At 33.4% G+C, this 72,089-nt stretch overlaps 3 protein-coding genes and 1 pseudogene across 13 annotated transcripts; 1 reads left to right on the forward strand and 3 right to left on the reverse strand.

Moving 5' to 3' along the window:
- Positions 1–17,760: 17,760 nt before the first annotated feature.
- On the reverse strand, positions 17,761–23,333 carry LOC129877784 (V-type proton ATPase subunit F-like). 11 transcript variants are annotated; one of them, XR_008763640.1, is made up of 5 exons: positions 23,030–23,331; positions 20,808–20,889; positions 20,533–20,591; positions 19,296–19,470; positions 17,761–18,314 (listed from the first exon to the last, which is right to left on the reverse strand). XR_008763640.1 is itself a non-coding variant. In XM_055953346.1 (4 exons), exons 1-4 carry the CDS (start codon positions 23,084–23,086, stop codon positions 19,354–19,356), a joined length of 315 nt encoding a protein of 104 aa, XP_055809321.1. In that variant the 5' UTR covers positions 23,087–23,331; the 3' UTR covers positions 19,077–19,353. The 11 variants fall into 11 exon arrangements, 1 of the variants encoding a protein (XP_055809321.1); XR_008763795.1 differs by lacking the exon at positions 23,030–23,331 and having other exon boundaries at positions 17,761–18,138; positions 18,239–18,314; positions 20,533–20,615; positions 20,808–21,218; XR_008763949.1 differs by lacking the exon at positions 23,030–23,331 and adding an exon at positions 20,277–20,368 and having other exon boundaries at positions 17,761–19,470; positions 20,808–21,218.
- LOC129903906 (U6 spliceosomal RNA) lies at positions 23,106–23,194 on the reverse strand (annotated as a pseudogene).
- Positions 23,334–25,822: 2,489 nt separating the features above from the next.
- LOC129878379 (probable LRR receptor-like serine/threonine-protein kinase At1g63430) lies at positions 25,823–32,149 on the reverse strand. Its single transcript, XM_055953458.1, has 13 exons — positions 31,740–32,149; positions 31,172–31,310; positions 30,928–30,999; positions 30,691–30,834; positions 30,444–30,593; positions 29,404–29,520; positions 29,254–29,318; positions 28,771–29,025; positions 27,743–27,948; positions 27,489–27,621; positions 27,250–27,407; positions 26,788–27,003; positions 25,823–26,348 (listed from the first exon to the last, which is right to left on the reverse strand). Exons 1-13 carry the CDS (start codon positions 31,819–31,821, stop codon positions 26,103–26,105), a joined length of 1,983 nt encoding a protein of 660 aa, XP_055809433.1. The 5' UTR covers positions 31,822–32,149; the 3' UTR covers positions 25,823–26,102.
- Positions 32,150–52,541: 20,392 nt separating this feature from the next.
- LOC129889296 (protein LURP-one-related 11-like) lies at positions 52,542–53,997 on the forward strand. Its single transcript, XM_055964547.1, has 3 exons — positions 52,542–52,775; positions 53,084–53,305; positions 53,528–53,997. Exons 1-3 carry the CDS (start codon positions 52,542–52,544, stop codon positions 53,660–53,662), a joined length of 591 nt encoding a protein of 196 aa, XP_055820522.1. The 3' UTR covers positions 53,663–53,997.
- Positions 53,998–72,089: the final 18,092 nt, after the last annotated feature.

Consider the following 72,089-nt stretch of genomic DNA (forward strand, 5'->3'; position numbering starts at 1 on the left):
TCTCAGGAGGTTTCTGTCCGTGATTGGATGAGTTTCTTGTTCAAAGGAGCAGACAGGTATACAGAGCCTCCACCACGAGTGCCTAATCAGCGAGCTAAACCAAGAACAAGTCATAATCCTTCAGTCTATATTGATATGTCATTTTTACCGCGAACTAAGGAAGAGAACGCTCCTTTCATTGAGTTAGGCGTGGAGGGGTCGCTTAGAGAAGAGATGAATTTAGCTGCCTTTCTCGCCTGTTGGATTTGTAAGTTTGCTTTTCCAACTAACAAAATTGACATCATCCCTCCAAGTGTTTTCAAGGTTTCAAGCTTTATGGCCCATAGGGAGATGTTCGGACTAGCAATACCCATCTTGGTGAGTATCTACAAAGGCTTGAAAGAGATCTCATCTTCATTAAACTTTAGTGCGAGTGACATAATTTTTCCCATACAGTACGTCTATGGATGGATTGGTTGTTATTTTGACACTCACTATCCGGCCAATCATCATTAGAGTGCTGCTCGTATGTGTAAGATTGGTGGAGAGATAATGTCTAAATAATTCAACCTTGCAGATGCGCGACGACTATTTCAACATGTGAATATTCACCATCTTCACCACCTGGCCATGCTGCAGCCTAAAGAGTTGTTTATCATAGATAGCGGCGACTTGTCTAGCTTTTGGAATGATTATTTCATTAGCCTTCGTTCGAGTTATGTCACCATTAGACGTGATGATCACCTTGTTACAGAGCCTTACAACCCTTATAGATTTAGTCATCAATTTAGACTCAATCAAGACTTACCTGGTAACTTCATTGAACGACAATTTAACGGCACTTTGCAAGAATTGGAACAACTTTGGGATTCCTACACTTGCATTGGTAGTTCCTCAACAATTATCATACCGCCACGTCCTGCTAGGCCTTTAACAACCTATAGATATGCAAAGTGGTGGTCAACTGGTTGAATAAACCCTGTTGGGCAGAACAAATTTATCTTAAAATGTTCGAAGCGTGGCGACACTCAAGAATCATCTAAAGTTCGCCACTTTCAAACACCAGATCAAAATAAGTCCTCCTCTTCTTCTCTTGTTAAGTCACAGGCAAGCCGTTCATCTAAGTCTTCAACTTCAAAAGGTGTGTCCGTGCAAAATGGGGCTGGAGCTCAGCTTCTTTCATCGACATCATAAATGGATATCACACCTTTTGTGGTGCCGGACCACACTTGCAAGAGAAAAGATCCTCCTATTTCCTCTGAGAAAGATTGTGGGCAGATTTTGACCGAAGTATTTTCCAAAGGCAAGACTTCAGTTACTCTTTTTTATGAAGTCGTAAATGTTAATGGAGATACCAGCTCTATAGAAGTTGACCCGAAACCAGACCAACACTGGAATCGTAAAAGAAAGAAGGTAAAAGATCAAGGTGCCGAACCCATTGACCTGGACACCTTCACCATAGATAGTGAGACATTTTTGTCGATTCTCTTAGCTCCATTATGCCATTTCCTGAACTCGCAGAACAAGTAAAATCTCTTTTCTTCCTTTTTCTTTTTACTTCGTTTATTTTACGCTTTGTTAACCTCTTTTTCTACTGTTTTTTTAAGTTGGGTATCAAGGATGCATCTGCTAATATATTTATTGATATTTTTTATTAAGATGGTACTACAAGCCCAAGTTGCCCCGATACATCTTTACTTCCTCCTCCAGAAGCTTTGGAAAACAAAGTAGAAGTTGCAACTACTCTAGTCAAATCTTCAAATACTTTTTCCTTCGTCATGCATGTCGCCACCTGCTGCCCCTAATTTCGAACCACAAGAGACGATTTCTACTTTCAAGATGCATTATGTTTCCAAGATGTGGGGTGCCTTGTGCGAGTGGGTGACCATATTCTCCTTTGATTCTCGAAATAACTTCTTAAAGTTAAAAAATGGTGTTAACTTGATTCTAGAAGAGGTCAAAGGGACTAATACCATCAATTCTTCTATTTTGGAGGGTTCTATTAAAGCTCTTTTCGATACATATGAGGAGTATGACACCATGAAATCGTGTTCATCTCAGAAAATGACAGAGAATCCCACCAAAAATTTCTCTCTGATGTGCAACGTCTAATTGATGCAAAGGAGGAAAGCACAAAAGTGAACGGGTGCATGGAGGATCTTCAAGCAACTCTTGCAAAGGTTGACGTAGAATTGAAAGCCCTGTCTGCTAAGAAGAAGACCATTGCACGTATAGAGGAACAAAAGAAACAGTTATCTAAAAGTCAAAAGAAGATTATGACTTTTGAAGGCGAGATTCAAGCCATTGAGGAGAGTCGTCCAATGTCTGAAGATGAAGTGGAAAAGTTATCCAAATTGGAAGAGGCCGTTGAGATGAGATGAGTCGCCAACAAATCCTAGAATTCAAACCTTTTCCATAGTTTAGATTCTTGCTTAGGAATTTTTTTTCTTTTAAATTGCCTATCATGATGTAGTGGCATTTCTTTCTTGGAACAATAACATCTCTCTTTGTTTTAATATGAATCGTCTCACTTTTAAATTTGAATATCTTCTCTTTTTCTTTTTATTGAATGAACACAACTGATGAATCTTCCCCCATTGTAAATTGAAATCAATGATCTACAGTATGATTTCAGTTCAAAATTCCTTCTGGATGAATCATAAGTAACCTCTGAAGTTGAATTCGAAATCAAATATGCCCGTATACCAGCTTTGAGCGGCTGTGGTAAAAAAATTCATAACTCGGTGTAAGTTTGTCGGAATCATGAGATTCATGTTTCTTTGAAACGAAAACTTCAAGAACTACAATATATGTAAAAATCACAGCCATAGGACTTATGGATTAGTACAGATATTGCCTCAAAGTCAGCTTATAAATCTGCCGCGCTTGGTTCTTCATCTTTGCGCGGCTGTGGTGGAAAATTCATAACTCGGCGTAGAATTGTCAGAATCATGAGATAATTATTTAGTTGGAAATAAGACTCCAAGAACTAAAATATGTGTAAAAATCACAGCCATAGAACTTGTGGATTCGTACAGATTTCATTTTGAAGTCAGCTCCCCATTCTGCCGCGCTTGGTTCTTCAGCTTTGCGCGGCCGTGGTAGAAAATTCATAACTCGGTGTAGGATTGTCGGAATCATGAGATTCTTGTTTAGTTGGAAATAAGACTCCAAGAACTACAATATATGTAAAAATCACAGCCATAGGACTTGTGGATTAGTAAAGATTTCGTTTTGAAGACAGCTCACCATTCTGCGGTGCTTGATTCTTTAGCTTTACGTGGCCGTGGTAGAAAATTCATAATTCGAAGAAGGGATATCCAAATCATACGCTAACTATTACACTTCAAAGAACTATTGTGATGATCAACAAAGGGTGCACATTTTTGGTTTTTTAACTCATATGACTGAACTTAGAATAATATTCTAAGTTGCCTACGTACTTCAAGAGGATCAAGTCATAACGTAGTACAGAAAGATGAGTTTTTTTTGTCGTCATTTTTTCCTAGGCCGCCTCTTTCGAGGTTTTCAACCTAGCGGACCCCCTTTTTTTTGAGCTGTACACAGTTTAAACTCATGCAGGCTAGGAGTATAGGCGACCTTCATGGGAAGTACTGCTTCAGGAATTTGACGTTGATTGGACCAACTCTTAAGCCATGTTTATCAACAATTTTGTATGCACCATTTGTATATGCTTCCTTGACGATGTATGGACCATCCCATTTTGATGTGAACTTATCACCCATGCGCCTGTTGAGGATTATGGGTCTTCGAACAGATAAGACCAAGTCTCCTGCTTGAAATGATCGTGACCACACTTTCTTGTTTAAAGCTCTTGCTAGTCGGGCTTGATAGCATTCCAACTTTTGTTGTACTTCCAATATTTTCTCATCCAATGCCTCCAACTCTGCTAGACAAAGTAGAGTATTGCTTTCGGTCATAAGTTCTTCTTGGATTGCGATTCTCAGTGATGGAATTTGTTTGCTCCAATGGAAGAACCGCTTCTACGCCATATACTAGAGAGTATGGAGTCGCTTGTGTAGAATTTCTAAAGGTTGTTCGATATGCCAGGCCCTGATTGGTGTGCTCCGCATGTACCAGAATGTACTTCTTCCATTGTTTGTCGAGCATCTTCTTTATCAAGACACCATAGGAATAGTCCTTCATATGAACGACGAAATAATATTCCTTCATAGAAAATGAACCGTGGTGCCCTTCTATTAATTTCTGCTCTTTTTCGTGGATCTTCAGGCAATCTTCCATGTTCGAGATATCCAATTAGTGGTTGTCTCCAATCTTCTTATTCAATAACTTGAATGGATGTATTGGGGCTTTCATTGATTTGAAGATCAAGACTGTCACGACCCAACCCCGTGGGCCGTGACTAGTGCCCGAACTAGACACTCGTATATATCCTTATTATCTATAATCATTTTGTAACAAAACATGATATGGGACTTAAGGAAATAGAATGTCATCTCAAAACTATCCCATATTTATATATTAACGCAACCTATCTCCTGAGGAGTTATAACATCAAAGATAATATAGTACATAATCCAACAAGGCTGTCATTACATGTAGGAATGTCCCACTATATACTTATACGCAAGTCAACAAGGCTGCCACTACGAATGGGAACGTCCCCAAACATAAGTCATACTAGCACAACCGGATAACATCTATATACAACTCACATATATGTCTACAGACCTCTAAGAATATCAACAATAACATATGACGGGACAGGGCCCCGTCGTACCCCTAGATAAATAAATATATACATCAAAGGGTCGGTATCAAATGTCTAGGATTCGGGACAATGGAGCACTTCAAAACAGTTGAGTGGAAATCCTAAGCTGGCGGATCCCCAAAATGAGTATCTGTACCTGCGGGCATGAAATGCAGCCCCCAAAGAGAGGGAGTTAGTACGACATATGTACTGAGTATTTAAAGCATAAAATACAATAAAGGAGGTCACATCTGAAGTAGAGATTCAAGAGGAAAGTATAATACTGATACTCAAGAAATCACTGTACCTGTGCCTTATGAAATAAAATCATGCATGATTATATCATATATCATATCAGGCCCATTATGGACTTGGTGAATCTGTCATATACATGTATATTATATTCGGCCCATCATGGGGCTCGGTGTCATCATCACATCATCATGTCATCATATCATCATATATATATATATATACATATATACCGTACCCGGCCCTCTAGTGAGGAACTCGGTGAACAATGCAGTGAAATTGTGCACAAATACATACCCGACATGGGACTCGGTGAAAGATGTAATAAGAGTATGCACGAGTAGAGTAGTGAGTAACCACATGCAATTAAATCATCATCTAAGACTCGATGAACAAGTAGACTAGCTAACATTCGAGTGTCAAGCGATAGTCATGTTAAGTACTCTTTAGATATCATTATGAACTATATATAAAAAGGGAGCCTCAGGAATCATAGACATGTATCGATATAATATGAAATAACTTGTGAAGTTAGAGACATTAGTCATCATAGAGCCTCTTTTTTAAAAATTGGAGCTTTTTTGTATCAATCCCTATCCAATCATATAGAAGACTTGAGGGCAGTAGCTCAATTATTCCAAGAGTTCCAACATTAAGAAGCGAATAAGAATCATGAATTATACCAAATTAGGATGAATGGAATCATATACATGTATCAAGACATAATGATATAAGTTCCAGGAGTCAAGAACATTAGCCATCCTAGTGTATCTAAGAATAAGAGCTTCTTTGAAATTTATACATTCGTCGTCCGTTTGTTTCATATGGATCATGCCAAAAGAAAGAAAGGTTAGCTTTACATAGCTTTAGCGTTTATCCGCACACAACATGTATATGTTGCCCCATAGTGTCTCAACCTATATTAAGACGTTAAGTACTACGGTTAAGCTATGGAAAGACATAAAACGTACTTTATCGTTGGTAGGTTATTTCTAGAAAATCGGATAGCACCTCCCCTATATCGCTCACTTTCCTTACCTCCAAACCAGCCATACAATTACCAAGCAACATCAACAATCACACATTCAAACTCCATGTTAAGATAAGCCAAGACAAGACTCAAGAATACCTCCAAACAGCCCATCTAACATTTGACTTTTATTAATTATTAACATGACGACCACGATGCTATCGAATTATTCCTAATAGGTTGTTGTCACGCCCTGGGAGGGTACCCTAGACGTAACCAGCACTCAGAAACCATTTCTGGCTCCCAAGCGAACCACATAGCCTGATCACACATCCGTCCATTCATTCAATCAGCAGAAGACAAAAGAATAAAGAGAATATTCGGTGGGAAACTCAAACATCAGTCTAACTCAAAGAATAAAGGCCATGGGCCAACAAATCAACTCTAATATTTGTCATTATAAATAGTTTGACAAGAATAATTAAAGGAAAGAAATACTCAATCGACGCATCACTATTTAGTCTATGAAGCCTCTATCACTACTATCTAATTGATGCCAATGACATGTTCATGGCTACCTAAAATCAAAATAGAAAGGGCTAACTCGACGCAAGAATACATAAGCGTTGTCCTCCGAATGTAGGGAAGGACTCACCAATACGCTGAGTGTGTATAGATCCTCAATGGTGCTCCTAATGACGATCTCTTAAACCTGTCTCTGCATCATGAAATGATGCAGGTCCAAATGGATGTCAGTACATGGGATGTACGAGTATGTAAAATGGCAGAATGAAACATATCTCGAGGAAGAATAACATCGGTCCACATATCTCAAATCAGAAAGATAAGAGGGACTCAAATAAAGCGTCGTAAATCTAAAGTAAGGATACGGTTTAGACAGAGACCAATCATATACCATACAATCCAATCCAATTATGTATAATACAGTTCAATCAAATCATTTACAATTCGATCCCTTTCAATCATGTATAATCCCATTTATATACACTCAACTCAACAATCAACTCAATAATCAAATCCAATCTAGTCACATACCATTCTATTTAATCCAATCACAATTCATCTATTCCAATCCGACCATATACAATCTACTCAACATTCAACTCAACAATCAGCTCAAAGGACTCAACTCAATAAATATGCAAATTAAATTATGCAACGTTTTACAATTCAACTCAAAGGACTCAACTCAATAAATATGTAACAACTCACTCAAGTGTCCTAAGTCTAACAAGAAATAGTTTAGACAGGACTAACTCATGAGCATATAGCAACTCACTCAACTCAACTGACTCAGAGTACTATCAAGACCTAAATGGGAGTTTCTCTTATCCGACAACCATCACTTATGAGCCAGTGATAGTACAACAATCAGACTTCGTTGCCACGTCCGTCCATACCTTGCCAGGACATGAACACCTCCCTAATCATGGATACCATCGATTAGTCAAGTCCTATTATTTTAGGACAATAAAAATGGGAAACATCCGACTTTAACGGTTCGATCCCACGGGAAGCATCCGACTTTAACGGTTTCATCCCTACCTACGTTGGCGGCGTAGTTTCTGGGGTTCAAGTATGGACTATACTCTCACCCGCTTCGGTGCTCGATACTCCTCCCATGACTCCATGCTCATAAGACTCCCTCCAATCATCTCAAACAAGCCCTCATGGCTAGTTTCATGTGGAACATTACCACCTCATCAACTCTGTTCTCATTTCAACTCAAATAAGTCATAATGGCAAGTCTCATTGGACTCTTTTCAAAACTCAACTCAAATCATCAAACTCTTCTCTTTAAAACTTGTACAATCTCAACTCAATGAATGCAGAAAATATTATGTACGTTAAAACATAATTTTAACTCCTCAACTCAAACTCAAAATAGATACTTTAATGTAAAAATACTCAACTCATTTAAAGGCTCCTCATACTCAACTCATACTTAAACTCCTTTCTAAATCAAAGATGAAACTAATAATTCTTTAGACTCAAAATATTCCTAAGACTCCAATCAACTCAAATTATGCACATCACATACCACAAAATCACATTAGAATCCAATCCACTTCATCACATAACATCCTCATCAATATACCTCTTCATATATTATCATTTACATCATCATCAAATATCATCATCATATCAATCGTCAAACATCCACTCTGAAATCCTTATTTTAGTCATATGTTCATTTTATAGAAGAAAAAGAACATTCTTAACTATTCAATCAATACATATATACACAAAACCATCCACCTCAACTCAAGATAAATTATGACCAAAGAAACCTCATCTTGGGTTCATGTGAATGAAACATGAATCCATACTCTCAACAAAACTCAACTCAAGAATATCATCAATAGCTATAAATCTATATACAAAGATACATTTGTAGTTAATAATATGAAAAATAACTATTTAGTAACTCAAGTCATTAAAATCATCAATCAACCATTTGTATCTAAAAACATTCCATAGTTTAGGGAAAACTTTCAAGAAAACCTTTCTAGAAGGTGCAACTCTTTCACAAGTCCTAACCAACACATCTATGGGCATATGGAAGAACTCAATCCATATTTTAGGTTAGTCTTACATACCTTGTTTGAAGACTTTGAAGAAACCTTGATGTTAGGTCTTCAATGGAAGGCTTGAATTCTTGAAGCTCTTGAACCCTTCTTGTTAGAAATGGAGAAGAAAAAGAAGAAGAGAGAGAGAGAAGCTCCTAGGGCTTTTAGAGAGATAGTGGGGGCTGAAAATATGATCTCAAAATAGTCTAGGATGATACATATATAATTTGGGTAAGTTCCCAAATTACCCCTCCTCAAAAGTTCTGAAAATAAGCTAAAAATGCACCTGGCGCGATAGTGGCGCATCGCGCCCTTGCAGCGCCATGCTGATTACGCCTAAAACCTGCACACCTCATAGTGGCGCGCCACGCCAAGGACCAAACTACTTAGGCACATTTTTGGCGCGATAGTGGCGCGTCGCGCCCTTACAACGCCAAGACCAATATTTTCTAGGTTTTGGAAATTGGCTTGAAAAACCCTACACACCTTTTAGTGGCGCGCCGCGCCAAAGCGCAAACTACTGAGGCATGTTTCTGGCGCGATAGTGGCGCATCGCGCCACTACGGTGCCAAGCCTAGTTTTCCAGCAATTGCAACCCAGGCCTAAAAATCTCTACTGTGCTAGTTCATCTTAAGATCGTCATATCTTTTAACTCTGAACTCCAAAAATTACATTCTTGGTGGCGTTGGAAAGAAGACCCGACGACCTTTAATTTGGTAGGTCGTGGTCCACCCATATCATCATATTTCAAAAGATAGGGTCATTAGAAGACAACCCCTCATGCGAACTCCTCCTCAAACTTAGCCACGACGAATCCTTTGGCTTGATTTGGTCCTAGGGGTCCTTCATGACCCCACACCACCTCTAACGCTCTTCAATTACTTAGGAACTCATCCTAACTCATGTGAAAAATTTCAAGTCCTCCGGTCCGAGTCTACACTCACGTGAAGAAATACTCGAGTCTTTCCGGAAAAAAATTCCGGGGTGTCACAGTTGCATCCACCACACCTTATCAAAATAATTTATAACAGCCCAACAATTAACCATATAATGCATAATCATAACTACACTTAATCCTTCAATTCAACACAAGCAGCCACACATTACAAGCAACCCTTAAATCAATTACAACTGCAACTTGACATGTCAAATGCTTTCATTTTCATTAGGTAATCAGCCACAATAATAACCGCAACATTAATCGAAAATAATCCACCATTTTTAGATTAGAACAGCCCCACATGGCCCAAACGTAGATCTAATATTAACATATACAATCCCTTCACTTTTAACACATAATCCATAACAATAATAGTAACAACAACAATCAACCCAATCTAATTCAAGCAACTCCAATTCTATGAATTTCAACACCAACACTAATCATGGAGTTTTCTTACTTCCAATTCTATTTAATACAAATTAATCTTTTTATTATAACATTATTTCTAGATTAAGGCAGCCCACATTAATAACATCCGACAACAATCCAAATCCACATACAACTACTACATCTTCAAGTTATCTTTAATGATCCATAGTCTTAATGTTTTCATCAAAACAACCTTACAACAACTCAACCAACATACAACATAACGTATAATCTTAACTATCATTAATCTTCCAAGCTCAACAAGAACAACAACAACATATCAAAGCAACCCCTAATTGACAACATAAGGATGGTCGAAACCTTGCGAATACTTGTGGACACACCAAGGAACCCACATACGATTTTTACACCTTATTTCATAAAATCTTTTCATCAAATTTTTGTGAGACATAGCAGCAGCCACAAGACCATTATATCACCTATTCATATGCAAGTAAACTACATTATTATCACTAAAATCCTTACAACAGCCCACAACCAATTTAACTTCAACTTTAACCACTAAATACCTTCATTCTCATCATAAAATTCATAACAATAACAATCAAAATATTAAGCAAAATTAGTTCACCATCATCTACACCAAAAAGCCCCTAACGTTTCACTAACATTTCAGCATCAACACACATGATTTCATACATCTAATTCATGTTTATACACTCACAAAATGCCCAAACTCATCCTAAAACGTATAAAAAATTATCAACTTTTACCTTGATAACTTAGCTCCTTAGTTTGCTGAAATTTGAGGATTAAAATCACAAATGTTCTTGCTGCTCCAAATGATCAACTCACGTTACCATGACCTTCAAAATTCGCTTTCAAATCCATGAACAACTTCCTTAAAATGGAGTATACTAATTGGATTTGGTTGATGCCAATGTTTCCTTGCTTCAAAGGAAATTTGTTGTTGCTCAACAATGGAGTTCCTATGTTGTTTCCCCCTTCTTCTCAAGATAATCCTCTTTTACTTGTTCATTTAGGGTTGATGGAGGTTACCATGACCATGAGCTTGGAGATGCTGTCATGGCCATGGCTGAGAGCTCTTCTCTCTATCTCTATTTGGTGAAGATGAGAGCTTCTCTCTTCTCCAAGAATTTTCTGGAGTTGGAAAACGTTTTGTGGCTGAATAATCAGTCAACAAAGGGACTATATGTGCTGCCCAGGATGTCTTCTTTTCCCCTACTAAAGCATGGGCCAATCAAATTTGACCATGTGGCAGTGGGGGACCACTTTTTAGCCCACTAATGACTTAATTCATCTTAATTAATCCCAAATTTTCACTTAATAATCCAATCATGGTTAATTAATCCTTAATCTCAACTAATATTTCTACACTGATTGAAATTTACAAATAAGTCGGTCCATTTTAAAATTCAAAATTTAAAGTCCTTGAATTTATGTCCATTAGCTCACGGATAGTCCAATGTACCAAAAATATGGAATATAACACCTCCTTTAATTTAAGTCGACTTGCTTGCAAATAATTTGATGTGTAAACATACGGGGTATAACAAAGACGTCCAGGAATGACCCATCGATGACACACACACCTTTGTTGATTCTTTCTCTCCCAATGACATTGTTGTATCCAAGTTAGCCAAAGCATTAGCCATGCGATTTTATTCTCTTGGAACATAGTTTAAGAACACGTGATCGAATCTTTCAAGCAGACATCATATTGATGATATGAAAAAGGATCTTCTTGCTTTACCTCATAACTTCCCAAGAGTTAATTAATGATTAGCTTAGAGTCACCATAAATATCCAATTGCGGGATATTCATATCCGATGCCATTTCAATACCAATAATCAAATCTTGATATTTTGCGACGTTATTGGAGCATGTTTCACCAAGAGTAAATAAAAATGGCAAGATCAATATTTCTGGGGTTATCAGCACAACTCCTGCCCCCACACCATCTCGACGTGTATCCCCATCTAAAAGCATCGTCCATGTTGTTAGTTCCTTAATGTATAATGCATCTTTATCTGGGAACTCATCTGAAACCTCATATCCTGCTGGAAGAGGGTGATCAGCAAGGAAGTTGGCGAGTACTTTCCCTTTTACAACCTTCTGAGGTATGTATGCAATATCATATTGATTGAACAATATAGACCATCTTGCCAAACATCCATAGAGAACTGGTCAAGTCATTATAAACTTTGCAGGATCGGCTCAAGAAATTAGCTTAATGGTATATGCCTCAAAATAGTGTCTTAGTTTTTTTATCGCATAAAGCAATGCTAAGCACATTTTCTCGATAGGTGTATTGTTCAACTATGCTCTTATCAAAGTCTGACTCAGGTAGTACAATGCTTATTCCTTTTTTGCTTCATTCTCTTGAGCCAATAGTGCCCCAAGTGATCCCTCTTGTGATGCGATATAAAGTATCAACGGCCTCCCAGGTGTAGGCGCCCCTAAAATAGGTGGATTCGACAATTACCTTTTGATACTCTCAAAAGTATTTTGACATGATTGATCCCAGTGAAAAGTGACATCCTTCTTCATTAGATGGTTGAAGGGTTGGCATCGTCTGGCCAAGTTGGAACGAACCTTCGAATGAATGCCATATTTCCTTGTAAACTACGAAGCTCTCTCAAATATTTTGGAGCAGGCATTTTTTGAATAGCATCAATCTTTGCAGGATCAACTTTAATTCCATGATGGCATATAATAAATCCAAGAAACTTTCCAGAAGTAACTCCAAATGCACATTTGAGTGGATTCATCTTCAAGTCAAACTTTCTTAACTGTTCAAAGATAATTCGAAGGTCTTCAATATGGTTGTGCCTATGCCTTGTCTTTACTACTAAGTTATCAATGTAACATTCCACCCTCTTATGAATCATGTCATCAAAAATGTGTTGCATCACACGTTGGTAGGTGGCACCAGTATTTTTTAGATCGAAAGGCATTACCTTATAACAATATATTTCTTTTAGAGTCTGTAAGGCAGTGCATTCTTCATTTTTTGGAGATATTCTAATTTGATTATACCCAGATGACGCATCCATAAAAGACATAACTTCATGCTCAGTTGTAGCGTCCACTATGAGTTCAATGATAGAAAACGAAAAGTCATCCTTTGGACAGGCTTTGTTTAAGTCTCAAAAATCAACACAAACACGTATCTGACCATTCTTTTTCTTGACCAGTACAATGTTTGAGATCCATGATGGGTACTTCACTTCTCGAATAAATCTAGCCTCAATGAGCTTCTTGACTTCAGCTTCAATCTGTGTTACCAATTCAGGGTGAAACATGCGTTGTGACTACTTTACAGGACGTGCTCCATTTTTGATCCCTAAATGATGAATAGCTACCTTAGGACTAAGGCCTGGCATTTCTTGGTATGACCAAGAAAACACGTTTCTGTATTCGGTCAATATCTTGGCATATTCTCCTTTTTCTTGAGGTGTAAGTAGTGCATTAACGAAGGTTGGACATGGATTTTCCAAAGTGCCCAGATTCAATTCCTTGAGTTCATTTACAGTTGATTGTACGCCATCTTCGAGTTTAGGTGGAGCCTCTTGAAAACCATCACTCTTATTATCAAGGAATGGACTATCTTCTATTGCTACGTGATATGATGTCTACACAAAGTTTGAATCTTCCCTCTGGCTTCATTCAAAGGACGTTGTGATGTCTACTTCTTGTTTCTCATTTGTTCTCCCACGAAATTTGTGGGTGAAAAAAATGGTGCTTCTTTTCACCATTAATGAGCCCTCAGTGGTGATTGATAAAACAACATTCCTCTTCATGCGTGATGGAACAGCACTACGGATCTCTTTGTCGTTACTTCCTTCACAAAAGTCTTGCTTTTCATGCTCTACCATCTTTCTTGATAATGAATTCTTTGTAGTTTCCAAGCGATGAAAGATGGAGGTCATTGAGGTGGTGACATCTCCTTCTATATGCTTAAAAACTTCACTTTCATCATTGCATCCCAATCTTTCAAATACAGAGATGTGAGGTGTTAATCTTTCTATGTGGTTAAACACTGAAGTTCGTTGCTGTGTTTTCTTGTCCTTAACTTTCTTTGTCTTTTCTATTAAGGTATGGTGTGATGAAGCCATTTCCTTCTTAGATGAAATCCGTAGAGGCTTTGCTAAGCTGAATACAATTCCAAATTTTAGAGTGGCGACATAATGCCCTTACTTTCTCAACATCATTTGGGACTCTTTAAGTCCATGTATCTTTTCACCGGTCACTTTATCTTTGAGATCTCTTAATCTCACAGGATTTGAGAAGTCGTAACCTAATTTTTCAAGTAGTGCGAAGACCTTTGGATCAAAATAGTCTTTTATCTTATCAACTTGTGTATTGCCTTTAGAAGACTCCAAAGTGATAGCCGGTACTTGTGTAACCAGGACAGTCATACTTTCCTTTAAATTTTGAAATAAATTATGACTTATTACTTTCCTTAGAAGGTGAAATTGTTGATTACATTCCTCCTATAGGGGTTGCCCCTCTCTTTGAAGTTCACATGGAGTGTAGTGAAAAACAAGATGATTATTATCAATCTTTGTCTGTATATATCCCTCAGATGGCGAAAGCTTAATGGAGACTCTTTGATTTCCCTTCTTAGACACCTTGACAGTAGCCCGTTGAACGTTATTCTCTTCCTTTAAATCAACATCAATTGGGTCCACAAGTGTGGGTTTCTCCATATTTGATTTACAAGATCCTAAGTAGAATTTTGCGTCTGAAAATATGACTCAGTCTCGGTGAAAGGATTAATATCCGCATCAATTTTGATGATATCTCCATTTTTCATGTAATTCATGCACTAATCCAAAGTAGATGACACCACTCCATTTTCATGAACCCAAGGACTTCCTAGCAATAAGTTATATGATGTTTTGACAACTATAACATGAATTAAAGTATTTGATTCCATGTCGCCAATGGAAAATAGTACGCAAATCATTTATATGGCTCGTTGCCCATCCTGATTGAAACCTTGGATTGTTAGGTTACTTTTGGACAACTCATCAATGGTGATTCCCAACTGTTTCAGAACCATATTTGGCATGATGTTGACTGAAGAACCGCCATCTATTAATATGCTATTGAGACGTTGCTCGCGGATAGCTCCCACAATGAACAAAGGCATGTTATGTGTCTTAGAACCTAACAATAAGTCATCATCAGTGAAGGCAGTTGCAACAAAACATGGGGCAACCTTTCCATTAGCATGTCGTTCTTGTTGTATCATTAGATTAAGCCCGCCTTCACTTTCCTTTGTTTTGTCAGTGCTAGAAATTGCTTGTGCTGAACTAATTTGGTTGTCTAGAAGGAACTTTCCAAGAAAGAATTCATGCAATGTAATTGACTTTTAAATCTTCTGTGGAAAAGAACCATTGATCTTCTTGCTAGTACAAGATTGGACAATTTTTGGTGATAGTGCTTGATCCACATCATTCTTCACCACTAGAAGAATGAATAAGCATAGTTGTAGAGAGTCGAAGTCGAGTTAAGGAAGGGAGGCTAACTTCGTTTCTTTTAAATTGAGCGGATGAGATTGAAATCAGTTTAATGAATAGCAAGGGCGAGGATTCAACCACGACATCAGGGCAGTTATCACTGTTATAACCACCCTGACATGGGAGAGTGGGCTTACGTGAAAAATGGTATTTTTCTCACTCTTATAAATTCTCTCTCGTCCAGATTCTCTTCTCATCTCCTTCTGTTTCTTCTTGTCTTCCTCCTCTAACTCCCTTCTCTTTCTTCTTCTATCAGGTTAGCAGTACATCAATGGAATACTGACTTAGGCTGGTTTGTATCTTTACTTCTTTAGATTTTAAATTTTTTTAGTGAAAATATTGTCTCTGTCACGAACTTGCACTTTTATAAAATATTAAATTAGGGTACGTGCGATACACGTGTGTGTCATGACAATATATAAGATTGCATAAAATATATATATATGTATTTGATCAAAAGATAAAATAAATAAGTACTATTGAAACATAGTAAAAAAAAAGTCAAAATCTTTTATTATTCTCTTAATCTGTGTGTCTAATCAAACACCTTCATATAAATTAAAATGTAAAATATGGTGTATATTTAAGTAAAAAAAAATATAACAAGAACACTCACCTCAACAATAATACAAGCACATAGTAAATTTCCATGAAAAATGTGATAAGGAGCTCCTGGTGAGCTTAAATTATTTTCTCTAAGAAGAATTAAGCTTACACAATAGAAAACTAACATAAGAAACTAATTATAAAAAGTTTTCTAAAACTAAAGTGGCATTAAATATTGAATCTTAAACCCAATAAGGATTAGGTGTTTTATTATTCCTTAGAACTTCTTCAATTATTCTTTTCGACAAGGGTGGATGTAGAGTTGCCACCTCGCATTCATATGAACTCGCTGCTTTCGATGGGGAGCATATATTAGTGTAAGAATTAGTGAAGTCGATTTGAACCTGTAATTCAAAAAGCATAACAAATTCAATTGAAGTATCGTAAAGATTGAGCTCATAAAGTTTAAATCTAAACTTACGACTGATAACACAAATTAAAGTCAACCCCACTAATTAATATAGTAATATCTTCCTCTTCAAATCTCCTCCTATTGTAATTAATAAATAAATTTAGCTTAATCAAAACAATCTCAAATATATATATAAAAAAAAAGCATGAACATATTATCAAATATAGAAAAGAAAAGAACTAACAACATTGTATATAGCCCCACTAACTCATTTAAGGGGATTTTCTATTTATGAAATTTACAAGTTATGTGTTTCAAAGTTGCGAATGAAAATTTAAGATAAAATATTTATCCTCTTTTAAAAATTTCTACAAATAAATATGCTCAATCATATTTACAATTTTAATATAAAATTAGATTATAATTACACATTTTTTGTATAAGATACATCATAGTGCAAATTCTTCAACAAATGGTTTTTTCTCTTTTTGTAAAATAGGACTTGTGAATGAGAAGGAGGAGATTTTAGAAATAGGTCATTTTCATTGTAAATTAATGAGGAGCAAAAGTTCTACTTCTGATTAATTACTCACTCTTTAGTTATATTTGTCTAGTCAATTCCCATATAGTAAAGATATCAGGACCCACGCTTATCACTTGTATTTTGCACTTTGACCCAACAATCTAACGGATCTGCCTCTTAGGCTTTGATAATATGTCATAACCCAAGCTTATGGTTTGTATTGTTAGCTTTGACCCCATGGAACTTACAAGTTTGTCCATTGGGCTACACCATCATCAAGCCCAAAAGTGTATGTACCATGCAAACTTGTTTTATACCCCATAAAGCTCATTATTTTACTTTCCCACTGAAAGGAATGTGTAAAGTTTTCTACTCATGCATTTGATCATATCAAATACCAAAATTTGGTTTTCCATAGGATTAAATTCTATACATTCAGAAAAATTAGTCCAAAGATGAGAATGTTAAAGCTTCTGAATTCCAATTTGTGACAATACATGCTTTCAGTTGCCTATTTTTCACTAGCTATACAATCTACTTTGAGCTAAAACTTATAAAACATGATGTCATGACTCAATAAACAAGAATATGTTGATTTCTACTTTGTTGGTGCAAAGAAGAAGTTGAGCAGCAACATGAAGGCTGAATCAGAGGGTAATATTTGTTGACAAACTTCATTAATATTTGTTTCACTTTCACTTGACATGGAAATCTTCTGAGATCAATTGGTAGGCACCAGTACATGTGAACCAGAAGCCTTGCTTTGTTTCCAATCGATTAGTCAGAAGCTAGCAGTAGGGCCTGTTGTATTGAACAATAGTCAATATGGTCTAAATTATAAATACTTGACAATTTGGTAGCAAGCAAGACCATTCGATGAGAAGGAAGTATGAAGAGTACAATTTTGACAGATTTTCAATGAGAAGGCCATCAGCAATTTGCGTTTTTCCAGTAGGGCAAGTTATCGATCACTTCAACAGATGCAGAAGCAAGATCTAAGTATTTTACAAAGAAAGTAAAAGAAAAAGGAAGATGTAGTAGAGTCACAAAGAATTCTTCAATGGCTTTTCCAATATTGTTGAAAGGTAACATTTCGTTTAGCTCGGGGCCTCTATCGAGTTTCCTTCCCACGATCCACTTCACCTTATTGAAACCAATACTATCGATAAGTGGTGCATACACTTTCTCCAATTGCTCAACCAACACAGAAGAAATGGTCAAGCCAAAACAGCTCACCAGGCCTTAACACCCTATAAAATATCGAAAAACAAGAAGTGTGAAAGTGTTGGTATTCAACATGTTGTCGAAAAAGGGAAATCTTTGTAAGATGCTAATGTACACAGGTATAACCCTCGTTGCTGCTAACACTTCATCCATAGAGAAGTCAACACCAGCACCATTTTTCGCTGTCCAACGAGTTTTCTCTCTGCCAATAAGATCAAAACAATCTTTACAATCATCAAAGCCTCTGTGAGTCTTAACGCGATTGATAAAACAATAGTAAGTTTTGCAAGTATACGCTGTCCATACAACAAAAAAAATCCGAGGAACAGGATAAGGCTCAACATAGTCTTGTGGAGCAGCTACACAACATCTACATTGAGGAAGTGGCTCACTACCTTTAAGTAGCAACTTTTACGCTAAAAGTTCATCATCGAATCATCGAGGCAAGAACCGTTAACATTGTATGACATGTAACAATTAAGAAAATCTCAAAACAGAGTACATGGATGTAAAATTGGAGGCATGTGTATTGTCCAATTGTGAATGGAGATCAAACCACTGACATGTTCTCTTTTACTTGATTATGTATGGTGAGAATTTGAATTAACCGAGTTAGTATCAACAAAGAGAAATTGTCAAAGGACTTAGAATATCCAGAAAATCTGGGGCTCGAGTTATGAGAATGAAGAAATTTCGGGTAGGGGGCAGCAGTCTGAGGACCACACGGCTTTGATGTTTATCAACCAGGACATGTCCATCATATTGGATATGCAATATCAAATCAAATTATGGCTTCTGTCTCTTAATATTTGAATAACAAAAGGCAACAACTTAACAGAAAACAGATACAAGATCATTGTGAGTTTACCTTCTAAGACTTTAATACATTGAAGCAACACAAACCCAAATCTTGACTCCTAATATCAATAAGCACACAGTACATTTCTATCCTATAAAAACTCTGTTGCGTAAAATAAGTGCAAACTCTGTAGGGTGACCAACATTCAACTTATTACAAGGATAAGTCACTCACTCGAGCGGTGAAAAAAGAAGCAGTAAATAAGGAACTGAACAGGCAATGTGAGTTAAGCATCAAGAATGATTAAGGAATAATCTTAGGACAATGATGATAGAAAGATGCATGATAAAATGGTGAAACTAATGATTAGAGGTATATGTAAACCATTTTTTCCTCATCGTCTATCAGATGCCACTGATTCACTAGAGAAGAGGTACTTCACTCATGAAAGAACAGAGTCGTGAGCAGAATCATATGGATGATCCTTTGAAGGAATCTCCAGAATGGCTGGGATTGGTTTACTGTAACTATCAACCAAGAATCTGATCACGTTTGCAACCTGAATATGGAAACCAGTGGATATATTAGCTATACGATAGATGAAAAAAGGGAGAAGCTTTTATTCGATCCAAAGTATTTATTAGAGCAACTCAAAATAGAGGCAAAACAGGAGCAGCTAGTTGCCCTAAAGAGACGTTGAAGGACAACATACAAATTGCTAATATATGAAGAAAACAAAACCAATCAAAGTTCAAAAAAGTAAAACCGATTACTGTCACAATAATGCACGATATTAGTTTGAAGTAGTACATTTGGAAATATTTTACTGGAGTCGGAAATGATAAACAAAGACAAACGATTTGACTGCAGAAAGCACATCCTTAGCCACTTTTACTATGGAAAGTGTTTCTACTTTCTCTCAAGTTGTTTGGTGCAATTAACAGGTAATTTATGTCCTCACTATTGTCCAATTCTGGAGGACAGACACATATTAGACAAACGGGCCCTCCTCTTTGTAGTCATAGAAGCTGGCATTATATGGTAATGACTCCTCAATTTTGCTTTTTAGACGCCATTCAAGGTTAAAACGACAGCCTGGTGCACAAAGCCTTCCGCATTAGCAGGGTCCAAGGAAGGGCCGCACCCCAAGGGGAAGGGGTATGATGTTGACAACCTACTCCAATGTAAGCATTGGTGGTTGTTTCCACAGCTCGAACCCATTATCTATAGGTCACACAGAGACAACTTTACCGTTGCTCCAAGCTCCCCTTCTAGGGCCACACACCATTCAAGGTTGACTTTGCAAATACAAGTATACCGGGCAAGTGGTAGAACTGTCACATAAAAGATTTTTATGAAGCTTACCTTCCTACATCACACTCTGATTAAACTTTATTTTTCACTTCTCAATCAGGCTTCTCAGCTACTGTTGCGTTTAGGAAAGTCTATATTTTTTCCTGTGATGAGGTACTTCACAAGTTCAAATCTAGGCCGTCATACCTCCAATAAGCACTAACATACTAATTATTCAACATTCTCCATGACAAAGTTAAAACCAGCAGTTGAAATGATGTTACGGATGCTGCCATAAAACAAGAGGCAAAATATGATAAAAACTCACATATTGGCTGATTAACACTATCGCAATGTCCTCCCTTGTGGTGAATTCTTTAACAGCATCTGCAATCTATTTCACCATTATTTCTAAACCATAAGAAACGGAAATATACATTACCTTCTGTCTCAAAAAAATCAAATTAGAGTAATACAAAATGTAAAAGCTTCATCACTGATAAGGACTTAGCAATCCTAATCAAGCCTCCTCGATTTTCTTTCTTTCATAATTTTTTCAGCTATCAAATCACAATATTAGAGAGAACAAAATTGAAAACATACTTGAATCAACAAAAAGATAGTTAGCTTTCCTCCTCAAATCAACATTACCAACTCCTGCTAGTAAAAACCCAGTGATTGTATCCTACATTAACAAGTTCGCAAGTACACTGATGAGAATATGAATTTAAGATACCAATTTCCCTGCAAGTGCAATAAGATAAAAGGAATTGACTCGTTGACAAGGGGCCATAACGCTAACAGTATACTTGATGTCTACAATTTCCACTTTATAGTTTGTTAGAATCAGAAATAAGATTTAATAACATATTCAATCACATAACACAATTCAGTTTTATACACCATCATTTACAACAACAAATCTATTCAACAACAACAACATACCCTCAGCGATAGCGGTGGTGTAATCCCACAAGTGGGGTCTGACGAAGGTAGGATTTACACAGACCATATTCTTACCTTTGTGGGGTAGAGAGACTACTTCTGATAGACCCTCGGCTTGACAGAAAAGAAAGAATTTAAAGCATGGTAGCAAGAAAATATGACAGCAAAACAGCAAAATACAAATCAAAATAAAGCAAACAGATATTAATACACATAGTAGAAAAAGAAACAAAGTGCAACAACACTAAAGCTGATGTTTTTTTGGGAAAGGATACACTACTTGCACGGAGTTCCCGAGTCTATTGTTACTGACAGTGACAGAATTTTGTTTGAGCAACTTTTGGCAGTCCTTGTTTAAGCTGTTGGGTACACAACTGCACTATAGTACTGCATATCACCCTCAAAGTGATGGTCAAACAGAGCGAGTAAATAGATGTTTGGAGAATTATTTGAGGTGTATGACTGCCAACGGACCTACTCAATGGAGTCACTGGTTGCCTGCAGCTGAATGGTGGTACAACACAAATTTTCACACTAGTCTACAATGCACACCTTTTGAAGCTTTATATGGTTATTCTCCACCTCAGGAGTCAATTGGTCCTCTACTTGAAACCATGGTTCCTATAGCTGATGATGCGGTAATGAGGCGGCAACAATGGCTTCAAATTATTGAAGGATAACCTTAGTAAAGCGCAGGAAAGGATGAAGTTCTATGCAGACAAGAAGAGATCAGAAAGAGAATTTCAGGTGAATGACTTGGTCTATCTCAAATTACGACCATACCGACAATCTTCTGTTGCTTTGAGGAAACATTTAAAACTGAGCTCTAAGTATTATGGACCCTATAGAGTGCTTGCTAAGATTGGTACTGTAGCTTACAAGTTGGAACTCCCTCCTAATTCTAAGATTCATCCGGTGTTCCATGTATCACTTCTCAAGAAAAAGGTGGGTGATAAAGTAGTAGTTCAGACTATTTTGCCAACTACTGGAGAAGATGGTCAATTTCAGGTTAAGCCAGTGGCTATTCTTCAGAGACAACAGGTTAAGAGAAATAATGTTGTTGTTGTGAAGGTACTGGTGCAATGGTGTAATCTTCCTTCGGAAGATGCAACTTGGGAGAACTACCAGTTCCTTAAGGCAAAGTTTCCAGGGTTTGATTGTTGATCCTTGAGGTCAAGGATGATTTCATGGGAGCTGGACTGTTATGATCTGAGAAGTCCAATATAGAAGAATAAATAAGCATAGTTGTAGAGAGTCGAAGTCGAGTTAAGGAAGGGAGGCTAATTTCGTTTCTTTTAAATTGAGCGGCTGAGATTGAAATCAGTCTAATGAATAGCAAGGGCGAGGATTCAACCGCGACATCAGGGCAGTTATCACTGTTATAACCACCCTGACATGGGAGAGTGGGCTTGCGTGAAAAGTGGTATTTTTCTCACTCTTATAAATTCTCTCTCGTCCAGATTCTCTTCTCATCTCCTTCTGTTTCTTCTTGTCTTCCTCCTCTAACTCCCTTCTCTTTCTTCTTCTATCAGGTTAGCAGTACATCAATGGAATACTGACTAGTCTCTATCCATTTTCTATTTTCATTATTAGACTGTAATAGTTTTAATTCAGTTCAATGAAAACTTAGAAAATTGTCCCAAAAAATATATTGTGTTGATTATTTTCTGTTCATTTTGTGATTAAACAAGATTGACCTTGACATGTAAATTAAGTCCAAACCAAGGAAGTAAAACACAATCACAATATACTAATTGAATCCAATCATGTTGACAGAAAAACTAGGGCATAATAAACTAATAGTATGCCTATCTTCGTCAACTAAATTTGGGGAAACAGGAAATAAAATAGACGAAAGAAACTCCGAATTGCTTACGAACTTCGAGAAATCTCGTTTGACCGTCGCCGGACAAAAAAATACAGATCAACCGGAGCATCAGCGCCTCCGACCGGCAAAAAAATTTGGACCATTTCTCGATTTGTGCGTGTCATCCTGCTAATCTTCTCTGTATCGTTCCAATTTTATCGGATGTCCCCGAAGGGACGAACTCCATAGCTTCGCTAGGGTTCTTATTATGCTGTAAAGTTCTCTCTTTGCACGATGTGGGAGAAACGTAAAAGAAGAGTAAATGTCGTTTTGGGTCCTTAAGTTTCGAAAACCAAACATTTCGTCCTATTTGAAGAATCCTTTATTTCAACATCACCCATTTAACTATTCATTCACGTCATGAAGCTCCTTCTCAAGACGTCAAACTTTCCCTCATTTTTTTGACATAAAGACTCAATATAAATAATTCATTTTTATTTATATATAATAGATGTCAAATTTTCTTAGGCTGGTTTGTATCTTTACTTCTTTAGATTTTAATTTTTTTTAGAAAATATATATATATATATATATATATATATATATATATATATATGTATTTGATCAAAAGATAAAATAAATAAGTACTATTGAAACATAGTAAAAAAAAAGTCAAAATCTTTTATTATTCTCTTAATCTGTGTGTCTAGTCAAACACCTTCATATAAATTAAAATATAAAATATGGTGTATATTTAAGTAAAAAAAAAATATAACAAGAACACTCACCTCAACAATAATACAAGCACATAGTAAATTTCCATGAAAAATGTGATAAGGAGCTCCTGGTGAGCTTAAATTATTTTCTCTAAGAAGAATTAAGCTTACACAATAGAAAACTAACATAAGAAACTAATTATAAAAAGTTTTCTAAAACTAAAGTGGCATTAAATATTGAATCTTAAACCCAATAAGGATTAGGTGTTTTATTATTCCTTAGAACTTCTTCAATTATTCTTTTCGACAATGGTGGATGTAGAGTTGCCACGTCGCATTCATATGAACTCGCTGCTTTCGATAGGGAGCATATATTAGTGTAAGAATTAGTGAAGTCGATTTGAACCTGTAATTCAAAAAGCATAACAAATTCAATTGAAGTATCGTAAAGATTGAGCTCATAAAGTTTAAATCTAAACTTACGACTGATAACACAAATTAAAGTCAACCCCACTAATTAATATAGTAATATCTTCCTCTTCAAATCTCCTCCTATTGTAATTAATAAATAAATTTAGCTTAATCAAAACAATCTCAAATATATATATAAAAAAAAAAGCATGAACATATTATCAAATATAGAAAAGAAAAGAACTAACAACATTGTATATAGCCCCACTAACTCATTTAAGGGGATTTTCTATTTATGAAATTTACAAGTTATGTGTTTCAAAGTTGCGAATGAAAATTTAAGATAAAATATTTATCCTCTTTTAAAAATTTCTACAAATAAATATGCTCAATCATATTTATAATTTTAATATAAAATTAGATTATAATTACACATTTTTTGTATAAGATACATCATAGTGCAAATTCTTCAACAAATGTTTTTTTTCTCTTTTTGTAAAATAGGACTTGTGAATGAGAAGGAGGAGATTTTAGAAATAGGTCATTTTCATTGTAAATTAATGAGGATCAAAAGTTCTACTTCTGATTAATTACTCACTCTTTAGTCATATTTGCCTAGTCAATTCCCATATAGTAAAGGTATCAGGATCCACGCTTATCACTTGCATTGTGCACTTTGACCCAACAATCTAACGGATTTGCCTCTTAGGCTTTAATAATATGTCATAACCCAAGCTTATGGTTTGTATTGTTAGCTTTGACCCCATGGAATTTACAAGTTTGTCCGTTGGGCTACACCATCATCAAGCCCAAAAGTGTATGTACCATGCAAACTTGTTTTATACACCATAAAGCTCATTATTTTACTTTCCCATTTTGAAAGGAATGTGTAAAGATTTCTACTCATGCATTTGATCATACCAAATACCAAAATTTGATTCGATAATTTCAGTGTTAAGTCTTTAAAAATATTATTTCATTATTTGGTATGGTACGGTATGATAAAGTTTGATTTTGATATTTTTACTGTGTGGTAAATCGATAATCATAGTTTATTTTATTTCGACTTACATATAGTCATAGAATAAAATTATGACTTCGGCTTTTCAAAAAACGTCTCAATTATATCATATTAACACATTATACACGTAGAAATATGCAAAAGAAATATAAGCAACTCTCTTCATTAATCAATTTTACACGAAAAGGATATTTCAATCAAGATAGAATATTCAAAGTTCCAACATCTAAATAATTAATTTTGTACTAATACATTTTTCTATCATCATCATCATCATCATAATAATAATAATAATAATAATAATATATATATATAATATGAATTGTATATATAACTATATACTTTGGTATGGTATTCGGTATTTCAATATTTTTTTTATAAATTCTAAATATCATATCAACAACAACAACAACATGCCCAGTGAAATCCTACAAGCAATACCATATTGAATACCAAAAATTTTAAAAATGCATACCATATAACATAATACCGAAACAGCCATATTAAAATTTTTGATTTCTAGATGATATTCGGTATCTACCATACCAAGCACATCCCTATTAGCCTTAGACGCCCCCCCCCCCCCTTTCACCCCATCAGACTTGGAATGTACTCAAGTAAAACTACTTTACCAATCTTCTTGATTGTGAAAAAAAATGCATTCATTATGCCTCAAATGGAACAAAGAGTCCTTAAGATAATAGGCACAACCAAGAAATAGGACAATTGCTAAATGGACTTTCATTCACTATTAACACTCATTGTAGTTCCAGTTTGTATACAAAGGATCAAGACTAGCATCTTTTGAATTCTATATATATCTTTCTACCAGCATGCAAAATTTGCATGAACTTACCATAACTCCCAAGTATTAGAAAGGAGAATGGATCAAGAGATTACAAAGAAAATGACAAAAAAAAGGGGATGGAAAATGTACTAGACAATTAAACATCTATGATATATATGTATGTATATGGTTAGCTTTGTAGCTTTGGCAGTTAGGATGAGAGTGCAAGCTCGGCCCATGCCAAAGACGATGCCTTGAGCTCTGCAGTTACGGATGTGTCAATGTCGTTCTCCAGCATAGCACACAAATCTTTCGTCGAAGTCCTGCTACTGGAATTTGGGCAGATGCAGAGATTGACCACCTCACAAATCACTTTGAGGTCTTCATATTTGAAATGTTTCAACTCGGGATCTACAACATATGGCAATACCTCTGGCAATTCAAGGAATTCTTTGGCCTGACACATCAAAGTCAACTTAGAATTTCATAAAGCACAAGTCCAGGTTCGACAGAGAAAGTTTTATCATTATAAAAAAGGCATAATACATAAACTCAAACTTAAGCCTCAACTGACAAGTAAGCACTCCAACTTTGAGAGTGCATATCTAGACACCTCAATTAGTCTCCACTGTGTCAATTGAATACTCCAAAAATATTCCAACTTACAAAATGATCATCTAGACACCTCCAAAATTTATGTGTCACATTAACATCGGGTGTCCATGAGACACAATGGGGATGAGTTGGAGTGTTTAGTTGCCAATTGAGACCAAGTTGAGGTGTCTAGACGTGCACTCTCAAAGTTGGAGTGCTTACTTGCCTACTGAGGTCAAGTTTGAGTGTTTGTTTATGTATTATGTCATACAAAAACTTCTCAAATGGAAAGAAATGCTTACCCAATCTACTAAGCACCCTTTGTCTTTGCAATATGGAGGTCTCCCGCTGATTATTTCGAGCAGTAGGACTCCAAATGCATAGATATTACCCTGGATGTCAAGATGACGGCTCTGTAGAGTATTTGGAAGGACACACATTGCTCCTTCACTACTGATAGCACCAGAATTCTTTTCTGATCTGGCAAATATTGTTTTCCAACTTTCAAAATCAACAAGCTGCACCAGATAAAATAAACTTTGAGAGAAAAGGGTATGGAAAATCAGCTTTATATGATTCTGCTTAAAAGCGCAAGGGGTTGTGCTTGAAGGAAACAACACCTAGCGAGTTCAGAGACAAATTGAACAGAAACCGTGGAGTAAACGAAAATTGTCTTAAGGATTAGCTCAATTGACAGTAAGATTAAATAGAAAGTTTAAGAGTGAATTGGTTTTGCAGCTGTGATACAGAAATCTTTTGCTTACCTTGGGAGAAAAATCTTCTGTGAGATACACAGCATTTGAATTCAGCTCTGATATAGTGAATGGCGGGTCAAGCTCTGAATGGAGATATTTTAGTCCTTTAGCGATGCCAATAACTATTTTCATTCGCCGCGTCCAAGAAAGCTGGCATCCTTCTCCATCTGTGATGAGTTCAAAGAGTTTGGATTTCAGCCTCTAAATCATACTGTAAGAAAATGTGTAAAATAGTTTATTCCACTCACAATGGAGGTGTTCATATAAAGTCCCGTTAGATGCATACTCAAACACCAACATCCTTGTGAAGGGACTGCTCTCTCTGCAGTAACCTAGAAGTTTTGCAGTGTTCTCGTGATTTATTCTGGCTAATTCTGCTACCTGAGTTTGTAAAGCCATAGAAGTTAGAGCATTGCAGCAAAGATGAAACGTCTTTGTATTTTTATTGCGCACAAGAGCTCAGAGCAGTAGTCAGGTATTTTAAGGATATAATAGGCTTCACCTCTTTCTGAAAATAAAGCTCTAGATAGGTGGTCCAGTGCTCTTCTTTGAAACAAATGGAAATTACAGCAATTTCAGGTCCGCCTTTCACAGTTCCTTTATAGACCAAGCTGTCTGGTGAGGATCCGATAATATTGCTGAAATCTTCACAAGCTACCTCAAGTTCTTGTCTGCTATATCTTACAACGTCCTTTAGCATCTCAGTATCTGACAAAGAAACATTTGTTACTAATAGAAATGTGAATTATAATTAATGCTTCTGAACTTGTGATCCTATACAACAATAACAACAACATAGCTTGTGTGATCCCACAAGTGGGGTCTGGCAAGGCTGGGTTGTACGCAAACCTTACCCCTACCTTTATGGGGTAGAGAGATTGTTTCCGATGGACCCTTAGCTCAAGAAAAATGTTTTTCCAAAACAGGTTTGAAAAATACAAGAGTAAAGAAGCTATGGTCAAAATATCGAACAAAAGAAAAGGCAAAGATAACAAAAGTAACAGAAACAACAGTAATACTTAAAATGGAAGAATCAGATCCTATATGAGAAAGAATTAAGGGTGTGTTCGGTATGGAGTTTTCCAATTTTCCCATGTTCGGTTGGTCAAATTTTTTGGATAACATTTTCTCTAGGAAAACAAGTTTCTTAAATTGAGGAAAATGACTTTCCTAATGGAAGTAGAGAAAACAAGTTCCACAAGTGGTATTTCACATGATTAGTTCCTCCCACCCTTCTACACACCTCATCTTCAAGCCCACCCCTGTAGCCCCCATCCCCACCACCCAGGACCCCTACCCTTACCCCACCTCCCATAATATTTGTCTAGATTATATACAAATGCAATTACTTACGTACCGAATACAAGAAAATAAGTAAGAAATCCACTTATTTTCATGAAAAACATTTTCCATGGAAACTATTTTCCTTCATACAGAACACACCCTTAAGTCAATAAAAAATCAAGTAACATACATGTTTAAATGCAATTCTTAACTGTTAACGTCCAACTGAAATTGCATGGTACTCACCTACATAAACTGTCATATGGTCTTTCATACTTGCTGATTTCTTCCAAGGGATGATAATTGAAGATTTGTTCTTACACTTCTGAATGGCAGCCAGAATAGCCACAAGGAAGAGAGAACCTGCAATAACTCCAGTTACCACTTCTAACACTAAAAGCCAGGTAGGTTTTGAAGCAGACTTATGTCTGGGTCTTCCTTCAACAGTCCGGTGCTTATTATTGCTCTGTGGTGGATTGCTTTTGGCAGGTGGAGTGCCTCCTATAATGCAAAAGTTACAACAATCGATTCAGTTCTTTTAAACTTGATCTGTTCTACTGCGACTGTTAATGAAATGGGCGAACTTAGTTGCAGAAGCCTCTTTAGTATATATAATCAAAAGTAAGCCTGACCAGTTTGAATTCTCGCACACTGATGTAATGCATAAAAGATTCAAATGCTTATTTAATGATTCTGTGAAGTGTAAGACTTGTTTAGCAGATTACATACCACATAAAGCAGTAGAACGCTGCCTGGGATCTTTTGCTTGAAGGCAATTTCCTTGAAAGCTAGATCTATAGAAAGAACAAAATAACAGGCATTCAGAAATAGAAATAAAGAGTATAAAAAACGCTTGTGGATAGGAATTAAGAGCTATACTTTGAGAGGTAATCCAGACACTTCGGTATGCTACCAAAGAAGAAGTTGAAGGAGAAATCAGCAACTCTCAGTTGAGATAAACGACAAAGACCAGTAGGTTTGGCACCAGAGGCATGCCTAAACAAAATTAAAAGATGATTACTAAGAAACCAACTGTGAGATAAAACTTAAAGGGATCTATATACTTATATAGAACAATGAGAAGTTCAAGCAAGCACAGGAGGCTTTTTACTTATTTTTCCAGAAAAAGATACAGAATAATGCCGATAACGTGAGTGGTGACTTTTGGATATACATGCTGAAGTCTTTAAGATTCCATTATACTCATTGTTGTTGTCGATTTTAAGCATATCGCATAACCAAATACTTAACATAATGTCGACCAACTCATATACATCACCAGTATTCACCACCACATAACACTCACAAGTCACCCCGCAGATGCATGAAGCAAAACGTGCGAAGTTTCTAGGAGAACAATATATATTGAATTAAGTTCAAGTACAACAGACATACATGTCAACAGAAGTCAGCAATATCAATCAAGACGACAGAAAAGATTAAACATTAGCCATAATCTTTCAATTTTAGGACTCCAGTGAAAATCCAGACATACTGCAGCCAAAACTGTTGCAGCAAATCATATGCTAATTGAGATACTATGGGTTCGTTAGAAGATCAAAAAGATTAATAAATTTAATCAAGCTTCAAATATCCCAAAAAATTCAAATGTATAATGCTCTTACGTCTTAAGTGCTCGCAATATTACATTTTAGAGAGAATCATTTGGTAAGGGTATAATTAGAGGCTTAAATAAAAGATTTCAAGTTTCGGATATCCACCCCCTCCCCCAAAAGACAAAAAAACAGCAGCTTCATACTGTACAAAATTGAAAAATCTAATGAACCATGTCTTTTAAGCCTTGCAACTTTAAATCTTCTACCAACAGAGACTCATAATGTAAAACCTACGTAACAGCAAATCCAAAGATAAAAAATGCATAGAATTGAAGAAAAAAGCACTTTTCATATTTGACTTACATCCCATACGCACTGGATGTAAAATTTGATCCAATACTGGCAGGCAGTGTTCCTTTAAGCTTATTTCTATCCAGACAAAGTTCCTGAAGGTATATCAATTTACTAAGCTCAGAGGGCAATTTACCAGTTAAGCCATTGGATTGAAGGTTTCTGCAGAGACATAACAAATCTAGATGAGATAAGGGAGCTTCATGGAAGTAAAAAAGGAAAGTCCACATACAACAACGAACACTCAAATTGCACTAACATTTTTATAATGTTTGACAAATTGCCAAGCTCGAGAGGAATTGGTCCTGTGAGCTGGTTAGAACCCAAATCCAAGACCTTTAAGTTTTTCAACAAGCCAATCTCTTTTGGTATTGTACCAATCAGTACATTTCCATGCAATATCCTGCATATCACCAATACATAGCATTAAGCTTTTACCGAATCTTTTTCGCACCGGAGTTAGATGTATAAGTTTTTCATGGAAGGAATAGCTTACAGTTCTTGCAAAGAAGAAATAAAATGCAAGTTCGGCGAAAGAAAACCCTTCAAAGAAGCACCAGAAATGTTACTGCAAAATTACAGAGACAGGAGAAGTTGTAAAAGCATTATTAAAGGCTCAGTTGTGCTACTTCTATGTAGCGAAAAGTAATGCAATAAGTTGCATCCAATTGGGAAAAATCAATCCAACAAACAGATAGAACGAAAACGAAAACACCATAAGCAGAAGACACTTTTCTCACATTTTTATGACATGATCTCGTGCCTTTGAACAAAAAATTCCAGACCATCCACAAGGATCTGAATCCAAGGCATTCCAATTTGAGAATACCAGATGTGGGTCTTCATATATAGCTTCCCTGAAGTTATTTAGAGCATAAACTGCGCAAAACCAAATTACTCCCAAGTCAGAATACTGATATATATGAAGTACCAACTACTTTGCATTAGCATTTCATAATAAAATCAAGATCTTTATTGTAAACATCATATAACTTTCTCACCGGATCAAGGCAGTAAGGCTACTCTGCCATTTATAATATCCCATCACCCCATCACGTATGTATAAACAATACCATAATTTTATTTTTTTACTTTCTACGTATCATGGCGACAAATGGCTGTGGCTGAATCTCAGTGTATCGGGAAGCAAGACTACTCTAAAACTTACAGTATCACAACATCGCGTATTTACAAAACAACATCATATAACTCCCTACATTGTTCTGAATTATATAAATTAAACTTGACAAATCAATCAAATCAAGATCTGAGCAAAGAAGAACAATTTGAAATTTGATGTCACCATACCTTCATTTGATGGAAAAGCATCACATGTCAGAAAAATGAATCCAACATTAACTAAAACTCCAAATAAAACCCAAATTCTCATTTTTACGACAAAAAGAGGAATGCTTTTACAAAAACCCAAAACTGAAAGAACCCATCATGAGAAGTAGATAAAAATAACAGAAGTTGGAGAAATGGGTTAATCAAGAAAGTGAAAATAATGAGTTCTTGGGTATTAATAACAAATGAAAACGAAGAGAGCTGAAAGACAAAAGTGAAAATTTGAAATTAGAATATGTAACAACCCAAGAGTGGAAATTGAGTGAAGTTGAAAGAAACCTACTCTTTAAGTAGCTAGATAGTAGTAGAAGAAGACTTTGGTTCAAAGAGAGTTTTGGTGACAGAAACAGAGACAGTTCATTAGAAGAAGAATGAAGATTTTTTTGTTGGAAAAATGAGGAAAATGAGAGGAAAAAAACAAAAGAGAAACTATAAACTGTAAATGTGCAGATTCAGAGAAGTGGAAAAAAAATGTACAGAGAGAGAGAGAGAGAGAGAGAGAGAGCGGCGGGGAAAAGGAAGTGGAAAAGAAGAAGGGGTACGTGGGTCGTGATGAATTGACTTGAATTTTTTTTGGTTCATTCATGTTAGTGGGTGTTTAATCATGTTTTATAGTTTTAAAAAAAAAAATAATAAAAAAAAAAACAGAGTTACATTCAATTGTGAATATAAATTAGAGTTTTTTCAAAAAAAATTATTATTTTTAAAATTTTGAAAATTTTAAAATTCAACCATACCAATAGATAGTCGAGCATCTCTATGTCTTAAGAAGTGAGTTTAAAATAGAAGGAGTATCACTCAAGCTTCAACTTTGGTGTTTTCCTTAGTTCTTTTAAGTACCCTTTTATGAATGGGGAGAAGAAGTGGATAGACATTTGATCAACTATGAAATTAGAAAGATAGATTCAGAATTTGAAGTTTACTACTAGCTTTTTAGTTATTGAGTTTTCTGTAAGTCAAATTTTCACAAATTTATGATCAAACATATTTTTTTGAGTTCAATTTCGAAAAAACAGTAAAAAAGTTTCATAGTCAAATGCATGCTTAAATTAGGATCCATTTAGGGTAATGCTTCTTTTTCCTTCCTCGTTTGTATTTTATGTACAAAAAATTTCATCCTTTGTACTATAACTATTTAGTAAATTGATTATTTCTTTTGTAATTTATAGTTTTTCTAAAACTTGTGATTTAAAGATGATTTCTTTAGCAAATTTAATATATTTTGGAAAATTATTAGATTATAATTTATAATTTTAATATTAGATAAGAATTTCATATTTGTCTCTAAAGTTGAATAATACATAAGTAAATATAAGATTTAAGTCTTATTTTTTGGAAAGAGTAATTTCTTAAGGTATATTTGTACAATTTTTTAAAATAAAATAAAATTTAAATAGTAATCTAAAAAAAAGAACATCTATGTAAATTAGTCTTTAAATCTTATTAGAAAATATTTTTTTCTTTAACAAATCTTACGCGATTTGAATTTAAAATAATCAATCAAATATTCTATTGAAAGATCAGGCAAAAATCAAATAAATTGAAAATTCCTCGTATTACAATGTGGATGGTCAACTGGATGCAGAATCATAAGTAACCTTGGGATAAGAGTGATTAGAATTTATAAATTGAGTAATCTGCCATTAATTTTGAATTCCAAAATGCAAAAATCGCTTTTTATGCTTTTAGTTAAACATTTAATCACTTTATACAATATACAAATTACTATTGTCATATGTCATTATTCAAACAAGTATAGTGAACTATCAATCAGTTACAAATCTATTTTAGCTCTAAAATTGTTTATCAAAGATTATTTTCTTTCCTGAAAAAATAAAAAAGAATGAGCATAAAAAGTCCACCTTTTTACTATATAGCTGCTAGGACTTTTTTCTATGATTAGAGGAGTCTATGACCTTGAGATATTTAGTAGAGGCTTGATAATAAAAATTAAATATTTTTTTTATTCGAATCTTTGTATAGTTGAAGTTAAAAATAAAGCTGTGTTTGATTATATATTTTGAAAGGAGATAAACCAACAATTTATGAAAATGGAGATGAAAAATAAATTATAAGCTATTTTTCAAATTTAAAATTCAACTTTAAGTTAAATTTGAGATTTTCATGGTCAAACGTTAATTTTCAAATAAAGTAAAAAATAATTTGAAATAAATAGTTTCTATGGTCAAACATGAAAAAACACAGTAAAAATATAATAGGGACTATCTACCTACTTAGACATCATTATTGGAAAGATAAGAACCAAAAAAAAAAGACATAAATCATTTTCATATTTATATACTTCTAATAATAAAAAACTTACTTTGGTCAAAATACTATTTACTGGTTTGATTAAGTTATAGTGACATTGTAGAGATTAAGACTTGCCCTATTTTTATCATTTAATATAAATGATATTAAGTGTAGATTAAATAGTAATTGGGACTGAAGACAGGAGATTTTTTATTATTAAACATGGAGGGTCCTCCTTGACAGTGCTTACAAGCAAAACAATACAAAAAAAAAGTGACATTTGTGTATTGCCTTAAAAAAATAAACTAAAAGAAAAAAAGTAGATTATTTTTCAAGTTAGAATAAACTTACTATAAACTTACTAGTAATCCATGTTTACACTAATTACAAGTCTTAACTAAATGGTAAAAAATAAATGAGATAATATGTATTATTTAATAATGATTAATTAAAGGGAAAATGACACGAATTAAGCAAACATATATTAGTTAATTAATATACATAGTTATAGTTTAAGTTGATTTCCACTCGCGGCAATTCTTTTCCAGTAATTAATATACATAGCTATAGTTATTCAGAATTTATATAATTAAGCTCGCAATTGTATAAATTTATAATTTTCTAATTGAATAAATCCGAATTTTATATATGCTTACCCTACCATGTATATAATTATAATATTGATACATTTGATTTATATAAGTTTTGAAAAAATCCTAAAAATATATAAATATAGAATTTATATATATTTATCTTATTTGTATATTGTCAACGAATTATACAAATGAATTTATATATTCGCAGTGAATTATACAGATAGGTATGTAAATTATACATTATTCGAGGTAAATATTGTATCATGTATGCATTATAAGTTATCAAAATAAGAAAGGAGTATATTATTTCCCTGTTTGACTTAGAACAAGTGTCGATTTGTTATTGGTTAAAATGTGAAGAAAATATTGAAAGGAATAGCAAGTACTTTGTGTCTTTCATTTATGGCTCTCATAATGACAATTATGTTTGATTCATCCATCAGAAATTAAATTTATGTATCATCTTTTTTCACTGAGGAATCACCAAAAGCAAATGACACAAGATTAGAAACTTGATGGATAATAGATTAATTCTTCTAGTTTTCTACACTTAATGACTATGGTCTATGTTTTTGCTTGCTATCGAGTTTAAAATTGTGATATGCTTGCTTTTATCACTAGACTAAAAATCGAGCTATTTTTTTGTGTTTCATTATAAATTACTCTTATATAAATTTTACGGAAAAAATCAAGGTCCTTTCGTTATATTTTTTCAAATCATTAATATCATTGAGTCGTTCCTGAACAATAAAACGGACGGTTGGTTGAATTGGGCAATAACTGAGGGCAGAGGGGTTGATGGACATAAGTTTATTTTTATTTTTTTTATTTTTCATCCGGAGCCCGTGGAGCCCCTACTAAATCTGGATTACACACTGCAGGGTTCATTCGGGGGTGGCTAGGGGTGTGCAAAAATCGAACCGACCGATTAACCGAACTGAAAAAAGTGTTATTGGTTTATTTTTATTGGGTTATTGGGTTAACGGTTATTTAATGGTTTTATAAAAAATAATTAATGGGTTATCGATTCGGTATTAATTTTATAATATTGGATTATTGAATAAACCGATAACCCATTAAGACTATAATAGTTTACTAATTTAATTTTTAGTTTTTTACTCATACACAAATATCAAACAAAAAATATTAATATAAATTTATAATCAGTTAATCACTATATAATACTATTTAGTATTTTAATATTTATCTTTTAGACTTTGTCACTTTAGGTTCAGCGGCAATTTGCAAGTTGCTACGATGAAGGCTTCAAGATTCATATATTTGTTTTAAAAGTTTTTCCTTATTAGTTAAATCGAAAATCAAATCGTTAAAAATCAAAAATCGATAAACCGAAAATCGATAACAAATATCTTATTGATTTGGTTATCAATTTAGCGTATTTAAAAATCAAAAACTAATAAATCAAACCAATAATACTTAAAATCGAACCGAATCAACCGAAATACTCCTTAGAAGTGCTCCCAACATAATTTTTTCAATTCTCAAAATTTTCTCTCATTAATTGTGAACAACCTACTAATGCACCATGTTCCATGTTGATATAAGTTTATTAGTATCACACTCCTCCATGTCTCTTTTTGTTTGTGAGTTTCTATCTTTTTCTAATTTTGGGTTACTTATTAGTTTGTCTTTTCCCCCATCTAAAATTAATATTTCATTATTTCCACCCACCCCATGTTTTTGGGACATGATGTCTTGTGTGGGGATGTTTGAATTTCAAACCACACTCTTGCTTTTATATTTTAATGAGAATTATATTATCAATTTAAAAATAAGATAAAATACATTAACTAACTTTTTAAATCTGCCATTATATTTTATTTAAACTCTTAAATTATAATTTATTTCAATTAATTATTTAAAAATAAAAATTTTCAATTAGATATTTTTCAATTTAAATTTTAGAATTTTTTGTTACGTATTTTCTTTAACTGCGAATGGGCTCCAAATACAAATGATAAATAAAACTTTTTACAAGCGTTCTTAATTACGGGTGGGACCCTAGTATAAATGGTTGAGCAGTATATTCAAAATTTCACTCTTAATTATCTCCATAGCTTACTTTAATTTAATTAAGGAGTAGCTAAAATTTTAAAATAAGACAAAGTCCCCATAAAATAAGTGACATGCTTTCTTTTGATAACTCTAATTGTGTGATCCAGCATGACATTAATTATGATTTCACATACACTAATTAAATTTCTCATAATCATGCTGATTAAAGCGTTAACAGATATCCAATTATTGTTTTACTCGTTTTGTCCGTCTATATATCTCAAAATCAATTAAACCATTTAATGATTAGTATTTCCATTAATGTTCATATTTGAAAATACAAGGGTCAAGGGTTAGATATTCTGTCCCTTTCATAAACAAAAAAGAAAAGAAGAAAAAGGTACAACGCAAGAAATTTCTCCAATTTAAAGTGAAAATGCATATTATCTCAAGATGGTTAATTTTATTTTATTTGATTATTATATTATTTTATTGTTATTATTATTCTTTTTTCTCTAACGTATTATTGTACTTGATTTTGATATATTTTCTTACTTTGACTTGCTGTACTTGTCGGAGATCTTTCGAAAATGGATTCTCTACCTACTCAAGATAAATGTAAGATATGGTATGCGTACACTCTATCCTCTTCAAACTCCACTTGTAGGATTACACTGGTCAGTGGCCATTAAGTATGTTGTTGTTGTTTATGCTTTCCTTAAACTAAAGATATATCAGAAATAATATTTCTACCTTCACGAAATAGGCGTAAAATTACGTATATACTATTCTTTTTAGATTTCACTTAAAAAGTTATAGTGAATATATTGCTGTGATAGTAACTAAATATGTTGTAGCAATTTGCATGGTTGCTCTTGTTCGAGTCAATTATGCAAGAGTAAGGAAAAAGTAAGTAAATATTAGGATAATTGATGTCATCTCAAAGTGGGAAATGGGACAAATAAACAATTCCTGTCTATGTCAATTTAGAACGTCACAGAAACTCCTAAGCTACGTCTGTTTTTTGTTTGTTTATTTATTTATTGTGTGTTAGTACACATCATCTCCTTTGTAGTTGCAAACACAGAGATCCTCTATCTTTCACTATTAAAAAACAAACTGGAAATCTAGATCATACAATATAGATAGGGAGATAAAATGAGATAGAAATTAATGGCAGGAAACTGTTGTTTTTGATCACTTACAATTCCAATAGAAGAAAATGACTTTCATTTTTTTATATGTAAAAATAAAAATCACTTATAAAAAGTACATAAAATTAAAAATAAATTTGTAAAGGACTAGAAAACTAGTTGATCTGATAATAAGATATTGCTATCGTCTTTGGCATGAAAAATTCTACCTAAGATTACAGTTAATATATACTTTATGAATTGTCTGAGCATCTTATTAAAAAATTTAAGTTGTTAGAAAGAATGTAATTCAATATACTTAAGGGAGAAAGGTTAAATTTGTTGTTCTGAACTTTTGTGAAAAAGATCTCCCCTTTAATAGTTGAAGTCGAATATATTCTCGAGATATGTCCTTATTCACTAACAACTAAAACTTTGCAATACATGAGATTTTAAAAAAAAAGGAAAAACGATTAGAGTTGTCTTTAAACTATGTGAAATTGTCTAGATTTGCTCTTGAACTTCGTAAAATTATGTAAATTTCATTATTCTTTGCCATCATGCACATCACCATAACAATAGAGTTATTCGATGGATTTTTGATAAAGGTGAAATTGAATTTGGTGGTGTAATTGATCATTGCTTGAGTTCCATTGGGTTGATTTGAGGCTAGATCATAGATGGTGGTTAATTTGAGCTTGAGGCTATATCATAAAGAGGAGAGAGGCGATCGAGAGAGTCAACATATATCTTTTGATACTAGATATATGTATCTTGGATATCAAATACATTCTGAAACACAGAGAGAGGGAGTGAGGCAAGCAAAATAGGAGAGAGCCGAGTGAGAAAGTCAACATAACTTAGATACAGGAAAATCACACTAGGAAACAGTGTATCTTAAAAAAATTATAGTTATTTTGACCCGCATATTTTCAAGATACATGTATTTGAGTGCGCGAGATACATGTATTTGATATACCAGGAGATACATATATCTGAGCAATTGCCAATTAAGAAGCCGTTGTTGATGGTAATGCACAATTTTATTTTTTTAATAAAGTCCATCAAATAAGTATTATAATCGATCCGGTCATCTCTAACCCATTATCTGGACCTTGCCATACGCAAAATATTGGCACTATCCAACAGTTGAGTTATAAACTGCTATACTAATTTGAATTATGATCTCTTGGCCACTGCATTACACGAACATAAGTCATTGGGAGTATATGAGGAAGTAGTTGAGACATTTTCACTTAAAATGAACAGAGTTATTATTACACGGGGAATTTTCGCATATAGCCACTTAAAAATATCTTAATTATGCTCCATAACTATAGTTTGCTAATTACAATTCATAGCTATAGTTATAACAATGTTTGTATAATTTGCGTAGCATTTGTATATGTTTGCATAATTTGCTATACAATTTGCAATTTTTGTATAACGTTTGTATATTTCACTATACAATTCATGCACAACATTTGTATAATTCGCTATACAATTTGTAGTGTTGTATATTTCGCTATACAATTCGATTCGCGCACATCGTTTGTATAAATCGCGTGAATTATATAAAACTCAACTATATAATCGCGCGAATTATACAAAACTCAAACTGTAATTATAGCTAGATGTTTGTCGTGAGTCATAATTAATTCAAACTATAGCTATGTTAGCTAATTAACTAGTATATGTTTGCTTATCCACGTAATTTTCCTTTATTACAATGTGATGTGCTGAGATATATTGGTTTAAAATCTAAGTCTCATTTGTTTATGGTATCAACTGAAGAACAAATTGAGAAATCCAATCAAAGCCCATCAAGAACTATGGGTTTACACTGGCTAAATCAAGACATAGAGCCCGTTTGGATGGGCTTTAAGTTGATCAAAATCAACTTAAAACCCTTTTTAGCTTTTGGGCGTGTTTGACTAATGCTAACTTTAAGCCATAAAGTTCTTAAAGTCAGTCAAAAATGAAAAGTTAGGATTCCTAACTTTTTTTTCTAAGTGCTTAAAGTCATTTTCTTTGACCATGGAAATTACTTTTATATCCCTTATATTTTAACTAAATTCTCAAACTACCATTTTTATTCTTTTAACCCTAAAATTCACATCATTTTCCTCATTTAAGTACTTTTATCCAAACACTCAACTGCTTATTTTTAAAAATAATTTTCAGTACTTCAAAATTCTAAAAGTACTTCATACATAAAAATTACTTTTTTTAAATCTATCCAAACGGGCTGAATTTGGCTATGGGCCTATAATGAATTGTAAATGGTTTCTTTACTTTACAACATGGGTACCCAAACGCATGCAATCATCCTCTTTTAGTAGAGATAAGAGAAATATATATGGAAAATTTTGTATTTATACGAAATTATATTCATATTTATCGGATGTAGCTAGAGATTTTCGTTTATCAAATATAGCAGGAGTGGTAAATCATCCTCTTTTAGTAGAGATACGAGATAAATATAGGGAAAGTTTTATATTTATACGAAATTAGATTCATATTTATCAGATGTAGCCAGAGATTTTCGTTTATAAAATATAGCAGGAGTGGTAAATGGACGATTCTACTGGATATGTTAAACTTCATATTTAGGTTTTTAATACTGAACCTGTTAATTTTTAAAATTATATGTCTAAAATTAATTCTTATCAATTCAAATAGTAATTTTTTTTAACAAAACATTATGTAGCTATATTCTGTATTGAAGATATTGAGATTGGTTGAACACATTGGCTGTATGCTATATCATCTAGTACTACTAAAGTTTTAACATACACATTTGGTTTAATTATATAAAAAATTTACAATGCTAAAAAATTAAAAATTCCAATGTAACGGATTTGAATTTTTTTAAAGATTAAAGCAGAAAAAAAAATTAATTAAAATGTCAAAAGTGCACCAAATCATCATTGCATTGTATGATACTTCAAGATAAATGTGTTCACACATCTATATTTATGTTTTTCTTCAAAAATATATACCACTACAATATATGATCTCGAGAGGGGAACATGAATTCACATGAAACCGTGGAACGCCCCTAGAATCAAGATATATACACTCTTGTCGATACTTACCCACTTTTAAAATGATTGGTTATTCAGCCCATTTAAAATGAATTGCGAGGGACGAACAATCATAAATTCCATCCATTTGCCACTGCTAGTCACCCTTAATTAGCTCACCAATTTCTTGTATACAAATTGAATTGCTCTACGTAAACGACGAGTTTTCTTTTCCCTTTTTAAAAATGATTAATTACCAAAAAAAAAACAACATAATTGTGTTTCCAAATTCCGTAAAAGATTGCATTAGATACCAAAAAACCAATAGAAAATAAATTTGAAAGAATATGAAAGTCAAAATTATAATCGAGCCAAATAATAATAATAATTCGTGGTGTGTAGCATGTGACTTTAATTAATTAAATGTCGTTTAGAGTCAAATTGAGTACTTTTAAATATCTTAGGAACGATTATACTAATATAGTCAAATGGTGTATTAGAAAATGAAAGACAAATTTCAAGAATCATAGCTGTATTGAAATGAATTATCACATTTTCCCTCAAAACTATATGTAAACGAATCTTAAAGAACTTTCATTTTATTTAATCATCACATTTTTGTAAGAGTACACTATATTATAAGAAAAAAGTTAGCTACAGAAGTCATCGTTAATATGTTGCTAAATACCCCCTAATTAACACAATTTTTTTAATATTAAGTCTATAAATCACTTTTAATATGTTAACATGAGTTTTGAGTTTGATTTTCTACTAAGAGTAATATTTAGTTGGAGAAAATGAAAAAATGCAAGTTGAGAATATTTATTTTTCTTCTGTTTCTTTTTTCTTTTTAAATTTATAATTATAATATTGAAATGGAAGTATATTGGTGCATGATTGGAAGGAGTTTTATGATGGAAATTTGTATAGAAAGTGTATCCACAATGTATATACAATGTGTTATACATTGTGGATTATATTTGTGCCGTCACTAATTCCTTTTTTGATATTTTATATATATGTTTGCTAACCTGCCATTTTTTTGTTTTAAAAAATAGCATTGAATTTGCCATGGCAATACATTGTCCATCAATGCTAGGGATGACAATTGAGACACAACATGATAAGGCAGAGTGATGCTTAAATAGAGTGGAGCGGGGCGAATCAAAGCTTTTTTTTATGAGCCAAATTTAAACAAAAAATGTGTTAAAGTAAAATAATTCTCGTAAGGATGGTTACAAAATGAAAATGTATAAACATTATAAAAGTATCATTACAAAGTAATCAGCGTGCTAATAAATTAAAAAAAATTATTAAAACAAAAGAAATAAATTGAAGATGATATTAAAAATATCAATTCAGAAAAAAATATTAAACTCTAATTAAAAAACAAAAAATATGTAAATAAATCTAAACGGGACAGGGTGAGGCTGAATCTAAATGAGGTAGACAATTAAATAGGGGCAAGACAAAACTTTAGCACAAAAAGATTTAACCCGCCCCACCTAGTCTCGCCCCTTCCAATTGCCATATATATATCCCTAATGCCCAATTTTTTTTAAGTACTCCTTTGCGTTTGATAATTAAACAGGCAGTGGGTTTTGAACGTAGTTGAATACTCAGTTTTTCAGAGAACCAAATAGAAGAAGAAGAAGAGAGGAAGAAGAAGAAGAGAAGAAGAAGAGAGAAGCTGCGCAACTGCACTTTTCATTTGGGGCTAAAAATGCCCTAAGTACTTTACATTGTACACTGAGCATATATATATAGCTAGTTAGCTACTAACTAACTGGTTACTAACTAATTGTTAGTTAGTTAGTTCTACCTAGAAATTAGTAAAAGACTAAACTACCCTAACTCCTAACTTCTTATTCTAACTTCCCTAACCACCTTCTTGTATCACAACACTCTCCTTCAAGCTAGGAGGTGCAAAGATATTCAAAACTCCTAGCTTGGACAGAAGATGTTCATGTTGAGCTCTAGACAATCCTTTGGTTAGTATATCTGCAGGTTGTTCTTGAGTTGGCAGATAGTTTACTTTGATCAAACCTTGTTGTAACCTTTCTCTAATGAAGTGACAATCTATTTCTATATGCTTTGTTCTTTCGTGGTAAACTGGGTTTGCTGCAATCTGAATTGCGGCTTTGCTGTCACTATACAATTGTACTGGTAACTCAACTCCAGCCTCCACTTCCTTCAACAATCCAAGTAGCCATACTAACTCTGACACAGTAGAAACCATGCTTCTATATTCAGCTTCAGCTGAACTTCTTGATACTGTGGTCTGCTTCTTGGCTTTTCATGATATTAGGGACTTGCCAATCTTGATCATGTAGCCTGTGACAGACTTTCTGGTGAGTGGGCAAGCAGCCTAATCTGCATCACAAAATGCAGTGACCTGACTGTTTGAGTGGTTGGACAGCAGGATGCCTTGTCCAAGTTGCATCTTTAGGTACCTGACCACTCTTAGTGCAGCCTCCATATGGGATTTTTTTGGCTGGTTTAGAAACTGACTCAGTGTCTGAGTACTGAAGGAGATGTCTGGTCTTGTCATATTGAGATACAGTAGCTTACCTATGAGCTTTTGATATGCTGGTTGGTCTATTAGAGGATCTTCTAACTCTTCTTGCTTCTTGTTCACATGCTCATCATATTGCCTTGATGTGAGTTTGATGTTGGCATCTATAGGTGTTCCTGCTGGCTTGGCTGCAGTCATCCCTACCTCTGCTATAAGTTCAAGAGTATACATCCTTTGATGCATAAGTATCCCTTCTATAGATCTTGTAAATTCAATCCCAGGAAATATTTGAGCTCCCCTAAGTCTTTCATCTTGAAGGCTCTTTGTACTTCTTTGTTTCTTCTATCAACTTCAAGCTGCTACCAGTTATCAGCATATCATCTACATACACAAGTATAATTGCAATTTCTTCTATTGATTTGCTGATGAACAAGGAGTAATCATATTGACTTTGTTTAAACTTAAGGGAAATAAGAGCTTTAGTAAGTTTGTGATTCCATTGTCTAGGAGCCTTCTTGAGTCCATATAGAGACTTTGTCAGTCTACACACCTTCTCTCCTTGACTGACAAACCCCTGAGGAAGTTGCATATAGATTTCATCTTCTAAATTACCATGAAGAAAAACATTGAAAACATCCATTTGATGGATGTGCCACTATTTGGAGGCTACAATAGATAAAATAGTTCTCGCTGTTACCATCTTCACAACAGGAGAAAAAGTCTATTTGTAATCAATACCTTCTTAATAACTATATCTCTTTGCAACTAACCTGGCTTTGAACCTTTCTATTTCACCAGTGGACTTATATTTAATCTTATAAATTCATCTGCAACCAATTGGCTTCTTGCCTACAGGTAAGGTGGTAATTTCCCAGGTATTATTGCTCTCTAATGCTTGAATCTCTGCTTGCATAACATCAACCTATCTAGGATCCTTGATAGCTTTTGCATAGTTGGCAGGTTCTGTCTCAGTGGAGGTAGCTATAATGTAACACTGATAAGAGGGAGATAAATGAGAGTATGTCACATAGTTGGACAAGGAATGCGGAACATCTTTGGTTGCATTGAAGGATACAAAATCTTTCAACCAGAGGGAATGTTGTTTAGATCTTGTAGACTTTCTAGTGACTTGTGGAATTGCAGGAGTTTGTGACACAGTAGGACCACCTGCATCAGAGTGAACCTGCACCTCAGAGATATCAAGATGTGCCTAAGGGTGCTCACCACCAGTATCAAGGCATGTTGTATCTACCCCTTCTGCTATAACAGCTTGGTCAGTAATTGGTGACACCACAGGAGCTATGTGAGGAATATCCTGAGCAACTACAACTGATTTTTGCAGGGTATCTACAAATATTTACTGATGAGCAAAACTATCCTCTTTGGCAAATGGAAATATATCTTCCCAAAAGATGACATCCCTACTGTTAAAGAAGGACCTTTTGAGTAAATCAAATAAAATGAACCCTTTATGCACTTCAGAATATCCCATGTGAAACAACTGATTTTGATCTGGGCATGAGTTTATCATGTTCAGTAAGATTCTTTGCAAAAAACAAGCAACCAATAGTCCTCAAATGAGATAACATAGGTTTGACACCATATAATCTTTCATAAGGAGTTTGAAATCCAAGCATACTACTAAGAAGTCTGTTAATTAGATAAACTGTTGCCAGGACACAGTGGCCCCAAAACTTTATAGGTATTTTAGCTTGAAACCTTAAAACTCTTGTGACTTCAAGAAGATGTCTGTGTTTCCTCTCAGCAACACCATTTTGTTGAGGAGTGTAAGGACAAGATTTTTGATGTATGATACCTAGTTTTTAAAACAAACTATCACAAACTGAGTTAATAAATTCTGTACCATTATCAGATCTTAGAACCTTGACTACTTTGCCAAACTGAGTCTTAACATACTGCAGGAATATTTGAAGAGATACACAAACATCTGATTTTTGTTTGAGTAAAAATAACCAGGTCATTCTTGAAAAGTCATCAACTATTGTAAAAAAGTATTTGTTGCCATCAAAGGTAGGAGTATTATAGAGTCCCCAAAAATCAACATGTAACAAGTCAAAGCAGTTACCACTTTTGATGCTACTAGAAGGAAAGACAGATCTGGTTTGCTTTGCAACTAGACAAACTACACACTTAGAAACCTGACACATAGTGGTTTTATTCATAGTAAACATCTTAGCCAATACTGCTGAAGATACATGTCTAAGCCTTTGATGCCATAGTTTCATGTCTGTGACTGAATCCTTGACTTTGGAATAAATATATCAACGGCAAGAGCAGACTCCTTAGTATTACTAACAGTGCTTTGAGTTAATTGTCTCCACAACAGATATAGGCCTCCTTCTTCTTTACCAACTTCCTTCACCTTTCCAGTATAAAGCTCCTAAAAAATATAAAAATCAGGAAAGAAGGAGACTGAGCATCCTAATTCCTTTGTTATTTTGCTGATAAATAACAGATTATACTTGAACTCTGGTATGTGGAATACATTAGTAATAACACTTCTAGCTGATAGACTACAAGAACCAATATGTGTTACTTGTGTGGTGCCCCCATTTGGTAAACATACCTCCTTAGGAATATCAAGCTTTAACACAGATTTCTCTTGTAACATATCCAAATTGAAAACCATATGGTTTGTTGCACCTGTATATACAATCCACACATTACTATTTTCAGTGACAAATAATGCCTTACCTGTAATATTTGCCTTATTGCAATCAGATGTAGTGACATTTGATCTTGATTGTTGATTCATCATTTTAAGGATGTGATCATACTGATTTTTTGTGAATGTACAACCCTGAAATAATTGTTTGATATCCTTTTCAGCTTGGTTGATAGTATTATTGGATGTAGAAGCTTCACCTGGGACTGACTCTGTGTTGTGCTGTGATGTGATGTTTCTTTCCCATACTGAATGATCATTTACATTGGTGTTCAAACCATAAGAAAAATGAGCCTGAACTGATTGCTGAGGTTGACTGGACAAAATAGGAGAATCAGAATAGACAGTGTTTGCACTTTGTATCTTTCTCTTGGACTTAAAGTCTGGTGGATAACCAACCACCTTATAACAGAATTCTTTGGTATGACCTCTACATTTACAAAAGTCACAGATTAAGTAAGTATTTTTCTTGAATCTCTGACTAGTATCTGAACCACCTTTAGAATACATAGCAGCTGACTCCAGGATGGAAGAATTTAGACCCAAGTTACTTATGCCTGTAACAATAGATTTTTGACTCTCATCTCCTACTATCAAAGCATATGCATGATTGATAGTTAGTAGTAGATCTATCATAAGAATCTGACTCCTATCTTGGTGATATGAATCATTTAGTCCCATTAAGAACTAATATAGCTTTTGTCTGTTCATATGAGCTAAAAATTCTCTAGATTTCTCACATTTACAGCAAGGCCTTTAGCTTTGTGTAGTATACAACCACAGAAGCAGTCCCCTGCTGTAGAGTAGCAATTTCTTTGTGTAAACTGTAAGTCTGTGATCCATCTCCTCTATCAAACTTCTCTTGCAGATTAGTCCACACATCCAAAGAACTCGAAGCAAATGCAATTCCACTAAGTAGGCTTTTCGAAACTGAATTCATTAGCCATTACAGGACAATAACATTCACTCGTTCCCATTGACCCCACAGTTCTTCACTATACATTTCTTTTCTGCATGTTCCATCCACTAACCCTAGCTTATTTCTTCCTAACAGAGCTAGTTTGATTGACCGATTTCATAAAGTATAATTTTCCACACCATTCAGCTGAAACGATATAATGCTAATTCCACTTACATTCGTAGGGCTAATAAATAGGGGATGATTATAGTCAATACCTCGCCCGTTGCTACTCGCAGAACTTACAGCCATAGGTACACCAACTTGTTGAACATTGAAGTGGTTCTGATTTAGATTCTGAGCTGACTCAGTTGTTGTTGCTTCACCTACCATTTTCTTCAAGCGTTTTTGGAATTTTGTTGCGGAAATCACTGTTGATTGTAGTTTTTAGCTTCAATGAAGCTTAGATCTACAGAACAAACTCAAAACTTGGATGAATCTGCAAATATGCCTTCGATTCTTTAACTCACACAGGAACTCCTTCACACAGTAATCACTGTGATGAAGCTCTGATACCATGAACGTAGTTGAATACTCAGTTTTTCAGAGAACCAAATAGAAGAAGAAGAAGAAGAGAGGAAGAAGAAGAAGAGAAGAAGAAGAGAGAAGCTGCGCAGCTGCACTTTTTATTTGGGGCTAAAAATGCCCCAAGTACTTTACATTGTACACTGAGCATATATATATAGCTAGTTAGCTACTAACTAACTGGTTACTAACTAATTGTTAGTTAGTTAGTTCTAACTAGAAATTGGTAAAAGGCTAAACTACCCCAACTCCTAACTTGTTATTCTAACTTCCCTAACCACCTTCTTGTATCACAACATGTTCACTTATCTTGTTTTATTTAAGGATAATTACTTTATATTTTACTACAAGTATTTGAATATGCACTTTTGTTGAAAGTAAAATTAAATAAGAAGTGAGCTCATTGTTGTTATTTTGTGTAAAGCATCGACATTTATTTTCTTCTTTACACGGAGGATTTATGTGCATACACTTTTTGCACTTTTTCAAATTGGGTGGTTCAATTCAACAAAGAACCAAAAAGGAAATTACAAAGAATGAAAACAAATGAAAGCTCCAAAATCCAAATTGATATGCTGATGGTAAATGTCGCAGTTAGGTAGCTAGCTGGTTGTAAAGCTATGCTTGCTTAGTAGGATATATGTCAAATAACAGATCAAAAAGAAAACTTTAACTTTTATTCTTATATAATTGTCTTCTCAACATGTAAATCCTCTGACAGGCGGATTGGATTTTCTTTTATAGGTCAAAATAAGTAAAACAAAAAAACAAATTAATAATACGTGGCAGTGAGATTTGATTAAAGGATTTTTGATCGTATGATATTATATTAAATTACGCGATCATTTTACCTAAAAGTTCAAATTATTAAAGAAAGCAAATACTTTTATTTACTTAATTGTATCCACAACAAATAAATATTTGAACCAAAATTCCTAGTGGTTCAACACGCAAGCTCTACGGCTGGATGATTATTTGTAATTATCTTTAAGATGATTATATATATATACTCAATTCATTTGTCTTATATACTTTCTTTTTCAATCGGTTAAAAAAAGAATTGTTTTTTTTGGAAACTTTTTAATTTTAACTTTCAACATTATAACATGTTTAAATCACAAAATTAAAGGTCATTTCGGTACATATTTCTAGTTTAAGACCGCAAAATTCAATTTTTTTTTTACTTTTTAAAACTCTCTATCAAATCAAAAACCAGATAAATAAATTAAAACGAAGGAAGTGACATGCATGCATGGATTCCGCATGAGGACCTAACTAAAGGACAACCGTACGTAGTTTCTTCAGCGACGGCCTCTAATAAATAATACTAAAACACATGATAAAATCAATCTTTAATATAAAGCTCTAAGATATAATTATGGTGGATTTGTACCTAATCTTGATGAATAATCAGAATTCATGAAAAATTGCAAGTGGATAATCTAACGCCAAATCTGTTAAAAAAAGCAAGTGTGCATATCGACGTAAATAGCAATACATAAAATAATTAATATTATTAGACTTATCCCTACTTTTTAACCTATTCTGTCTGACTATCAAGTCACAATTTATAACTTCGTATATTATATATGGCTTGTGGTGCGAGATTGCTCCATTCTTAATCAGATATTTTGAATTTGAGTCCTAGATATAGAGAAAATTTTGTTAGTAATACGATCTAAATCTAATTGAAACTTCATTGGGGGCTCAGAATATGGGTAAGTAGACTAAAAAAATCATATATGAGTTGGATGATCATTTTCTGTAGTTATTCACAAAATGCCACGTTTAATCCCTGTATATTTGCTATGTGTATTCCTTTTATTTTTCAAGAGCTCGCAAGCCATAATTATGTTTGTGTAATTAAGTTGTTGCATATAGTAATGCATTGCATTATTCGTATTTGAAAAAGGGTCCAAAATGTCCTTAATATTATTTTTTGGCTTAAAAATACTTTGAGCGTATTGAATTTGACTCAAAAACACTTTTTTCACCAATTGAATAAAAAATATTCTTAATATTACTTTTTGACTTAAAAATGCCCCTAAAATAATTATCGTACTCACGTAAAGCATTTTTTTATCAATATATTAGGTATACTTATTATTGTATCCAGTTTGTTTTTATCAAGTGAGTAGATTGCCTACGGGGTGTTCATAGTTCGGTTTAGATCGATTATTGATTAAAATTAAAATCAAACCAAATCAAGCAAAAAAAATAACCGTCGATTTGATTATTGTCGATTTAGTTAATTTAATTTAATTTTGAAGATTAATTAAATTGATTTTTAAAAAGAAAACATGACAAATATTTTAGGATGGAAGGAGTAGGTGATAATACTTCTCGATGACATCAACTTAACCTTTTCTATTATTTATTTTGGCATATATTTATTTGAAAGTCTTCCATTGGTTTCTCTTTGGCTTATATTATTTTGGCTAATCTACTCTCCCTCCCTTCTTTGATTTATTTAAGAAAATTGCACGAGGAATAAAGTGAGCAAATGGTATGAATTTAAGGCCATGATATTTGACCCAAAATATTTAAAGAACTTTTATAGTAGTACTAGTTTGTACTTTGGTCTGTTGATTTTTTTTTTAATTTTTTTATTATTAATAAAAGTTCACTAGACAATGGTATAAATTCGAAAATAAAAAAACGAAACCAAGCATTTTATCACCATTTCCCATTTTGCAAGTAGCTTATTTAAATTTTCACCCAATTTCTGACCTAAAATTATAGTTATAAAATCTCTTGTATAATAAATCCATTCATTTTAAGTTCTTATTTGAAATAGTACTACAATTATTATTTAATTAAGGGAAAAGGCTTAAATATGTCATCGACATCGACCTTTGAGAAAATGCTCATTTATGCCATCCGTTAAAAGTTTGGCTCATTTATACCATTATCATTTGAAAAAAGGTCATCTATGCCATTATTTTTTAACTCCAGTTTTGCAAACCACCTAAACAACTTTTAACACTTTTCTATTGGAGTTTTGAATCAAATGTGTTTTTTTGCTTCTTCTTCTTCAAGAACGCCAAGAACACGTGAAGAACACCAAAAATCCAAATTTCCAAATTCTTCAATTTTTTACGAAATCCCCACAAATTTCAATAGTAGCATCCCTCCGAGCAGATATCAAAACTCAATATCTTTTAAGTTCGAATTCAACCTAACCCAATAAGACACACTTAAAATTTCTTCAAAGTTTTAAAATTTTATCCTCTTTTAATGGTAGAATTTTCTCCGCACCAATTGAAATTTTGAACACACACATAGTGAACTTTAAAATAGCATTTTTTGGGTTTACGTTCAAAATTTCAAGTAATTTGGAATTGTGGCGAAAATTCTACCATTAAGTGTGTCTTTTGGATTAGGTTGAATTCAATCTTAAAAGATATTGAGTTTTGATATCTAGCTCGAAGGGATGCTACTATTTAAATTTGAGGTGATTTCGTGAAAAATTGAAGATGTTGGAAATTTGAATTTTTGGTGTTCTTCATGTTTTTTGGAGAAGAAGAAACAAAAAAATATATTTTATTCAAAACCCCAATTAAAAAGTGTTAAAAGTTGTTTAGGTGGTTTTGCAAACCGGAGTTAAAAAATAATGACATAAATGAGTTTTTTCTCAAACGACAATAACTTAGATAAACCAAACTTTTAACGAATAGCATAAATAAGCATTTTCTCAAAATTCGATGTCATATTTGAACTTTTTTCATTTAACAAATAATAATAGCAAGGGAAATGCAAACTTCCAATAGTTGGAAATGTTTTCTAAAAACAAAAAAATAATAATCTAATATAGCCTCTTAACCGAACAAATTACTAGTACATGTTTCTTTGATTGTTTCACCAATGACATATTTGAGCCTTTTTTCTTTAATTAATTATTTTTATTCTTCTTATATTTCGATCATATAAATTAATGTCAAGCATGCTTGTTGATTTAAAGTTATTATTGGTAGATTAAATGAAAAGAAATTATAGACTACATATAAGGTATAGGAATACTAGTGCGGGGTTTGATCCAAAATATACAATATCACATTTTTTCTATATGGAGATTGAAGAGTAGGAAAACACTTCCAGAAATGCCATTTTTCAAGTTTAATTTATTATCTTCTCTCCACCCTTTAATATTTTCAAACCCTACCCCGACCTTCTACTCTCACTCTATAATATTTTTCTAAATAATATATAAAATGACCTTGAAGTAATATTTTTTTCTTGCTTTCCTATCTAAAGGAGATTGGACGGGGTCACTCACGTGGATCAAATCGAATTCATGAGAGATTAAATATATATAATTATGTATTATATAAATATTAATAAATATAAAATAAAAAGACACAATTATTTGAATAGTTATGTTCGAATTATAAAAGGGCTCTTACAGGAGAAAATAATGCATCTTTTCAACAAAAATAGATAAAAAAGAACAATTTTTTTCTTCCCTCTCCTTCTTCCTTCTCCAATTCCTGTAAAGTTCCAAGAGAAGATTGTGAAGATTTCTTCTACGAAAAGCAAAAACTGTAACATGTACGATTATAGACTGTGGTTTTATATGATATAGTTCGTCTTCGTATGTGATTACACTTTCTGACTAGTGAAACGAATTCAATAATCCTGCAAATTGTGTGTTTGAATTAGATTCTTCACTGTCATACACCAAAAAAATAAGCAACAAAACAAACCCCCACTTATTGATTAAGTGGTTCTCGACAAGGCCATACCACTTGCATATATACAAAATAGTGCCATCTCTTACTTTAGTCTCAAGCAGATTCCCACCATCGTATCCCAAAAATAAACGTGCAAAAAATGTGTTCCAATCCAAGTCAATGCTTCAAACTTTTATATTTTTTTTTTGCTTCAAAGGATAACATTTCCACGTTCATGTTACTTTCTTGGATTATTTTATTTTATTATTCTTATGGGCTTCTTGAAGACTAACACATATTATATATATACAAACCCCTTTTCATTTCTAACTCATTAATTGTATACTACTTTCCTTTGTTCATTCAATTAGTTGTTGTTCTTTCAATGGCCAAAATTTATCCAGAAACACTCAAGAACTCTTCTTCTTGTTATGTGACTTCCACAAGAGAAACATTTACTATATGGATGAAATCCCTAGTGTTCCATGGGAATGGTTGTACTGTCTTTAATTCTAAGGGTGATATTGTTTTCAGAGTTGATAACTACCAAGAAAGAAATAGCAATGAAGTCTTCCTCATGGATCTTTGTGGACAAGTTCTCTTCTCCATTAAAAAAGAGGTAAAAAAAAACAAAAAACTTCTTAGTGTATACATTTTTTTCGGTTTAATTTCTCATTTGGTGTTCAATAATCATGTTGGGGCACGATCCAGTGGCGTAGTTAGAGTAAACATAATTAGTCAAGGGGAATAAGCATTAAACATTTATTATAGTTTAATTTTTGGTGTAGGGGGTGAACCCTTTTCCATCGCCTAGCTCCATCGCTTTCTGTTAAAAGCGATTTCATTTTAGGACTCAAACTTAAATTAATTAAGTTTACTTTTAATTCATTATATTATTTTGAACTTTGTTATATTTTTTTTCCACAGAAATTAAGATTACTTGGTCGGTGGAGTGGCTATTTAAGTGGTGGATTTAAAGGGAAGCCATGGTTTCAAGTGAGAAGGAATTGGAAGTTTACAAAAGGAGATATCATTTGTAATGTGAATTTGGGGTGTGACAAATCTATAGGAAGTTGTTACAAGATTCAACAAACTGACAAAAACTCATCATTTCAAATCTCAAATAATACTGGTCAACTTGTTGCAAAGGTAATTATTCCAATACAAAGAATTTCTTTTGATTAACAAAGTTCATTTCATTTATGATTGTTACAACAACAACAACTCAGTGAAATCCCATATCGTGGGGTCTGGAAAGGGTAAAGTGTACGCAGACCTGACTCCTACCAATGTAGGACGGTTGTTTCTTCATTTATGATTGTTAAAAAGGATAAATATACTAATTTTGTAAATTAATTATATATATTACAGGTAAAACGAAAGCAATCATCAAGAGGATTTGGGTATGGTGATGACGTGTTAACTCTAAATGTGGAACCCCAAATAGATTACTCGTTTATTGTGGCTCTTGTGACAATATGCGGTTTGATTAAAAACAAATTGTAAAGAACAATTGGACTGACTCTTGCCCATTCAGACTGAGCCCACTAGCTGGGCTAGATACTTACGTATTTTTGACAATTTTGCCCCTGATGTATACATGTTTTCATATATAGTCTATTTAATTAGTTTAGTTGATTTATTCATTTTTCTAATACGAAGTCTCTTCCATTATGTCATTTCTTTAGCTAACAAGTCTGTATTGATACCAAACATTTGTAAGTTTATTGAGATAATTGTAAGTTTACCCCGTCCCTTTAACACCTTCATTAGTATCACACCTACGAATTGGTACATTTATAGGTCGACACAAAGCATGTCCAAACTATCTCAAATGATCTTCTCACATTTTATCATCAATGTATCGGCGAATATGGCCATTTCTAATCTTATCTAATTTGATATGACTGCACATTCATCTTAACATCCATAGCTCTATAAAACTTAATCTATGAATATATTAGACTTTAACAGCCTAACATTCACTATCACATAACATAGTGAATTTTATATCTATTCTATAGAACTTATCTTATACTTTAGTACGTAAATTTCCCCAAAAGTTCCTCTAGTAGGAGGAGAAACAAGCTAATTTGGAGGACGCGATGATGAAGCTGGTGTCACAACAAAATCTAATTAAAAATCTAATTAATTTAGATTAAAAAAATACTACGTACAAAACACTTGTACATCGGTGATGCTCAAGGGTGAGGCTAGTGACGACTCGACAGTTTAAAGTTGATCAGTACAACTCACATTTTTACCTTCCCCATCTTGTTTTAAGCTCCAAGATTTTGAGACCCCAAAACTTTTGAACTATAAATATTATGATATTATTTTTGATTCGATAATATTGAAGATTGTAAAAAAATGTACAAAATTTATATTAAAAAAAGAAAGAAACAAAAACTACCTATTTTTTAATAGAAATATTTTTGAACTTTGAATTAAACTACTCGAATTTTTATATTAATAAATATAGTGTTTACAACAACATCCAAGGTAATGTATTGCAACCACATGACTAGCATCTTATTAACATCTTAAATTTTAAGGGTATATTTAGCTGTTTTGGGTAGTTCTATGGAGGGATAGTTTCATCTATTATCTATTTTCGATTAAGGTACATAACTTCGGACATGACCAACTTCTATAGTGTAAGGGGTGATGTGTAGACGGCCGAGAACGAATTTACTGTAGTATGTTAAAAACGGATACAATCAACAAAATTACATAAATCAAAGCTATAAGTACTGCAAGTAAAACTAAAATGTTACAAAAAACTATGAAATAATTTATTTGGAAGAAGTATTGCAAACTTTGGTAGTGTGTTAGTAGCAAGGTGGAGCTCATCCCAAGCTTCATTACAAGTGACCATAGCATATGTTATACCCCATTTTAACTCGAGGTCAAATGTTGTACAACATATTGATGATTCCTAAATTATTTAATTTTAAGGAGTCGCCACCTAATTATTTTTAAGGTAAATTAGGATACCTAAATGATCAACTAATGTAATGCTAAAATTAACTCCATTTAATGGTCTACGTAACTTATATGATTCTAGGTAAGGGTTCTAGTTATTCTAAAGGGAAGGGATTAAGCATCCTTTAAAATTCGTTAAAAACGATTACCGGCCAAACTTAGGTTAAATAATTAAAACTAGAAATCATCTAAAAAGTAAATTGACACGAATTGGTTTATCTTTAGGGGATTCTAATTAAATTAAACTAAACTAAGATTAATATCTAAGCAATCATGAACAACATAAATAAATTAATTATTACAAACCGAATCAATAAAATAATAATAATAAAAAAAATAAGTAATGAACATATAAAAAATATGGCCCGACACTTAGTTTCTGTACGCCTGGACTAAGCTGTTGGGCCACCTGCATTTTGGGCTTTTGGGCCAATTCTGATGTATATCACAACTGTATATACACTGTATATTAGTGCATACAACCAATAGTTTTCTTGTATATCAGATATATATGAAATTGCATATCAGTCAATTTTGCTCCAGTGCCTGTAAAAATACTTAGTAAACATATTTATAATAAATAATATAAATAGTAATAATAAAAATAATAATAATAACAATAATAATAATACTAATACAAAAATAAAACCCGTCTTATGAACATGGGAGGCCTTGGAAATCAACGGTAATTTCTTCATCGGCCAATTTCAACTTGTAACATATAATATATAATGTAAACTTAAATTAAAATTTCCGTCTTTAAAATGGAGAGGCCTCGAAAACCGACGGAGAGATTTTTTCATTGGCCAAAATAAAAGTCTATTACATAAGTAGTAGACATGTAATCATCCCTCCAAATAATTAAAATAATAAAAACTATTTAAAACTTATTTTAAAGTAGTGGTGAAATAACTTTATTTAAAATAGTGGGGTAATAATTTTATTTAAAGTAGTAGGATAATAACTTTATTTAAAGTAGTAGTGTAATAACTTTATTTAAAGTAGTAGTGGGGTAATAATTTTATTTAAAGTAGTAGGGTAATAACTTTATTTAAAGTAGTAGTGTAATAACTTTATTTAAAGTAGTAGTGGGGTAATAACTTTATTTAAAGTAGTAGTGGGGTAATAACTTTATTTAAAGTAGTAGGGTAATAACTTTATTTAAAGTAGTAGTGGGGTAATAACTTTATTTAAAGTAGTAGTGGGGTAATAACTTTATTTAAAGTAGTGGGGTAATAACTTTATTTAAAGTAGTAGGGTAATAACTTTATTTCAAATTTAATAAAGGGAGGCAAGATAAATTATGATAAATACCAAAATAATTACTACATGCTAGCAAATTTTATAAAAAATACTATAATTATTTCCTAACAGTGAAATATTTCAATCAACAAATTATGCCTGATTAATAAAATATTAAACATTTCTCAAATCTAAATCAAGAAAATAAAATATCGGTTATCAATTAGCTAATCAAATAGATACCCAAATTAAAAGATATGCATTTAGACAATAGCAAATAATAACAATCTCACTATAAAAACCTTAATTAAATACAAGAATATAAATATGAACATAATTAAAATATAAGAACATGAATATGAACAAGAAACCTTAATTAAATACAAGAATATAAACATGAACATAATTAAAATGTAAGAACATGAATATGAACATGAAACCTTAATTAAATACAAGAATATAAATATGAACATAATTAAAATGTAAGAACATGAATATGAACATGAATATGAATATGAATATGAACATGAACATGAACATGAACAAGAACATGAACAAGAACAACAACAACAAAAACAAAAATAACATAAATATGCCTTTCAATCTCAATCAATTATGAATGAACAAAAATCTTTTAATCTTGAGTTTATCAAATCATTTGGATCAAAAATTAAGAACTAAAGTGGTGTAGTAACATGTGAACAATATGGATCTTATAAGCAAGAAAATAACAATAATGGTTAGAGTAATCAATCATCCCAACATTTGTTATGCAAAATAAAATTAGTAAACGGAGTCTAACATGAAAAAGATCTAAATCTTCCAAGCAAGAAAACTTATCAAGAACACCGAACACAAGATGTAATCAACCCAACATATACACAAATAAAAAAATATATGAACTTTTAGATCTAAAGGAACGCAACATATATAGTAAAATAAGAGTTAAACGAAACCATACCAAGACGGATTTGTAAAAATCCGTCTTCGACCTCTCGTCTTGTTAGTCTAGCGGCGGCTTGGTGGCTTTTCCGGCGTGGTTCGTTGGAGATTTCGCCGGAGACGAGTGGGAGAGAGGTATTCGATGGTGCGTGAAAGGAGAGAGATAAGGGGGAGAATGGTGAGGACGGTAACTTGTCTTGTTTTCTCTTTGGAGAAGATGAAGAGAGTGTAGAGAGAGAGAGATAGTGAAGAAGAGAGTTTTTAGAGAGAGTGAGTCTTTTTGTGTGATAATGGAAAAAGAAAAAAAATTAGTTTTTTTAGGATTTTGGGTCTTAGGGATAAAAATAGGAAATAAATTATCTTTTAATCTGGACCATTGGTCAATTTTTGATAAGCGACTGAGATTGGATCTTCGTATTTGATGGAGATGAAATGGGTGGATGTGATTAAATCTTATTTGGCTAAAATTTTAATAAATTGAATAAAGAACACTACACCTTAAAAAATAAAAATGGAGGAAAATTAAATAGATTACTTATCTAGATAATAACTATAATATATATGTTGAATAAGTAAAATTATAAACTTTATCAAGTAGTAATATTTGTATACATAAAGTAACTACTTATATATATACTATGTAAATATATGTGTATGTATGTATGTATATAGTATGTAATAAAATAGAGCTATAATTAATATAGTTAACTAAAATATATAATAAACTTAACTAAGTAATAAATTTATAAACCCATATATATAAGACGTATTAAAATAGATATGTAATATGTGCATGCTAATATGAATAAGTAAATTATAAAATAAACTTAGTTAAGAAATATATTTTTTATATATATAAAGAAAATACACACATACATAATATATACTCAATAGATACGTAAAAAATATTCAAATATATGAAACTCATTACTAAAAAAAAAATAGTTTGAATATTAATAAATAGCAAAATATTTTAAATTACAAACGTAAAAATATATGATTTATTAGGTAAAACTAAATATAAATTAATTTATTTAATAAAGAAATAATTTTGAAAATGCTTATTTATTAAGAGAGCAATCCAAAAAATAGTCATGAGTTGGTCAAAATTGGGTGTCAACAGCATAAACAAGCTTCACGAAATTTGTTTTTTCCTCATAATTTTCCCTCCAATTGGTGAAGATCAGTATTGATTTTCTCAGTCAACTCAACAATCAATCGCCAACCGAGCAAGTTTTTGTCAAATCATCATTATTTTTCAATTGGTCTCTCTAAATTTGATTAAAAAATCCATTTTTCAACTGCATTTTGTCTAATTTTTAATTCAGTATCTCTCAATTTGATCGAAAAATTCATTTTCCAATTGTGTTTATCCCAATTTAAATTAAAAACCCATTTTTGTGCATATTAATCATCAGAAAGGGGACTCAATTAAGCAGCCGACGGAGTTATTCGACAGCTTGAGCCCAGTTAAGCATTTGAAAGATAGTGATGTTGTTGAGTTGCTCTTAATTCAGCTTTGGAGCTTCTCAAATTTGTTAATGAATTAAGATTCTTTAAGTATTGCTTTGTTAGTTTAATCTTACTTGACTTTTGATTTAATTTTTGTTTGATATGCTTATTTATGCTTTTACATTCATTACCTTTTTTTTTGGGATTGTTTTGATTTATTTTTTCTTGAGTTGGTAGAGTAAGGTTTGTGTACACTCAGCTCTCTCAATACCCCACTGTTACAAATGCACAGGTTGAACACCTCCAATTATGTGTAAAATTAGGTATTGTGCTTAACTCACATCTAAAAGCTAGCTCAAAGGGAGGAGGATTGCCCAAACTGTTTAGCATCTGGTGCGTGGACAACTTTAATTTCAGGGGTCCAACATTGGGTGAGATGAATCCTACGTTGATATCATGTAAAATTAGATTTTGGGCCTAACTCAGACCCAAAAACTATCTCAAAGAGAGGAGGATTGCCCATAACTTATAAGGAGTTCACCCATTTCGTTAAAACCACAAACGTGGGACTTTTGTGATCATTCTTTTAACATTATGTACTCTCTTTATGTTACTAGACACATGTTAACTTGACACTCAAAGTATTTATTAGGGATTTATTTTATTAAATTAACTTTATAAATTATGTTTTGAGAATCTAAATTCAATTACTTGTACTTTATTTTTGTTATTTAATGATGAGGAATTGAGGATAGTTATTGTAGTTAAGTTCATTTCATTTTGAGTGTTAAAAAGGATTATGCTATTTTTTATTCATTTATTTAACTGAAAATGGTTAAATTGTCCATGAACTATGCGAAATAGATCACTTATATCCTCCATTATATTTTGGGCAAAAATACCCCCGTCGTTATCCCAAGAGACCACAATTACCCTCAAGAGTTAACAACTCAATTTTTTTAGTGATGTGGCAAGTCATGTGGGACTAATCCCTCCATCTAAGTGTTGCCAACTAGGATTCACCGTAAGAAACTGGACTTTTAGCGGCGCCAAAAGTCGCCACAAGATCCCAGAATATCGCCACTAAAGATTTTCACTCAAGTAGATTACTCGTTTATTGTGACTCTTGTGACAATATGCGGTTTAATTAAACGCAAATTGTAAAGAATGATTAGACTGCAATTGGTGCCTACAAGATATAGATTTGACAACAATCATAATATATTCAGTGAAATCTTACAAATGGAATTTGGAGAGGAAAGTATACGCATATCTTACCATTACCTCGTGAACATAGAGAGACTATTTCCAAAAGACTCTCGACTCAAATGCAGCCAAATCCAAATACACAACATATAATCTTGAGAAGTTCAAAATTCAAGGACTCCTCAACCATGAACCATGTTGGGCTTCATGTTCATTTTAGTCCTTCTGCTGACTCAAGGTTCATTTAGACTAATCCCATTAGTATATGATGAAATTTTATAGTAAAATTATATACTAAAAATTTATTGTAACTAGGTGATTTTTTCTCATTTGTTTCGGTCTCAGTGAATAGAGTTATTTGATATCTATTACTGGCATGGAAGATGGTAGATATTCTGTAAAATTAATCGAGGTGCGTGTAAACTTACTCAGAGTTGTAAAACAAAAATTAAAAATGTTGTAACTTGCAAGGGTCTCTCCACTTCCACAAGCGGAAATTAAACTTTATAAAATTCTTTCATGATAAATCGTGAATCACCATTGAATCATAAACTGTTTTTTTAAAAAAACTGTGTGTAATTTAAAAATTGTTGAATTCGAAGATATTTATATTTGAGTCTAAATTGTTAGGCCATAGATATAAATAGTACGCTAAAATATATGTGGAGTCTTATTTAGGAGCCTGGGCCCTGGATAACCAAATTTGAAAATAGTTAGGACTTTTAGTATATGATGAAATCCTAGCCTTTGTTTTCTCTTTCTCAAACTTACTACATGATGATAACTGATAAGTATCATAATTATTACAATTAGATATATATGAATCCCTGTATGACCTAGCAAAAGGGGTTTCAATATATATGAAATTGATTTTATGAATAAATAGTTGTGAGTTTAGATAAAAAGTTAAGAATATGATAATAATAACCAATTGGTTTCTTCAAAACTTTTTATAAATAGTTGAAATACCCCAAAAGTTATCAACAAGATAAAATACTTGGTCAAACAAAAATTATTGTATAAATATCTCGATCCAATCATTGCTTTCATTCAGTAATGCACGTGCGAAACATTGTCCACATAGTGTGATTGAATGTCCAGGTGAATGCATATAAGATGACACATGATACAATTATTCCAAGTCTAAAAATCACATGCAAAACCTTATTCACATAATACTTTCTTATTGATAAGCTACTAAGGGTCTTTTAATTAAAAATAAAATAAAAATAAAAAATCGTAAGGCAAAAGAAATTAAGACAGACAAAAATTGCAAAGTACAAGTTATATCTTATAAGGCAAAATTTGTAAGTCACAAGTTATGTCTTATAAGATATAATTTTAGTTTCAGAATATTATGTTTTAAGAGGTTCATAATCTACAAGTTATTCTTACAAATTTATGCCGATAAAGGTATAAGTTTAGTTTTAAAATCCGCAAAGTTATATTTTACACGTTATAATTTTTTTAAAAAGTTCTCTTAAACTTATAGGGTATAAGACAATTCTCTAAACTTATGTCTTGCAAATTAAATACTATATAATTCATATTGAACAAGATAAAAGTTTTCCAAAATCGATAGAACAGTTGGAACAAATTCATTCATCAAGAGGAAAACTAAACCAAAATCATGACCAGAATGTCAACTATCCCAATAAAATAAGTACATCAATTAGTATAACCAAAATGACATCAATTGATGAATATCTCACCAAGCAAATTATTAGCATGTAGCAATAGAATGCGACGCCAAAAGGATAACAATTTTGATATAATGTATCAAAACAAATCCTTTTTAAAAACACATATAAAAATGGACATTTATTTAAAAATGGGCAAACTTCTTACACCTGTTAACGACCGTTTTTTCGAATAATTAAAAAAAATGATGAAAAATTAGGGTTCTCACTGTTTTGGGCGAACTACAATTCCATAAAAATATCACATTCCTAGGTAATCTCTCTCCAGATCTAGTCCATATTAAGTGAATTATTGGGTATGATACAACGTACCTCTTAAAAAATATTTAATGATATAAATTAAAGACTACTTTTCATTTTTTTTTGATTAACTATTTAAGAACTTCATCAAATCAAGGATAAATATAGAAAAAAGTGTAAACAACAAATTTTCGAGCCGAGAAAAATAAATAATCAAGACCAAAAAATTGGAGTAACAAAGTGTAATATTTGATTTCAAAATGTAGTGTGTGTTACAATCTCTATGATAATTTTCTGATTCTTCAAGTAATATGGAATATGTTGAACTTGAATTTGATTTAGAGTCAAGGGCTTGAATAGCTTGATCTTGAATCTTCGTTTTCAAATTTGGATTTGAATTACTCATCACAAACACTTGTACGGTTATGACAAATAATAAGTATGAACAAGTAACTTGATCTCGAACTTTTTGATATTTGCATTCGTTCTTGATCTTGAACTTGAACGTGAATTTGATTACTTGAACTTTATTGCTTTGTAGAAAATTTGCGGCCTCTGATCCACGAGCCCTCTTCTTGCTTCTTGTTCTTGAAAACTCCCCCTCCTTTGAGAATAATGAGGACCCGTATTTATAGTTGTAGGGAGTGGTATCCCTGTGTGATTTGATTGGTCGGTTTGAACTGACCATCAGATGCCTTTGGTGAAGAGCTTCAATTTGATTGGTTAGAACATGTCACATATACACGTGTCATTATTCTAGTGGCTCATTTAATTTTGACATGGATTGCCACATAATTTTGACATGTGACATGATTTCAGTGGCTTACTTAATTTGACTTGTATTGCCACATAACTTTGGCATGTGGCGTAATTTTAGTGGCTTATTTAATTTGACTTGGATTGCCACCTAATTTTGGCACATGGCATGATTCTAGTGGCTTATTTAATTTGACTTGGATTGCCACATAACTTTGACACGTGACATGATTTTAGTGACCTATTTATTTTGACTTGAATTGCCATATAACTTCGACAAGTGTCATGAATTTAGTGGCTCATTTATTTGACTTGACCACATTATTTGGATTATTTTATTGAATTTAATATAGTCCAAATTAATTTGTCAATTTAAATCCAATAAAATTTTAATACTTACAAATGCCCCCTACTTCAAGTCTTGTCAAAATATTCTATCTTTTAAAGATTAGACTTGAAGTATTAACTCGATGCCATAATTGAGATCAATAATAATGCACACATATAATCTTTAGATACCAAAATCGATTAATGACCAAAAGTTAAGAACATTATAAAGGCATGCAGTACCATACGATCAAGAGGTTGTAATAATGATGTTATTATAATGACCATTTCATTCTTAACATTTCTAGAACAAAATATTTGTGGGTTTATAAACATTGATGCTACTTTGCCTTAAGGAAATGAGATTCCATTATTTTAATTAGAGGAAAAATCAATGTCATCAAGTCATAGAGTCCCTATCCGTAATCTAATTGGCAGCTCCGTCGACTATCACTGATTGAATCCTTTTAGTAGTCTAATTGTTACATCCCACATCGAAAATACATACTCAGTGACCACCTTTCTAAATCTATATAAAACCAATGTTCTTCGCTTTGCAAGCCAATTGCATTATGAGGTGAAGACTTTACACCGTCTTGAATCATAGGTGTTGTATCGTTTGAGCCAAAGATACTACATCGTCTAAGGTGAAGACTTTACATCATCTGAGTCGAAGGCATCACATAGTTCAAGACAAAGACTTTACACCGTCTAAAGCAAAGACTTTACATGATTTATGGCAAAGACTTTACATCGTCTGAGTCAAAGGCATCACATAGTTCAATCCGAAGACTTTACACCGTCTAAGGCAAAGATTTTACATGATTTGTGGCAAAGACTTTACATCATCTGAGTTAAAGGCATCACATAGTTCAAGCTAAAGACTTTACACCGTCTAAGGCAATGACTTTACATGATTTGTGGCAAAGACTTTATATGCTTTGAGTTGAAGGTATCACGTCGTTCGAGCCAAAGACTTTACATCGTCTAAGACAAAGACCTTAGATAATTTAAAACCTAAGGCACCATATCATTTGAGCTAAAGATTTTACACCATCTAAAGCAAAGACTTTACCTAATCGATAAAGCCTTTACACCATTTAGATTAGGCATAGTTCGTGCTCAAAGAATATAATCGTTCATTATTGAGATTCATGACTATGATTATTGAATTACTAATTTAAGCTCTAATAAAACACTTTTTTTTGCATATTGAATCATGGCTTACTTTAGAGATTTGACTTCCTCTTCTTCAGAGTTGCGATACCTTGTGATATCAGATCATAAGGACAGTGAGGTGGAGACCAAATTGCTTGTAAGTACGCCATTAGTTGGCCAATATGCTGCTCCATGGCCATATTTGGGGGAACTTTTCTATTTAGATGATTGGACTCTTGAATATAATAGCCTTCCTCCTAAGACGTGAGTACTTTGCACTTCTAATCATCATACCAAAACTATTACATCTTCTTTACCATGTTTAGAGCGATGAATCATAAATGGAGAGACTCGATGGGATGACACTTTCACACTTGATGGAGAGTTTCACTATATTCCAGGCTATTGGGAGTGGGATGAAGATATCCTTAGTAGGAATCGCCAGAGTTTGAAGGATGCAAAAATATATGATGCTGTGTATGGTTCGCTTTAGTTATGACCTAACACTAACATCTTGCAAGCCTTCGGCGAAGCTTGGTGTCTTTTTATAAATACACTGCTTACCTCAGTCGGAGAACTATATATATCACTTTGGGATTTACACGTGATTGGTTGTCTACCCATAACAAGAAGTCTTTATGAGGAAGTCGTGCTAAATATTGCAGAACTTTTAGGCACATTTGATAAGGAAAAAAGATTTCTTACTCACTCTTGTGAGTATTTATTTGATGCCTTTCATCGAATCTGAGTAGAGAATAATCATGATCCGAATATTTCTGTGGAAAGATGGATAGAGTTTTGGTGTAAGAAAGATACAAAATGTGGACAACCCCTACCAAGAAGAGAAATGAAGTCCTCCTATCTCAAGTCATTGCATAACCCAACTGGTGTAATTGATGAGTGTGTTAATTGGTCTCCTGCTGAAGAAGCTTTGTTTCACAAGTTAGAAGTTAAGAGTCACAAGAAAAATGAAACATACTTGACAACCTTTTTATCTTGCTGATTGTGTGTATTTGTGCTTTGTACGAAGGAGGACGACTTTATTCGTCCGGGCGTCTTCAAAATCGCTTGTCATTTAGCATGTGGATGAAGAGTTAGCCTTGAATTCTAGTCTTAGCCAGCATTTACAAAGGTCTAAACACAATTTCAAGATGTTCACGACTCGATCTCATCCAAACTTGTTTTCCATTTCATTACGTGTATGGTTGGTTGGCTTATTACTTCAAGACTCATTACCCATTAGCAGGAGGACCGGATGATCTCCTTATGGCTTCCTTTTTTGGCGAAGGTGCTGCCAGGTATTTTAAAAAAGAGAATGCAAGAAAGCGTATACGTGGAGGGGAAACCATTACCTGGGATGCAACATTGATCAAAAGGCCTAATGCTCACCACTACTGCGACGACGGCGCTGAAAAGGAATTTCAATCGAATTTCTTTATGAGCCTTCGCTCAAACTATCTCACTTTAAGGGACAAAAATATATTTATTGTGGAGCCTTATAGTCCCCATATATTCAGTCATCAATTTGGCTTTTTTCAAGATGCTCCTGATTTATTAGATCGAGATTTTCGTGAAGCTTCATTAGCCGAGGGTTTAAGGCTTGCATGAATTTGTGTTCTGACAAAATTTAGGGCAAGAGTAACATTTTCTCCTAGTGGATCCAACTTGAAGAAATTCTTTTCGCTCAATTACAAGTCTTGGTGGGAAAAGGTGCATGAAAATTTTCTTGAAAATTATATACAGTCCTTGGTGAGTGCTATTGGTCCGGCTATTAATGTTCTTCAAAAGAAAGACGAGGAGGTCTTAATTTTGAGCCAACCTCCTATTTTGAAGTCTAAAGTTGTTGTTCCAGGAAAGATAAAAGGATCTTCCCTTGAAGAAGTTCAAAAAGAAAATTATTCAACTCAAATTCAACGGACCTCTCATAAGCGACAATCTCAAGATGAAAGTAGTAGCACCCATAGTGATCGTTGTTGGAAGCAATTAAAACTATCTTTTGACATGCCAAACGATGCCAATTCACATCCGATAGAGATTTTCGACAACAATATTAGTTCTTCAAGGACTTTGACAGCTATTAAAGAGGTAATAATTTTTTTTATTCCATGATACCACATGATTCTACTAACTATGATATATTTTCTTTTATTCATTTATATATTTATATATATATATATATATATATATTTATTTATTTATTTATTGCAAGCAAACGATGTTAGCATGTTGGAGACTTCTCACCAAAGCAAGCCACAAGATAGTAATGAATCTATAGAGGGGCCGACTTCAAGAAAATTAATTTTATCACCCAAATCAGAGCGAAAAACTACTTTTATCCCACATAAAAGTACTACATCAAATGTAGAATATCCTCCCCCTAAGAACCCGACAATGTTCGTATCCATTTTTGATGGAAAGTAAGTTATCTCAGAACTTCGAATGAATTTTATCGAGGGAGCTTGGAATAATATTCGTTCTAAACTTGCCGATCTCACTGCAGAACGTGTTTCTTCTCTTAAGAATGAGGTCTAAGTAATTCTTAAGGATGTAGATGAAATGGGGGTGAATATTTCTCCTTTGAAGAACTTATTGGAGTCTCTCTTTGAACTTGACACCTTCTATGACCAAGCACGATCATCTCTTGCTGATAAAACCCTGAAAATTGAAGAATTCGAACCATATCTAAATGCCAAGAAATACCTTGATCTTGTCTTGAATGAAAAGAATAAGAAATTCGAAGAATTGTCTGACGTCTGTCAATCCCGTAAGGAGGCAAGGAAAAAGGTGAAAGAGTTAAAAGCCCTCCGAGATGCTGCCAAGAAAGAAGTCGAATCTAAAGTCTCAGCAGGTGAACAAGAGTACAACAAATGTGCTGATGTTTCCTTAGTTACTGTGAATTCCTCGAATGATGTGGAAGAGAAGAAGAGAGTTTTAGAGATTTATCTTCAAGACTTAGCTAATTATAAGCTACGTTTAGCCTAGCTTATTATGGACTATTTTTTCTGCTCCTTTTTTTAGCATTCTGATTGATTAGTTGTCACTCTTTTAGAAATCCTTTTGATTGCATTATATTGCACATTTCTTTAAATATTTCTTTTACATTTCAGCTTCAAGAGTTATTTACTCATATCTATGCATTGTCGTAATTGCATTAATCTTAGACTTTTCCCTAAACATCGTTGTTTATCACCTTGTGTGTTTTGATAGTATGAGAGATATATCATTGTATGAAAGCACCAAAGCCAGGAGAGACTTAATTTATCAGAAACCAAACTTCTTAATCTAAAACATATCCTAAATTTATAGCTCAAGTCCCTCAGGATCGTTCTAAACAAATTTCAAAAATGAATTTCATATGCATAAAAGCTGACAGATTCATATTCGCATAATCTTATTAAAAATACTCATATCTCAGCATAGAAAAACCGAAAAGAAGATTCATAAAATTACAACATGTATAATAATCACACCTAATAGCTTTACGGATTTGTACGAATATTTCTTTGGAGTCAATTCAAATTCTGTCTTGATTGGCCTTCTCTAATTCACACATTATATATGAAAATCTACAAGAACATTGTGATGCTCAAATAATAGCGTGCCCCATTTCTTTTGAACATATGAGACTAAACTTAGGATGTAACTCTAAGCACCACGGACCTCAGCGAAGAGGGTCAAGATAGACTGTGTGTTTTTTAGATACTCATGGAACTGAACTCAGAATGTAATTTCAATTGCCTACGTACCTTAGTGAAGAGGATCAAGTCATAACATAGTTCTGAAAGAGTGATTGTTTTTTTTTTTTATTTTTTTGTGTCCTAACTTTTGCCTAGGCCGCCTCTTTCGAGATTTTCAACCTAGCGGATATTGTTTTTGATATCGTGCACAGTTTATTCTCTTGCGGGCCAGGAGTAACATGTAGTTTATGATCGTACCTTAAGGAGCGTATTTGTTTTCTTCAAGGATAGTATCTCTTTACGAACTTTCCATTAATGGGGCCAATGCGTAATCCTCCTCAGTCAACTAGTTTGTAAGCGCCATTTGAGTATACTTCTTGTACCACATATGGTCCATTCCATTTAGTGGAGAACTTTCTTTCAGACCGACAAGAAGTAATAATGGTCCTTCTTACAACGAGAATGTGACAACCCACTTGGAATCATCTAAGATGAACCTTCTTAATAAAAGATCGAGCTAGACGAGCTTGATAACATTATAGACTTTGTTGGAAGTCTTTTTTCATCAAGAGCCTCCAATTCTTCAAGGCGTAACCTAACATTTTCTTTATTAGTGAGTCATTCTTGAATGGCAAGGCACAATGATGGGATTTGATGCTCAAGTGGAAGGTACTTCAACTCCATAAACAAGAGAATAGGGAATCACTTGTGTTGGCGTGTGATACATAGTCCTATATGCCCAAAGAGACTCTTTCATTCTTCATTGATAATCTCTCTTAGACTTAGAAACAACTTTCTTCAACAAGTTGCAGAGTATCTTATTAAATGCTTTTACGAGACCATTAGCAGCCGCATAATACATAGAGGAGTTGCGTTGCTTGAAGCCAAAAAGATCACATATCTTCGTCATTAACTTGTTATCAAATGGCTTACCATTATCTGTCAATATGTATCGAGAAATACCAAAGTGGTAGATAATATTGACTCGAATGAAGTTAGCGACATTCTATTTCTTCACTTCTCTAAGAGAAACAACTTCTGCCCATTTTGAGAAGTAGTCAGTTTCAACCAGGATGTACAAATGTCCATCAGAGGACTTTGGCAATGGTCCAACAACATCCAAACCCCAAGCTTCAAATGGCCATAAGGCAATAATTGGGTGCAATACTTCTGGGGCTTGATGTATAAAATTCTCATGGAATTGGCAAGCTTTACATCTTCGGACGTAATCCAAAAAATCTTTTACCATGGTTTTTCAGTAATATCTCATCCTTTTAATGTGAAAATGAAGTTTTGGCCCAGATTGATATGTTTCACATACTCCAGAATGTGCTTCTTGCATAGCTTGATTAGATTCATCTGCCCCCAAATATCGTAAGAGAACTCCATCGAACGACTGCCTGTAAAGTGTATTTTTATAATAAATAAAATGAGGGGATCGTCGTCTAATCTATTATTGGTTGTCTTCAATCTTCAATTTCAGCCTCGAAATGGCGATAACTTGTCGAAATTCTTCTTCATGCTCATCTGGAGGCGGAGTTATCCATCTTTGGCAAAAACCACAACTTGCATTTCATCAGGCGATACTAATGCAGAAGCTAAAGCTGCCAACGTATCAACCTTCCTATTTTCCTCTCTAGGGACATGTTAAATAGTCACCTCCCTAAGCCATCCTATCATCTTTTGAGCATAATTGCAGTATAGGAGTAACTCAGGTTTCTTTACTTCATAATTAATCAAGACTTGATTGATCACCAACATGGAATTTCCAAAAACTTATAGTTGCAATTGTTTCATATCAACGGCCATTTCAAGCACAAATAAGAGTGCTTGATATTCAGCAATATTATTGGAGCAGTGTTATGTTAGAGTGAAGGAGTATGGTAAAACTTCTATATGGGAAGTGACAAATACCAATCCATCACCGGCTCCTTCACAATGTGCAGTACCATCAAAATACATCTTCTAAGGTGGCTAAATTTTCATGCATCTTCATCAGGTAATTCATCAGATAACTCCCAATCATTCAGAATTGAATGATTGACCAAGAAATCTGCTAGCACTTGTCCTTTAAGTGCCTTCTGAGATATATACACAATTTCAAATTATTGAAATTGGAGGTACCACCTTGCTAGTGTATCACTTAAGACAGGCTTGGACATGACAAACTTGATAGGATTAGCTTTAGAGATAAGTTGTACAATATGAGCTTGGAAGTAATGCTTTATATTCTGAATTGAGAATACGAGTGCCAAGACATAACTTCTCAATAGGTGAATACTTGATCTCATTTTGTGTCATCATCCTACTTAAGTAATACAGGGCATTTTCTTTCTATTCATTATTTTCTTGTGCGAGAAGTGCTCCTACTGACCTTTCTTATGCTGCAATGTATAAAAACAATGGCTTCTCAAGTATAGGAGCTACAAGTACTGGAGGCTTCATCAAATAAGATTTTATATTCTCGAAAGCATTAGTACAAGCTTGGTCCCATTCAAATGGAATATCTTTCTTCATAAGGCGATTGAATGGTTGACATCTCCCAGCCAAATTTGAGATAAACCTCCTAAGGTATGCTAATTTTCCCTGTAAGATTTTTAACTCATGAATATATTTTGGCTCAGGCATCTTCAAAATATCATCTATCTTATCTTGGTCAATCTCGATTCTTCGAACACCATTCTCAAATCTTGCAAGTGATCATCACTCTTCCTTGATTTCACCACTAAGTCATCAACATAACACTCAATATTTTTACTAAGCATGTCATCAAAAATATTTTGCATGACTCATTGATAAGTATCCCCAACATGTTTAAACCAAAAGGCATTACTTTGTAGCAATATATAGCTTTAGGAGTGTGAAATACATTAAGTTCTTCATCCCTTGGACCCATGCAAATTTGATTGTATCTAGATGAACCATCCCTGAAAGACATTGTCTCATATCTAGTCGTGGAATCAATCATAAGCTCAGGGATTGGAAGAGGAAATTCATCCTTAGGGCATGCATTATTAAGATCTTTAAAGTCAATACAAACTCAGATTTGGCCATTCTTCTTTCTTACAGGTACAATGTTTGAAATCCATGTAGGATATTTGATTTCACGAATGAAACCTACTTCAATGAGCTTGTTAACTTCAGTTTCGATCAAAGGAACCAGTTCAGGTCTAAAGCGACGTTGAGCTTGTTTAACAAAATGAGTGTCTTATTTCACAGCAAGATGATAGACTGCAATTTTGGGGTCTAATCCTGACATCTCTTTGCAACTCCAAGCAAATACATCCCTAAATTCCATAAGCATCTCAATATGTTTCTTCTCTTTATCGTCATCCAGTGAAGCACTTACATATGTAAGCCTTATATCATCATCAATCCTAAGATTTACTTCCTTCAATGTATCAACAGTATTTTTTACCCTTTTCTTGAGTTCAGGTGGCACATCTTCAACATCCTCATCTTCTTGAGGATCACCATCATTAAAAGATATGTGATGACATGCATGAATATCAATAAATCCATCATCAATTTTTGCATATAGTGAAGTACTTTTCTCGTCACAAATTGTGATGTGATTTGATGATCCCATACTTTCTTCATCATTATCTCGCTCCCTAGTGTGAACTATGGTATGAGTTCTTGCTCTCAAGGCATTTTCACATGAAATTACAAGTTTTGTTTCTTGCCTCATTCTAGAAGGAATCAAACTGGGTCAATTCTTTGGTGAATTATGCTCTCGAGCATGTACCCGTTCATCCATTGTTCTATAATTTTTTTGGTGCTTGTATTTCTTTTTCATTGGTCCCAACTGATCAAATACTGAAGTTTTTAGAGTTAATTTGATAAGCCGATCAAATGCAAAAACATTAGGAGTCATGACATTAAGTCAATCAAAAACAGAAGGCTTCTTGTTGAACATCATAGGTTCTTCCACAGGAGTAATGTAGTTGATGCTCATCCTCTTTATAGAGATTTGAACTGGCGATGGTTGTTTGTAACCCAAGACTTCACGCGATTGCTTGAGAACATACCATCTCTCTATCATCATCCTTTGAGTTGGATTTAGGCCATGATTTGCCTTTTTCAATAACTTCATTTGGAAGCTTCCCTACTTTAAAAGCATTATTGGGATTATACCCTGCTTTCACTAACAACTTATATGCATTTGGGTCAAAACCTTCATTTGTACACTTTTTAGGAAGTGATTCATATGAATCATAATTTGATGGTCTGACAAATCCTTCTATC

Source organism: Solanum dulcamara, chromosome 1, assembly GCF_947179165.1.
Source record: "Solanum dulcamara chromosome 1, daSolDulc1.2, whole genome shotgun sequence".
Classification (NCBI taxonomy): domain Eukaryota; kingdom Viridiplantae; phylum Streptophyta; class Magnoliopsida; order Solanales; family Solanaceae; genus Solanum; species Solanum dulcamara.

Bases quoted from the DNA above. Each gene is read 5' to 3' on its own strand.
- LOC129889296 (XM_055964547.1), top strand. From the start codon at position 52,542: ATGGCCAAAATTTATCCAGAAACACTCAAGAACTCTTCTTCTTGTTAT. The intron at 52,776-53,083 runs GTAAAAAAAAAC...TTTTTTCCACAG, and splicing joins TCTTCTCCATTAAAAAAGAG to AAATTAAGATTACTTGGTCG. The intron at 53,306-53,527 runs GTAATTATTCCA...TATATATTACAG, and splicing joins CTGGTCAACTTGTTGCAAAG to GTAAAACGAAAGCAATCATC.
- LOC129877784 (XM_055953346.1), bottom strand. From the start codon at position 23,086: ATGCTCCGGTTGATCTGTATTTTTTTGTCCGGCGACGGTCAAACGAGA. The intron at 20,890-23,029 runs GTTCGTAAGCAA...TTGTTAATGTAG, and splicing joins GTCAAACGAGATTTCTCGAA to GATACAATCACTGGGTTTTT. The intron at 19,471-20,532 runs GTGAGTTTTTAT...TTCCATATTCAG, and splicing joins TAGTGTTAATCAGCCAATAT to GTTGCAAACGTGATCAGATT.
- LOC129878379 (XM_055953458.1), bottom strand. From the start codon at position 31,821: ATGAGAATTTGGGTTTTATTTGGAGTTTTAGTTAATGTTGGATTCATT. The intron at 29,521-30,443 runs GTAAGTCAAATA...AATTTTGTTTAG, and splicing joins ACATCCAGTGCGTATGGGAT to GCATGCCTCTGGTGCCAAAC. The intron at 27,004-27,249 runs GTAAGCAAAAGA...TATCTGGTGCAG, and splicing joins CAGAAGATTTTTCTCCCAAG to CTTGTTGATTTTGAAAGTTG.